A 72,089-nucleotide genomic window follows, 5' to 3' on the forward strand; every position below is an offset into this window, starting at 1 on the left:
ACTGCTGTTCAGATGAGTAGTACAGATCAATGGAGGACTTCAAAGCTGCAGAACACTGCAGATGTGTCTATCAGCCTGTCTCACATTCATGAAAATTCCGTTCCGCTCATTTAGAGTGAATCAATATAGCCCGTAACTCATATACACAACTGGGTCTTTATCATAGGACTGTCACTCTAGGGGTTTGACCTCGAGACCCTGGGGTCAATATCACCACAAGCTATCAATCACATATTGAATTTACCACATTGACTTCATATTGAGCACCGCCTTCAGTTCAGGCATGTATGTCCAAAGATCAAGGTATGGTGTTTTCATTATTTTGTCGAAGAGCAGCCAGTTTAGACTTCACTACCACCATGACTGCAGACTGACCGTCCAGCCACTCATCCACACTGAAAGCCCTATGCTGAAGTCTTTGCAGTCTCAACCACAAGATCCCCTGCAGTATAAAAGTATGCATTTTTATGTTTTCCAGAAAAGAAAATCATCTTAAATCAGCTGCAGTTTTACACACAGTGCTGTGGCCCCCAAGATGCATTTCTAACAGGTTCCTTTCCAATCCCCTGACACTGCATGAAGCTAGCATTGCCTCTTACCAATGCCACTTAACCATGTGGCTCTTGTGTCGGGCACTGTTCCTGCGGAGTGCATCCAATAAAATGCTATCACTGTAAGCCGAATCGGGACACTCAGAGGGTAACGTCTGTTCAGTGATGCTTTGCGTTTGGCTTCCTTTTTTCAGCAGGAGATATAGTGGGGTTTGGGTAAAAACAGGAAGATGAGACACTGTATTCCAAAACATGATGTAGTTTTTAAGGGTTTGAGTGAAAATAGGACGATAAGACACCACAACTCCTCATACTTGGATGGTGATGTTAAAGGCAATGGGAGGAAGTCCTGCCCCCACTTTTTTGCTCAACAGAAACACAGCACATCAGAGCTCCATACAGGTGAACTTCACATTAAACAATGCTGTCAAGCTTGTGTCCCAAGCAAACAACGTGCTAAAGCACTGGTTTTCAATTGGCTGTTTGGAAGCCTGTGCGATGACCTCCATGGATGATGGATGCACCGTTATTTTCACCTTGAAGGTAGAATATCAATGGTGTCTACAGCGTGCCCCCTTGATTTCATTCTAAGTAGTCACACTGGTGGCTGGCTCCCAAAAAGTAATAGGCACATTTTGAGATCATATTGAATTTTATTATGTTTACAAAATAGTACTGCAAGGAGAACTAAAAGGGACTAAATCATAAAAAATAGATTTAAGATGCCTTTGGCTTGGAAGCCTGACACGAGAGAGGAATAGTCAAATGTCTGGCCTGGCCAATACACCATCAGAATGATGTTTTACATGCAAACGGACCCAGTAGTTATGTGCAATACCTCCTCCATAGACCAGTTAGTGATGTTCTGCTCCTGTTTTATGACTAGTTATCGTTTGTAATTATTAACAGTGAAAAAACCAATATCCATATTAACTCTATATATCCAAGTATTTCGGGAAACAAAGCAGTCTTCAACCGTTTTTTCTGTGCGTGGTTTATCGGAGGACTATTGCTCCATCATTCCTCTTTTTTGTCTAATGATGGATAGGCAAACCTGCATCAGTTCCACAGCTGGAAAAAGAGTGAAACAGCAAACAGGAATATGTGTGACAAGATGTGAGAATTCTCAGCTCCACAAAATCTTGTGCCAAATGGTCACAGCAGAGCAGCACCCAGCTGACAACATAAAAATCCCCAAATTTCAGCACAAACTAAACCCTAGCATCACTTATGCCAAAAGTAAACCTGGTATCATCTGAATTGAAGCATAGTCATCCAAATCATGATTCTTCCACCAATTAGAATCAAGAATTCATAAACATGTATTAATACAAAAGAATCTTGTAAACATGGCTCAAATTCACCAATGCTCAGTGACTTCTTGCTCACCCAGAGAAACTTTCTATACCTAACACATTCTTTTCCAAGCTCACCTGGTCTAAGATTTATCTAAAGCATAAACCAATCCTGTCCCTCCCCTCATTTAACCTAAAGCCCCCAGGTCTCTAGGCTACAACTCTGCACTATTCTCCTGCGATGCTAAAGGTTGAGCTTAGATGTACATGGTGAAGAAGTAGTAACAGTGGTCGAAGGAGGTTGTATGGAGTCAGCGCACCTTTTTCATTCTCCAAATTCTCTCGAGAGGCAAGCTGCGTGTCCGCCTGCCCTTGGAGGCGAGGTCAGGCGAGGGGGGTCCGGTGGTTTGACCCATCGTTGCCTCGAAACACGTGACCAAGGTGAGCTGGGAAGCAGAAATCGATGCGCTTGTTCCACGTCATCGATCTTCCAACCCCTGGGACCCGGCGCTACCGATTAATAAAAACATTCCACGGCCCCCAAAAACTGCCGAGCCAACATTTCAGAGGCTGTAATTCCAGCCTGCCCGTCTCCACAAAAAAGCCATTTCGCGCTTTGTTAGCTCCGCCACATGCTACGTATTGTTTTTCCATTTGTTTAACTTTTTCCACAGAGTGGTCAAATGAATTCGATCCATAGTACCCTTGAACTCAGTCTGGTGCAATGTGGAACTTTTGCCTGGGACAGCTGGCTGTGGCTGTACAGGAAAGGTGCTTTAAATTGTACAGTGGACACAGCTCTTGATTCATAATAAGCAGGTCTGTTCAATAGGCAAACACTAACTGCAACAAAGGCACTTGGCAGAAAAGGTTCTACAAATGCTGTATTTTCTATGAAACCCCATTTCTGCTCTTAACCAATTATATTTGTCCCCTAATGTTTGGAAGGAGAACCATTACTCAAGCTCTGCTGAGCCCCATGGTGAGATCTGAGGAAATTCTCAGGACAATGACCCAAAATAAGGATAAACTAAGTTTACATAGTTTTACTACTCTGTTCCTGACATGCACTTAAATGATGACCCCACCAAAGTCCAACTAGGAAAGCTTTTCCTAATTTATTGTCTTCATAATGACCCACTATCCTATGAGATGAAACTGTCAAGACGCAGGCACGGACTCAGACGCAGACCACAGACCAGGCGAGTACGGGTTTCAAGGGCTTTAACTGGAATCCCTGGGCAGGCTCGAGGTGGCAGTACAGGCAGAACCAAACCTGGAAAGAGAGTCCAAAGGAGGCACAAACCGGGAGCAGGGATCAGGGACGGGAACAGGCTGGGTCAGAACCGGGTAGGCAGGCAGACCAGGAGACCAAGGCAGGAGCGGCAGGCAGAGACGGGGCAGGTAGGAGTCAACACGGATTCAGCAACATGAATAACAGGCGGGTACACAACAGGGGAAATGATGGAACGAACTAGCAACAAGACAGGGACAAGCAGGGTTTAAATAGGGCTGGACTGATGAGGCGATGGGATGCAGGTGAGCAGGCAGGCAGGTGGCGGCGATCAGGAAATCAGGTGGGTGGGGACAGGGCGGAGAGCAGGGCAGGGCCGGAACACATGGGAACTGTAAACAAAAGCACATGGACCACAATGGCAGACAGGGAGAACACAAAAACATCAGCTAGGGGGCTGAAGGACTGACTGAAGCGTTCATTAGCCTCAGGTAAATGCAGTGCAGTCACTTCTGTCTGGTCTTCAATCACTATGCCTGTCCTGACACAAAGGACATTAATGGCTGGTTGAGCACAGGCAAAACTGTGGAAATCAATGAGGAAGAGAAGGAGAGCATGGCAGCCAGAAAATGTATGTGGCCCTGAGGAAAAATCTTCAGCTATATGAATAAACCCTAAGACATGAATGAATCAATAGATCACATCTTATCTTCCAGCCTTGGATTGGGTTATATTTTGAAGGCCTCTTTGCTACACACAGAAACAAAATTACTAGAATGATCTGGCTTATCAAAAACAATATTAAAATGTCCTCTAGTGGTGAATAATCTTATTCAACAGGCTCAAATAAAAACCTTGGATCAAATTCAAATGTAATTTATCTACATTTGATCAATGTAGTAATTCTATGCTTTTGAATGGTGCCTTGAAAACAGATTATATTAAACACTCCACAAGAGGCAGGCAAGCTTGATTCCAATTTTACAGGTGTGTTTAAGTACAAAATGTGAATACAGATATTATCTCTGTAACGGTACTTACACCCCTTGCGGCAGTGCTTTCTACAAAGAAGCTATTTTTCGGTAATGGCTGTAATGATGCAGTATCTGTGCAGCTACTTGATTAGGCCTATTGAATGTATTTTTACAGGTTGCTTTGGATGAGAGCATCTGCCAAATGAATGAATGTAAATGTCAAGTGGGTCATAAAGGGGCAGTGCCTTTCTCAAAGTATAAAAGAGGTGGCATTCGGTAAGAGCTAGAACTTGAACTCACAGCCACAAAACAAGGAGGAGCACAGCTATGCATGACAGTGCACTTTTGTTCTGGGTTCCCTTTCCAGCTCCAGTTATGCCACTACGATCTGATCCTCCCCTTCGTAAATGTAGCCCCTAGGGCCACTCGGCATTCGCCTGCTAGGACGACGTCAGTTTGATCGCCGACGCCGACGGGACGGGAGCCCGTGCCTGCCCTCGAGGCCTGGAACGCGCCCCCGCCTGCCGCTTCGAGCTGACGCGGCGAAGGGGGGCGCTCTCCACGCGACAACTGCCAAGACCTGGGCGGCAGGATGGCCTGCAGGAGCCAGAGAGGCTGGCGGGTCAGCGGCACGCGGGGGCCCACGGGGCCCACGGCGCACCGGCGGTCACAGTGGCGGTATTGATCCGCCTCTACCACCCTTCATCAGGGACCTCTCTGTGACCGCTGCTGCGTCACACTGGGCCGATTCTTTCCGCGTGCCCACGGAGCAGATAGAGGAGGGAGCGCCGAAGGTCTGACATCATCACCATCGTCTGAGCTCTGGACGTCTCCTCTCCTGTGAGGCGGCAGCTCCTTTGTGTATTATTCTCTGCTCGGCTGATTTCAGAAAAGTGGCTGCCTTAAGTAATGTTACGACATCCCTTCAACATCATCGTAAACAGTAAATCAAATCAAGACTGCGATCCGAAATATTAAGTAATATTTTCTATTTATATTACCAGTTTGAAGGTTTAACAGTCCATTGATCAGGTTCTAGCTGAATAATATCACCGAGGCTTTTTTTAATTTAACCCAGGATGCAAGTTTATGATGAACTTGTTCGCTGAAGTGTAAATATTGCCGCTTCTTCAAATAAATAAAGTATGAGAATGAATCATTTTAATGGCAGTCGTATCAGATTTGAATGAGGAAATGAGGGCAGCTGATGTGAGGCTGAATGAAGCAGGGTGTGCCACCGAGGCACACCTGGGGACCGTTTGTTGCTGCCGTTTTTCTCATAGTTATGATGGACGTGCTTGATATGCTTTGACGGACACGCTTTGCTTCTGTGTGACATCACTGGGAGCCTGGGGTTGACTTCCTCAGTGGTGCCTGCCTGAGGTTTAGAGGCCTGGAATGGAATTTAGGGCTGTGGAGACAAAGAGAAAGTATTCAGGAAGGGAGCCGCAGGAGCATAAGAGGAGCACCTGAGAAGCAGTAAGGGCAGCAGACTCTTGATGAGGTATTGATTGTTCAAATCCCAGACAGGACCCTGAGGCTGCATCCTCGATTCGTGTAAGTATGTCAATTTCTCCTGTAAGAATCTGATCATATGAACAGGTTAGGGAACGTGTGACCTCCAAGACAGGCCATTACGGATTTACAGATGCCTGCGTTATAGTGAATGAGGGGACATACTTTGCGGACATAGTCATGCACCATAGTTACGTGTTTTGATGCAAATGTATGCAACTGTTTTTTTCCTTGCTGTGCGTCAGTGGGTCAAATGATTGAAATATACAATATGCTTTGCCGTTGGCAATCATTGCTTTCAATAATTTTTTCTTTATTGTATGGAATTTTTCATTTCCTCAATTTTTATTTAATAAACTTGGTTAAAACCTATTCAAGATGAAAAAATATTCCCTACTCAAGATCACAAAAATCAATCCAGGCTACCTGTTCCCTTAATTGAATACAGAACTGGATTGCATTAAACAACCACTAACAGAAAACAATATGCTCCCTAATGTGATGAACAATTGTTCCTTAATTTTTAAATGGAATCTAATGTAGATAACCAGAGAGTCAGCCACAGCCCTGCAGGCAAATTCAGCCAAATGTGTTTTATTAAGCGGTCACAGTTTGGAACAGCCCCTTGCAAGATGGGACGAAATGCAGTCCTTTCTCAGCAGGGACTCACTAAAATCTGGGGCAAATCTAACTGAGGCATACTGATCCTTATTTAAAATGGCTACAGTAGAGTGCAGTAATCTTAGCTGGCATTTCGCAATCCGACCACAACATTATGTCAGCAGATCTTCCGTAATGAGAACCAAGACAGCATTTAATGATAAGTATTGTCAAACTTTCAACAGTGACACATCTGCAATGTACTTCATACAAAAATGTAAGACTGGTAAGGCCATCTGATTAGCACGTGATTAATGTGTCTGGGTCTCCAAGTCATGTTACTGTGGGTGGCAATATAGTGTAATACTAAAGAAAATGGGCTTGCGAACACTGCCACTGTGTGCTTAAATTACCTTATAATATGTATAATGTAATCTATGGAAGTTACCCTCGATAGTGGCATCTGCTAAAGCAGATAGTAGTTATTAGCCTATTATTATCGTTTTTATTATAATGATTATTACTGTATAGAAGCTGGGAAAAAGACAATGATAAACAGAGGACAGAGACAGAGGTGAAGTTGTGGAGTAGACCAGGGAGCACAGAGGCTGCAGATTTGCACACACATGCCGGAACAGTATCAGACATCAGCTGATCCTCCCTCCTGCCCTGCACCGTCGCCATGACAACCCTGTCTCCCGGGAGGTTGGCATGACAACAGCGAAGAGAGAGATGGAGAGAAACGGAGGTGTTTATAAAAGGGGGGGGGGGGGGGGACGAGGGAGAATAACAGAGGCTCTGATATTGAGAGGCCCTGACAGGCAGATGAATCCAGCACAGGCTGCTTGACCTCCTGTGTGGCTTAACCAGGCCGTACATCTCTGCGTCCCCACTGCACCCTGACAACAAAAAAGGGTTGTCAAAATAGACGGGGCACACGAGGACAGTTTAATAGGCCTATGAGCTGCCATTTAAAAAAATGTCCATCTAATCTATCCATCCATCAGCACAAACTGTAATTTTAAAGCTTTGTTCACTCTTCCCCAAAGCCTATTTCTTTTCCCTCACTGACCCTGTAAATGTCTTCTCTTCCTCCTCTCTACCTTTGTCACCTTCTCTATTATTGAACTCGTCTGCCAGTGTTCAAGCAGCATGGTTAATGCCTGCTGTCTTCTCCTTTCCTCCTCTTTCATCAGTCCCTTTCTGTCCCTATCTCTCACCCCACATTCATGTCTGTGCCCATCCCTCGCGACTTTCTGTTCCTTTCCCTCTGATTCTAATACCAGGATCCAGGGAGCCTCCGTTAGCCCATAATCGCATTGTCTGAACATTGTCAGTCTCTCTCTCATCCGCATTCCTCCAATGCCATCTCTCCCTCCTCTCCGGCTTCGCCCTCGCGCTGGCATTGTGCTGGCAAACAGTGCACATTCGCCTAGCCCAGCCGAACAAAGGGGGGAGCCCACGCAGCTGACCTTGCAGCCCGGCACCACAATCTCTCCTATATTTAGTACCTGCAAGAGATACACAGAGCTCTGCTCTCACGCCTAGCAATGTTTTCTTAACGTATATTTGTCTTCCTTTCCCTGAGGAAAAATGGAGGAACCTTAGTGTCACATTGCGGCTAATGAGCACATGGCAACCGCAGTGGACGCTTGACCTATCAGAGAGGAATCACACGTTACAACAAGAGAAAAAAAAATTCCTCTGTCTGGGATTAGCAGAATTCACACTCCAGCCTTTAAAAGGGAAAGTCATTCCTCCTTCCCAAGGTTAACTTAATACGTGTAAGCCCTTTAATCTCTCCCTAAAGCCCTTGGGTGGTTCAGGGTGTTGACCCCTCTAACACTTACTGTAAATTATTAGACAGATGAATGAGTTTGAGAGCTGTGAATACAATGAGAGGGAAATCAACACTGATTATGTAAGCATGACTTACAACACATAGAAACCCTGGATAGTTTTCCTCAAGTCAAGGCCTTGTAGCTTGCATAAAGAAAAGTCAAAGATTATCTTTTAGAATATAAACCTTTTATCAGGGATATGCCTAAGTATGAGCCCTTGAGGAATATGACTGGATGGTATAAACCTGTAGATCATGCTTCAGTGAGCTCCAGGGTTTCTAGCAGAGGACAGGATGGCAGGATAAAAACATATGCAATGCACTGTGTATTAGACTGGTATTACTGTCTTTAATTGTGTCTTGCTAGCTATTTTTAAATAAATCTGAAAACCTATGCTACTGTATGTTTGTATTATCAAACAATATAACCAGTCTGTGTGTCAGTATAAATGTATCTCACCAGCTGTGGCATCCAGGTTCCCATTCTCAAGGAGCCTTGGAAAAAGCAAGAGACGAAGCAGAAGCTCAGGGGGACAAGAGTGGACATAAACAACAGGTCTGGCAACCGAGAACGCAAGTAAATGTATTGTATGCCTGTGTTGAGTTGAAGATAGCTAATCGTGTGGTTTAAATTTACTTTTTCACCATTTATGTAGCTTGCTTAAATTAAACAACATTGCACCATAGAAAACAGTAAGATCAACACAGCAGTGAATCTAACCATGGAAAAAACATTAAATGCTATAAAACTATACATTCAGAAATGACCAACAGGGCCAGTAAGAACTATGAGCAAGTAAATATAGACATTAACAAGGGGCGTGGCAGCTGAGAGGGCAGAGGGTTTCTGAGTTGTCGGCTTGAGACAGCCTCACAGTGGACTCCCTCTCACAGTCCCCCCACACACTTGACTGGACGCATTACATCACATCGCTCTATAAATAATGGAGGAGGCTGCAGAGTGACCAGCTGGTTTAGAGAAGGTACTGACCCCATGCTGTCCTGTCACAGGCACAAGAACATGGGTCACCATTTTCTGCCTAATGAAAAACTACATGTATATAAAGGGAGCTCGCTGGCTGCACTTGGAAGGAAAGCAAGGAAAAGGGATAGTTGTGCTGGTGTGTGTGTGTGTGTGTGTGTGTGTGTGTGTGTGTGTGTGTGTGTGTGTGTGTGAGAGAGAGTGTGTGTGTGTGTGTGTGTGTGTGTGTGTGTGTGTGTGTGTGTGTGTGCGTGTGTCTGTGTGTGTGTCTGTGTGTGTCTGTGTGTGTGTGTGTGTGTGTGTGTGTGTGTGAGTGTGTGTGTGTAGAAAACCCTTAAGGGAGTGTTTCAGCTGTAAAATTGTTTACTGAAAAATATTTCCAATGGCACTCAAAATTGGTAAGTGAAGCTGGAGCAAAAAACCAGAATGAACACTCTGTTATGTTGCGCTGCAGGGCTCGAGTGCTCATGCCCCGTCCTGTCCAATCAGGACCTCCTGCTTTCAGAAAAAGGCGTGAAGAGAAAATAAACTGAGAAAACGGGGACAGGACGAGCGGGACACAGCGTCACAGGAGCGCAGTCTCCTGTATGGGACCCTTCCGTCATTGTGCACACGCGTGACTCGGTCGCAGCTTCCAGCCTCACACCTCCTTCTCAGGCTCAGTTTGCCATTCCCACACCAACCAGAATTACACCGCATCCACAGGGACCGAAGTGAGTCACTGACGGGCTGCAGATGCTCATCTGATCTGCACGACAAGAACTTAATGTTGCAAACAGCAAGTGAAATCTTATTCGACATATGCTAAAGACCAGATGCACGGATGAAGTGTGGACTTAAATGAATCTTGCATACTAAGTGCATTATGCAAATGAGTATAATCAGACAGACACACACACACACACTTGGTGTACACAGATAAAGATGTATGCAGGAAGCATGAGTATTGAGCGGTATTCTAGCAGCTCCGGAACATGGCCAGACAAAAGGCGGAAAAAGATGCATGATTCTAATTCAGCCTGATTTCTCTAAGGCAGTTAAAGCAGATGTAAATACGGAAGCATGTGCATTTAACACTGAGAAACAATGGGAAATGGGAATGTCTAGCAGCAGACCACATTTCCGTCGGTTGCTCTGCTGCTTAAACAAGGTCGCTGGGGGCCAGTGTTCGCGATCCGTTAGGGTGAAGGAGACAGGACGATGGCTGAGACACCAGCAATAAATTGGTTCGATAACAACCACCCTGCCAGTATTTTAAAGACTCTCCAACAATGTGACCTTTATCCCCTCGACTTTTCTGCCAATTTATTAACTCATCAAGGACAAATTGAGACAAAGTACAACAGACTGTGTCATCTGGTGAGGCATGCCACTCGGTGTCCGCGAGGCCCGAAGCAGAAGACAGACCCATCAAACAACGGAGGAGCGGATGTAATCTCAGCTTCCCTGAGCGGTGAAGGAGATGCAGGAGATAAATATGCGGGACATGCACAGACTGTTTATTACTCGACATAAATTTTTTATGCCTTCAACCTGCTTTCCCTGCCAGCTGTTATTGAGCACTATTTTAGACATACTGAAGAAAAAAAAAAACAATGCCATCCACAATTTTCCCAAATATGATGTGAATATTATGAACACAGAAAAAAAGACTGCTGTACTTTTTTTTGTACTATTTAACCTACACGGCCATACAGCTGTATGCAATAACAAACGGTTATGGCAAAGGGGATCAATAGGGCAGTCAGTGGTCTGTATCACCCAGAGGAAATTAGCTTCTGCTGAAGCACAAAGAAATCTTTACACCTAAATAAATGCCACAAACACACACACACACACACACACACACACACACACACACACACACATGCCACAATTGAGGTTTACTTGATTTTACTTGTCCTGTGGTTCATTTCAACCTGGTGAACCAGAAGGGAACATAAGGCCATACAGAACAAAGCAGGAGTCAGGTGAAGTCTCATTCAATGATAGATCAGATCATTCCAGCAAAGTACAGAATGGCATAGACAGGGCTGTTTAAGGAACTGTCTCCACCCCACCAGAGGCTATTTATCAGTGATGAGGTGAGTGACAGCTGGTGTCTGTGACACTTCCATCTCCTCTTGGAATGATGTCAATTACCTCCATGGGCAGTTAATTACCTCCTGCTCCCCCCATCCTCCCTTCCTGTATCTCACTCCAGCTAATACTGGCATGCAGTTCCATCACATGCTTTGAATATGATGAGTGCCCGGGTGTGAAGTTCACGCACAGGAACTGTGTGAATCTAATGTTATCTAATCTGTGTGAACACCGAATAAATTATCTAGCTGTCCGTGAATGTGTCATAGAAAACCACCACAAATATTCCTCGGCTTAGTCATATTTTTGGAATTCAGTTGTTTGTCCCTGTCTTGAAGCATTCTGCATTTTAAAACATGATTCATTTTACAGATTTTGAAGAGTTAGGTAGTTAGTGGGGGTTGTGCCTGTTTGCAAAGTAGTGTGGCGTTTGTGGAGTATAATGTAGGATTCAGCAGGCAACTGTTCTAAAATAAATCCTCACACAGCAGCAAACCCCCAACATGAAATGCCTCAAGGCAAAAAAAAATCACCACGTACTCTCACTTGCCATCAGTACAAATATTGCACAAAAACAATGTCTCTGAAGCTGGAATTAGTGTTTATACTTGTGCAATAGCAACCACAAACATTGACCTCATAATAATTTCAAGCAAGAGCTCAGGTTTCCCTGCTTGTAATTGCGTTCTGTGTGAACTTGATTATAATAGAGGTAGAAAGGGGAGCAACTGTGTTTAGGCACTGTGTGAGTGAGGCCAAAGACAGGCTCACACCGTTAATGAGACACTTACAGGGTAAAACAGAGTGCAATAGAAACACACAGGCAGGAGTGCTGCAAGCCCCCCGTCAAAAGCACAGCTAGTGCATTTAAGAGTGAGCCAGCGGATAGAAGGGGATGCCATGTGTGTTTGAGAATGGAGACTGAGCGCTGGACAGTGATTTGCAGGTATCTGCGGTCAGTGTTAACTGGGTGTGTCACTAACAGAGAGTTCAGGTGCATCGTCTGGCAAATCTCTGCATTCCGGTATGCCATGAGACCGCAGTGACTGGTGTAGAAGTATGAGGTGATCTGTCCCGACGGTGCCAAGCCCACATGAAGGGTACACCACTAGAGAACAGCATGATGCTCCAAGCTCAGCCACTTGGATGTCTGCATTTAGTCTTGTCAAATATGTGCCTGCTTTTCCTTTTCACAGGCAAAAGAGCAGTGCGGAACGTGTCTGTCTCTGCGTTTTGTGGTTTGAATCGAACACTTTATACTCAAACTCAGCTAGAGTGCTGGTATGTTACATCAGCACCGAAACTCAGAGAAAACTTCTTTAGGCTCTTGCTGTACAGAATATCTAGGTCAATAAAAAAAAAGCATCCAATCCTCCTCCCTACTCAGATCCAGAGAGGAGTTCTCCCCACTTTCTTCTCTCACTTTCTCCTTTGTTAACACAATTAGTACGTGCCCTGCCCTCTGAGGCTGGAGGTGCTAATTTAGAGCCATTTTAGCCATTCATATGTGTGCCAGGTGATGCATTGTTTTCTATTTATTTTATTTTATATTACATTATTCCATAAACCAACCTGCACAGTTCTTAGGAGCTGAACAATCTATTGGCAGCAGGTGTATCCTGAAAAAAGGTATGACCAGTGCCTGCTAGAAATGCTTAGGAACAAGACAAGACCACCCCTTATATTTACACCTTGGTACATTCCCTTCTAAATTATTGTCTTCAGAGATTAAACAAGGGATTCTGTCACCAGCACCTTCAACATTATGCCTGACAAAATACAGAGAAGTGGGGTGGGCTTGGAGCAATCAAATATTGATTAAAAGGAGGTATTAATAATTCAGCGCCTCTGTTTTGTTTTGTTTTAATAATCACCCCTCTGTCTGAAGAGGGCTTAGTTAACCTTTGAGATGCCGTGTTCATGAACAGCTTGGTCATTTATTTGATCACCAGGCGGAGGTAGAAAAGCCCACCCTGCCATAATAGTTTAGGTTTAACAGACACTAGTGGGTGTGACGTGGAAATAAAAGACAAAGATAGAAAGCATCTGCTTCCACTAAATTTAGTAGGATGAAATTTTTACAACAGTCACCCACACCACTGCGTCTTCAAGCCAGTAAAACAGCATATGTTTCTCTGGGACCCAGGTCAACCAGCAAAAAAGATCTCAGGTCTCAGGCTAACACACAATTCTAGCTGTCCCATTGTGAAAGCAATTAAAGAATTAACACTGGGTGCCTGCTTGGTTACAAGTTTCAGAAACAACTCCATCATGCCATGAATTCCAACCCACACTGAGTCCGAGATGACCGGCACCAGCTCCACTAACTTTTAGGAGATCTAGAGCCCCAGAGTTGTAAGAGTATGTTTCTTATGACGTACTGTTCCCATAGCAGAAAGCTAGGCCAAATAATTTCTCAACTTAAAATGATTTAAAATGAATAATTTAGTCACTAGCTTTATGGAGCTTTCATGACTCTTGGTCCCTGATCATGCTCAGTCAACACAGTCTCAAAATATGACTTATGCATACATTTCACAGCATAGCATATTTTTCAATTTGCATGACCTAAGTTTCTGCTTATAGTATCTAGATGTACAGAAAATGCTTTTCACTGCCGTAAGTCACAAGCCCCACCCAATACAGCTCCACAAAGCATTATATGCAAATGTGCATATCCTCTCACAGCATTCACTTATACAGCTCACATTTGGTGTATTCATCAGGAAATGCTTCTACGCATCTCCAAATCGGTTTTCTCTGCTCTTGATCTCTGATCAAAATATACTGGCTGTTCTAGGCACAGGCTTTACATAACAGTTGCCTGTATTCATTCATCAAGCTCACATTCAACAAATTTCTCCAACATGAAAACCTTGTGATTGCCAGAAATTTCCTCATTTCATCATAGTGGCATCTGCATCTGAAAAGCGCTTGACTAGTTTTAATCTACCACAGTACATTGAAATCCGCTCGTGTTCATTTCAAATGCAATACAAGTCAACCTGATCTCTTATGGCTGTTTTAGCTGGGGCTCCAAAGTGGCTTAGGTGCGTGTTCCAAGCACAGACTGAGCTCTATACCCTGGGTTTGAGCTCAGCCATGTCATCTGTTGACAGTGACCGGGAGCCCATCTGCTAGGTTAGGGCTGGGTATGTCAGCCAGCGTTCTCCCACAGCACCACTCTCAGCCTGTAGGTTCCACAGGTGACATCAGGGATGTGTACCTATGCTCCATACGGCTTCTGCCTCCAGGTACACTGTGGGACTTGTGGCATCAAAAATAGTCGTAGTGGCATGTATGTGTATTACAGGATCACATTCGCCACACCCTGTGTTGCTGTGTACATTGTTGTAGTGAGACCAGCCTAATGCACAGCCGACAATCAAAAGGTAAAAAAACGATTATTATCTATTGTGAGTACTTTTGCATTTAAATTTATAGTGTTGTTGAATTAATATTTGATATATCCCTTTATATACGAGGATTACCTCAATAAGTCTTATCTGCAACCATGCAGCAAAACGTTCTAATCTGAAACAATTAGACAGACAATCAACACAGAGCACCATAACAACAAGCCACAGGGTCCCAGGTGTGCTCACCTGTGAACAGTATTACTCAGGCAGTGATTACCCAGCATGTGCATCTTTGCGTTAAGTGCTCACTAATGGCCAAAAACACTAAAAACAAAAAAGGCTTAGGGAAAACTGACTGAAAGCAGAACCCAGGAGGATCAGGAGTGCTAATCTGGCGCTGAGGGTAACCCACCAGAAGATGTGGGGTGGGGGCGTACTTCATCCCCACTGTGGTCCTGCCACAGACAGAGGGGGCTCCCCTGGCGAGGGCCACCCAGGCAAGTTTTGTAGTGTTAGAGTTTCAGCACGGGAGGCGGAGAGTGTCCAGAGACCGTCGGCAGGTATCAGAGCAGCAGCGACAGCCACAGGAGAAAATGCAGTCGACAATACTGTGAGGTGGCGTCTGTGAAGCACGAGGTAAGGCTGGGACAGGCCCCTTTTTTAGCACACTGAAGAAGGCTTGAGGGCTCGCATGTCCCTGTGGAGGGCAGATCTGGAACCCTGTCGCAAACTGATATGAAAAACATTTTTGACAAATTTCCAAAAGTCGATAGCTCTTTCTCCCACTGCCAATCTCACGCGCCAGCCTCTTTCACATAAATCAGGATTTTGTGTCAGAAAACAGCTAGAAAAGATCAAACCGGATCATTACAAAATGGGGACTGATTTTATCTGCATATGTTTTACATTGCCCTATCAGTTGTCGCTTTCTCTTCCAATCCTGGTTTCGTTCGTCATAACACAGGGCTAAATTTGCAGCGTTCATGAGGGGAGATCAAAACATAATGCCAAATGTTCCACTGTTTTCATCATGGGAGAACCGCAAAGTACCTCTAATGTAGCAATCTGCAGACGCAGGAGTCCTGGGCTAGCTGCTGTGTGTCTCTGGGGTTTCTCCCAGCACAGGATAAACAGCGCTGGCTCGGAACTCAGTACACACGATGAAAAGACTACTGCGAAAACATAAAGAGATGTTTTGACAAGTGCTGATTTCTCCGGGGAGCCTTAAAAACAGCATAATGAAGGGGTGACTTTACTGATGTTTGTGTGAGTAGGTGTATGTGTGTGTGTGTGTTTACTCTTTACTTATCAATATGATCACACTGAAGTATGAAGGCCAGTTTGAAGTCCATTGAACCAAAGCAGTACACGGCGTCTCAGCAAAAAAAGTGAAATCATAACATTTGGTATCAACAGTTAACAGTACTAAATTTTTTCATTTTCCTGTAATCACACAGGTGTATTTGTCTTTTCAACACAAGGAAATCAGACAGAAGCTGAGATGTAACAAACACATCTGTTCTTTTGTGTGTTTTTCTTTCAGTTTCTGTCCCAGGACTTAACAGACTATTTGAATCCATTACCTGAGCAATGAATACAACTGCTGATTGTCTCAGAGTTCAGCTCTTGACTGGGGAAGACCAGGCAGAAAAGTGTGGAGGGTGACCTCACTTCCTGCAAGAAGACGACCGTGTGTTTCTCTCCTCCAGAGAAAAGAGGGCGTGTGGCGTTTGGAGTTGACCGGATGACACATTACACTCGAACCCGTGACTCCACAGCAGCCAGCCGGCCGACTTCTGCTCCATTCCAACATTGCCTGGTTCCTGAAGGAGGAGGGTCAGGAGGGCTTAGATGTCGCAGCACGTCCTCTGGGACAAAATGTGAGGGGAAAAACAGACTTAGGCTGGCAACGTTCCAAGCCATTTTATCACTCCCTCCCACAGTCAATGACACACCTGTCTGACGGGGGCTCAGCGGTCTGGCACTAAGCACTGATCACAGATCAGCATTACTGGGGAGGGGAGCAGAATGACACAGAACTGGGACGCATTCCAAAAAAACATCTCAGCGATATGGTAGGAACCCTCAGCCTTGTGATACTTACAGACGTTCTCTTAACCACATTTCAAAACCAAAATGAGACAACAGTGGAGGCTTGTATGTCAGATGATCAAACAGTACACACAGCACTTTGATATGCTACCGAGGTGAAAGGATGTACATTTATAAAATACCCAAAGTGAAAGGAAACGAGCTACGTTCTCAATATCAGCAAATCAACACGTTTTTTTATGCCTCCTATTCAACGGCCGGGCACATAGTCAGTGGCTAGTGAAAGGACAGGTCGGCTCACTTTGGCCCAGTATGTCAAATACAAATGACATAATTTGCAGCAAGCAGAATATGACATGACACTCATTTCACAACATGGCACCTCCATTACAGAGACAGTTTAGCCAGGGTTATCTGACTTCCTACGTCAAGGAGTGGAGCAGTGGAGAGGATGGGGGATGGGGTTAGGGTGTCATGACACTGGACTAGCTCAGGATGGGGCCTGCTCCCACAGACTGAGGGATTTGCTCACTCAAAGAGGAAATCCTCTTTTAGCATGGCGTACGCACAGCCCAGTAACATCTCAACTCAACTGAGCGTAATTTGCCCTCTTTTTTTTTTAGAATAAATGATCCAAAATGACTGCTTTCGGCAACCGGGCGTGCCAGAGGAGAATCTGAACGCGTAATCTGTGCCTCGGCCTGACGCGCACAGCATGCGGGAGATCGGAGCTGACGTCTCTCACGTCACGTAATGGCCATTGAGAAAATTTCAAAGCCCTGCTCTTTCCGCCTGAGTCAGACGCGACGTTGTGCGGCCCCGCGGGCCCCCTACCCCGGTGCCGACAGGTTTTTGGGAAGGCGCTCCATAATTCTGGAAGCTGTTTGCTTTTCCTCCCGTGGTCCCCGCTGTGCCGGGGGGCTGGTCACATCTGGGGCTCAGGCGCAAGCCGCGGGTGAGCGGTGCTCTCTGTGTGCCTTAGCTACCAGAACCAATCATGAAATGTGTTGATGAAATTCAGGCAATGGGCTGCACCGGGGTGCCGTGTCCCTCTGCCAAGTGCTGCCTCTTGTGCCTTGCCAACCAGGACAAGATGCACTCTTTGCTGCCTAACGTCTGCATGGCTTGGCTACTATATTTCTCCCAGCTTTCTTGGCTACACAAAACTTTGCACATTTTGAGGAAAGCAAATGTGCATTTCCCAGTAAGCCCAGGTGCTCCCCCTGGTGGAGGCAGTGCTACCATTCAGAACAGCAGCGCAGACTTTGCAGCACTTGGCTTGAAAGTGCACAGGCAGTATGGATCTGTAGGGAGCGTGTCTCAGGGGGAGATAACGAGAGACAGTGTCTGACACTCACCTGTTTGGGAACTGCTTATTATTGACCTGCTATCTGTTCTTATAATAATGTAATACTGTGGGTTCAGCAAATACTGTTTGGTGTATCTACCTGTGGATGTCTGCTCTTTATTGGCAAATGAATTTGAACTTTGATATATATTGGCTATGAGAACAAATGAGATCACACTTAACAATCACCAGGATGCAAATCCAGAGCAAAGGGTCGATTTAAGTCAGATTTATCCTCATTGCTGTCCTATTCCCCGGCGCATATGCTTTCATTTCCATAAAAGAAAATGCAAGTTGAAAGTAAAAGTAAAATGTTTTCGTGTTTAAACAAGACGCACTGCTGTGGAACGCTGATGCTGTAGATGTGCATGACTGAACTGAGAGCAGTTCACGTGGGCTCAGCCTGGGGCCCTGGTCCCTCATCTTTCAGCAGCTGATCTCCACCACTGAGTTCAGCACAGCAGCCAGCTGTGAGAACATGGCAATGTTCGCATTCACCCCCAGCCACATGCCCTGCATTCATAGGGTCCGAACTGGGTGGGAGGAAAGAGCCTAAAGGAGGAGAGCCTAAAGTAGGGAGAGGATCAATGCCTAGTAATTACAGACCAAGGGCAACAGCCCACGTCCCTGAAGATCCACCATTGAGACCGAATATAGAAACGGGAGACAGAGATGCAATTAGTGGAAAGTCATCACGTCGATACACAAAAGGTCTGGACGTGATTCATGTTGCCTTTACTGCCTTTAGAGAGCTATCTGTGGAAAAGTAGCTTTTTTCGCCATTCACTCCGACAAAAAAAAGCACTAGTGGTTAGTAAGTCCGGCCTGAGTCATCACCTTGATGAGGAGGATCGGATGTGAGACAAAGGGGACGCAGTCTGAAACACTCGCTCATGCAGGTGCTTCATACCCACCGTAAGACATACGGAACTGAAATCGTTGGCCAGAGTTCTCCTTTAAAAACTCAAACAGAGCTTTGCAGATTAGAGCGGCGTCATGCCCCCACCTGTTACATAACAGACGCTTAAAATCCTGGAACAAAGAGTCCCAATCCTAAATGGAAGAGACAGATTACCGCATCTGAAAGCGGGACTGGATGATAGCCGCCGCTAAAGCCTGTGATTGCTGCAGGGGCCGAGCCTGAGCTCCACGGGGGCGGCGAATCGCTCCAGGCCTTTGGAGAAACCGCAGCGTCGCCTCGGCCCATTCGCCCGAGCGCGCCCCAAGCACACCTGCGGCGGTGTCAAGACCAACGCGCTTCTGAGGGCATCGTGTCAGCATCCTTCAGCCGAAATCTCCCCCCGCCTCCCCCCGTCTCTCCGCCCGCATCCCCCTGTGCTTATTCCTCTGCTCACATCTCTGTTTGTACCCTGCGATTCCAATTCCTCCCTTCATATCTCTCTCCGCTGAAATCCCCCTGCTCATATCACAGCGCTCTGAGGTGCCTCTCAGGGCAAAAGCTCACCAGCAGATTAAATTAAGTTCAGCAGCACATTACACAGAGGGAATGACAGGCTTGAGGGGGACGTGTTTCATACTCATGATTTTCCCTCTCCTGCAATATAAAGTCTTCAATCCCAACAAAAGACACCAGTGTAATTACTCAACATACTTTCTTTGTGAATGGCTTCTTGCCCCAGTTCTTTTGATTACCCAGAGAAGCCAGGGCTTTTCTGTTACACAGAAGGATACAAGAATAACAGCTAGGTGGAAACCATGGAAACTGTGTACAATACCAACATTGTTGCTTGTTCAATAAGGATTATCCCTCTAGAACACACGCCTTTGAAAGCAAAAGAAATGCCTGAGGTTTACATAACCCTGGTGTTACTCAATGTCTTACTTAAGAAACTAAACAACTGCTATTGGAGGAGTAGTATTTGTGTATATGAATACGGGTATGATATGCCTAATGGTTAAAGGAGAGGCTAGCTTCTAGGCAGAGCCCTGTTTGGCCTGAGTAGAGAGACAGACAACTGCACATTTAGTGTGTTGTAGAGAGCATATTGTGGGGTGTGGGCTCTGGTGTTGGTTTTGTGCTGGTGGGTATTTCCTTTTCTGTGGATCATGTGCTGAGGGGTGTGGCCTCTTCTGTGAGGCGTGTGCTGTTGGGAGGGTCCTCTCCTATGTCGCATGTCTCATAAGATGTGTGCTTTTCTGTTCAGGTGTCAGTCTGGCACACATAAAAATTGCAAAATTGACATTCAAGCTCCAAAACATTATGACAAAAACTCACTGCTACCTCTGAAAATAATATATTTTCAATTTTCTAACTACATTTATGAACATTCTACTGTTTAAATGAGTTTCATTTAATATTCTTCTTTCTTTCCAGACTAATATTTAAAATGACCTTTTGTTATATACAGAATTTAATTATTTTAAGTGAAGCACTAAGCCACATTTCATATCAATGGTGGCACTTTTAATGGTTTAAATCTAACCAGTCAAACTGAACAGTAATACAAATCCAACAAATCTGTAATGTCTGAATAAATAACATTGACCAATTTCTTGTGCATTCGCTTAATGCGAATTAAGTGCAATGACTCATGGTGTCTCAGACTGAATGTGATCATTGACTCAATGTGATTGGCTGTAGTATAAAACCTTGCTTCAGCAGACCACTGACATCATGGCATGGCTCTCTTGATAAGCAGGCCATACTGGTTCCTTTCTGTGTTCTTCTGTCTTATTGTCACTAGACTTGACATTCATCTTCCGTGTCAACTTATAACAAGCTTGGAGCTAAAAATGTATGCTGCTCACATAGCACTTGCTATCTTCATATCAGACTGTTTCTTAAGAGGGAATGTATGTTTAAATAGTTCCTAAAAAAATCAATCTTTTATTTGCTGACCTATTTAATTAGCATATTTTCAGCAATTGAGCAGCGTTCTATTTCAGGAACTCGAAGGCGTGAGTTCCAAGATCCGCCGACTCTCGCACATACCTTCGCTCCTTAATGAGGGAGCTCAAACTTTTTTTTGTAGTTTGTTTTGCTTTGTTTTGATGAGTTTTGCTGAAAAGCGCCGTCTACTTTCCAGTAGCGGGGACGTCAACCGGGATCAGTGGCGAGGAAAACAAACCCACCAGCGTGCAGACTGCAGAGAAAGAGAATATTTGATACTTCCTCTGACTTCAGAAGGCCTGCGTGAATGAAGGGTAAGCTTGGTGTATGAAAAATGAATGAGGGGTGCTGTTTTCGGGGCCGTCTGAAACGGCACAGTCGAGGATCCACCGGCAGGGTGTAGGCCACAGTTCCTGAGTGAGGCGGCCGGGTTTCGGCGCAGGGGTCCTCTTGCACGTCTGCGTTGGCCTGCCGCTGTGCCAGCTAACGAGCGCAAACGAGCGGCAGGTGGGTTTCTGCAGGAAGGGCTGAGGACGTGCGAGACTTACTGTGCCTCTGTAGACACACGCCTGCATGTGCCCGCCCGTGCGTGCATGGGTGGCCAGGTAATAACCTTATACCTGCGCGCGTGTGTGTGCGCGCGTGTTGCCAGGGACGGTAACGAGGCTGCCGCCATTCATAAAACGACACAGCGATTAAAGAGAGAGGTATCTGCTCTGATTCAGATGCCATGTGAATAACAGACATGCCTGTTGGGGAGGACAAGTCAAATCCTTCAAAAAACAAAAACAGGAAATTAGAACCGTAAACAACAGTGACACTAAAACTTTCCAGAACTGCCACTGAGGACAGCCAAATAACTGAAGGTGTCAGGGTGAATTAGGGGAATGGTCACTGTGATTTGTTTGCAAGCTTATCTTACATCGACGGCTCAGAGAGCCTCAGAAAGCATTCTCTGAGACAGAGTATGATATTTCAAATGCAACACAGTGCCTGTCATAGATTTTTTTTTCTCCCATTTTCTCGAGAGGTAAACAACTAAGCGTCCTTTCTTGCCAAAAGACAGAGCCCAGGTCCTCTAGGGCAGGTGTGGAGGTGAACAATCTGCCAAGGTCCCCTGTCAATGGCACTGAATAGGAGCAGCACACAGCTGTATCATGACTTTGAGGCAGGATTCATGCATTGGTAAATACAGACACTGTACGTGGCATGTTTTTCTATGTGTGGGATGGGCCATGGGGTTGAGAACTCCCACCCCAGAGGACAGCAAAGCACACACCCAGAGATTGAATGCTTCGCCCCCGGCACGCTTGACCCAGCCTCTAAGCGCAACGGGTCCTAACCCGCCTGAGAGGACCGGAGATTGGCCAGATGGGACCCGGTCACGCAGCCAGATTGTGGTCACAATCCATCACAATCACAAGGAGCCCAGTCTCCTCCACACAGGCTGGGGTGCCCCATCACTGCCTAATGGGTGTCTAGGCTGTCCCACTGAGAGAGAGTGCTAGAGCAGGAGACCTACCCAGCTGATTACACCCTCGTCAACTGCAGCACCTCAGTTTTATATGACATGCGGCGTCTTCCAGGACCTTGCAGCAAGCGGAACAACATTCCCACACAGTGCAGTGGACACTTGCTCCCCTCAGTAGAAGCATTAACTGCAGGATTTTGTCTTCTCTTTTTTATATTACCCTTTAAATGTCATTTCCTGCTACCTGTCAATATATGCTACCAGACAAACAGTGGGGGCATACATAGCATTGCCTGTTCAGTATTCATCGTTATACTATTTTAGTAATCTTTATATGCTATATGCATACACAGCGTTGTCTGCTCAGTATTCATGGTTACACTATTTTAGTAATCTACACTATGATATATGCAATAATTCAGTGACATTAGTTCTATTGATTGTTATTTGGGGTGCAAAGATTTGTTCAATCATGTGTTCCAGTTTTGATGCTAATACTGGTATCTCAAAAGCTTTAAAACTACATTAAATCAACCCAAATTCAAACCAATGGTTCAACACCATAAATACGAACCCATTCATATAAACCAAGAAGTCTGAGTTAATACTGTGCAGTAGCAGCTTTTAAGTCAACACAGACAAATGATTTCCTGTTCTCACTTCGCACGGAGAGCCAAACCAGGATTCCACACTCTAGGCTCTGGAGTGTGCTCTCTGCTTCCTGATTTCATTTAGAGTGCCCTCGTAACCAACAACCCGGTAATTGAGGAGAATCACTTTGCTGGCACACAGCTATCCAGGATATAACTTTGAATCTTTATTAACAAGCACTTACGGTAATACTGTTAGCATGACCAGCTATTTCTATGGAGTAATTTATTGCTCAATGACAACATCGGAGAAGATTGCGCTAGATGGTGATTAAGGGGTGGTAATATGGTAAAAGTGTCTTCCCGCTGCAATAAGACTCCCCCATGGCTCACTAACAGAGATAGGAAGTCACAAAGTAACAATTCCATAATAACATAATGTGACAGCTGTAAAGTGCTACTTAAAGTATCAAATACATGTCTGCTAGATAATGGAGCTGACCAAGTTAATATGTTAAATTACAATATAGCACTGTAAATTGTTACTAGCCAATCCCAGCGTTATTACTGTAAAAGTACAACCCATTTGCACTGCAGCTTTGGGACACATCAAATGTATGGCAAAAGTCAGACAGAATTTCTAAGATGATACTTTGCACATGTAATACACTGCAATACATTTACTGCACATGTGTTGACCAAGATTTTGGCCACATTCACACAAATGTGTTAATAAGTAGCAGATCATCTCTGAAATAATGGTTCTTGCAATGTTTCTGTTATATTCACTTATCCTGCAAGCACAATATCACCCCCTCCGCACACCCCTGCCCACCTCTATGTATCTCTGTAAAGACTTGTAAATTTTACCCACCAGAACCTCCAAGATAAGGAAGCAAGAAGGATGGAAGGGATACAGGAATGGAACATCTGGTCATAAAAACAAAATATCTTTGGTAAGGGCCTTGATGAGGGAAAATACAACAGTCCTACAATTCAGCCTGGTATCATTAGAAATGCTGAGGAAGGCACAAAAACTGTTCCTATAGGGAAAGAAATGACTTGGTAAATGCCAAAGAAGAAACTCTGAGGAGCAAACATTACAGAATGGCATGTTCTGCCCTGGCGGGTAGTATACTTCCTATTGCTTTAAGCAGCGTCTGTGAAAATACTTTTATTGCTGCGGTTCCAAAGCGGGCAGTTGTTGCTTTTTTGACACCTGGTGCATTGCCATTAGTTAGCCACCCATGACCAAGGCACTGTCAGCGATGAGTTTGCTCCGTTTTGCACAGAAAACCTTTTACATGCAGCACTGGCTTATGCCTGGATCAGTATCAACACATGTCATTGTGGCATTGCACATTACCTATCATATCATAAATATCTATCATATAATTATCATATCTGTTTTCAAAGTACATTTGCCATTTCATATTACCTTAGGAAATTAACTTGTATATATGCATATATATATATATATATATATATATATATATGTGCTCCCAGATTTCAGTACCCACTACTCCGCACCCCGTGAGCTATGTGGACGGGGGGTCCGTGTGAAGCTCACGTTTTCAGGCTGGTGATTGGTGGCAGCAGGGGTTGGACATGTGCAGGGTAGAAACAGGCAGGCAGCTCCTCCTCCACAGACAGAAAGAGGCCCCAAAGGAAACCAGTATGAGCACAAACCGCCAGTCCCACGTGAAGGTAACACAAGCATGCTAAATGCATTCAACGTGCATTTGCATACATGCATAGTCATAGAGGGAATGTGTCTGAAATACTTCACCTCCCTTCAAGCTGCATACTATTATGTGGTGATTATACTGTAACGATGATTAATCCATAAGACATGCGCACACACACACACACACACACACACATATATATATATATATATATATATATATATATATATGTATATATATACACATCTATATACATATATATGTTTATGCTTAAATCCTGTTTAGATAATTAACCAGTGCACTTCTAGGGACAATAGCTGCACTTGCAATATTGAGTGAGTCTGAATGTTATCATTGATTAAACGACTGAGTGCCTGATAGCCCACACATGTAAAGCTGATGGGAGATTGAGGCTTCGTGAACTCCAAAATGGGTGGATTTATTCTATTATTATGAACTCACTTATTTGACCCAGTCATACTGTTTCGCTGCAGTGAGATAGTAATTTGACTCTTTCTGACAAGTCAGTGATTGACAGTGCATGGCATCCCTGCCTATCGTGAGGTTTGCGAAGCCTCATTTCATCACCGAAGTAAACCCAATCCATCTAGATCAGGTTCACATCAGGCTTTGGCCTGTACTAGGAATGATGGCGTAAGAAGTTGCAGAAGGAGCACATTACGCCTGCTTGGCACACTCCGCCCCCGGGTCTGTTCTCCATACAGAGCCAGGTTCTGTGTGGAGACGAAGCAGACAGATTTTAGTCGGGCCACCTCCAGTGAGCCCCTCACCCTGTCCCCTGGCCAAATGTCACTCTCGGCAACCTCTCATCCCCTGCATCGCTGCCTGCGCCTCACCGCCACCTGCCCGTTCACAAAGCTGGCACCTGTACCTGCAACTCCCTGTTCACAAAGCTGGCACCTGTGTCTGCCCCGCCCGGTCACAAAGCTGGCACCTGTGTGTTCCAGTGGGGGTTGGTGGTCCAAGGCAGCCTAAGAAGCTCCAAATCTGCCGCCCCTCTGGGTGCCAAGCAGGCCGCAGGAGAGATCCTGCATGTCACACCCTGCTTGGTGCAGCCATCACATCAAGACTGCATTTCAAATGACCTGCGCCTTTCTGGATGGGGGAGGGTCTCCAAGATGCTTCCTACCAGCCTAATATATCAGAGTGCATAAAGTCAGCATCCTTTTGTGCTCTGCACTCCTAAAACCCTCATTAGCCCTTAGTGTAGAGTGTCCCAGACTGACAATGGGTCGACGAGCTGAACATTAACCATTTTCTGTATACCTGTCAGTATGGACATTACAAAGTAATCAGTGGTGGAAGTGCTTCTGTGCTGCTGTCACCCATGGATACAAATGCAGTTGAAATGGCTCGGTTCCTCATCTGAAAAGCCTTTGCTATGGAGGCATATCCTGTCCAATTTTTGATAATCAATTCCACTTTGAAATAAATTCTTACGAGAATGACTTTACAGAACATTCTCTCCTACTTTGGACTTCAATGCTGATGTGAAGGATATAAGGAAAAAAAAACTGATGTAAAAATACTGAGATAAAATGACATTGTGAATGTGAATGATGTAAACTCTGATAAAGAAAACTGGCTACTTTCACATACCATGCACACTAGCTACATTTGGAATGCATATGAATGAAAATTTAGACATCTCTCCATAAGAAAAATAGGAGTTTGGTATTTTTTTCTGGTATTCGCCTTTATTTTAATGGTTTAATGGTTATATTAATGGTGTCATTTACAAGAAACAGCATATTTTTTTCAATTCAAGACAAATGCGTTACCTACCTCGACATCACATTCTTTGTGAAGTTAGAATTGTGTATTGTATTCTGTCTTGAGGAATTATAAAAACGCTATATCTTTTCATTGTTCAATAAGATTTATAAGAGTAGGTCTCTGTTTGCTGTTCTTAAGTTAGTTTGTAATTACAAAGTTTCCACTCCATTCATGTACGCTTCCTGTTTGAAACAGATTGTACTTTGATGTCTGTATTTTATTAGTTTTTCATCAGCTTATATAAACTAAATAGGTTTGAAAGGCATGTCAAGAAATTATAGCATTAGCTAATAGCTGACAATAATCTCAAGAGTTTTCAAGAAAGGCTCAGGGGTGTAAGGGTATAAAGTGGAGTCAAAGGCCAACAAATGATGCACTTTAATGATGCACTGTCTGTGTTAGAGGCCTTAGCACCTCAGTGCAGGTGAATGCAGTTTCTCGTCACACAGCTCCTCTCCTCTTTCTTTTCGGGGAGGGGGTGTGGGGGCATTAGTCAGCCCGCACTTCCTGCTTTTCACAGTCTGGCTGACAGTGATGACTAGCCCGCCCACGCGTCCCGCTTTCTGCAGTCTAGGTAACGGCATCAGGCTCACTCCCCCCACACCCCCAACCTCCTGTCTTTTCTAAACCTGGGCGACGGCAGTGGCCACCAGCCGAGCAGCGGGCCAATGGCGCGATAGCATCTCCGCTCCAGCCGCTGACAGCTGGATCGCATAATGAGCTCGGACCCCACGGAAGGGGGAGGGGATGGGGCTTTGTGCTTCAATGTAAACAGCACGCCTGCTTCCTTTCACTGACTGTCACCTGCACTGGGCACGTGCAGAGATCGCAGGCTGATGTTGGGGCAGGGCTGGGGGGAGGGGCAGCCTATCCACACCTAACACTATAACTGACTGCCACTCCAGACCCTAATCTACACCAGACAACTGCTGCTTACAGGTGCGCTACCACAGTCCTGACAGCTGGATTATATAAGGAGTTTTGATCCAAATGAGGGCGCTGAGGGCGTCTTTATATTACACACCAAAAGCAGTGCTCACATTAAGCAGTCCTCACAAATTATCCTGATCACATGCAAATTGAATAGTAGCTTGGGCGGGAGGAAAGGCGGCCGGGGGGATTGGGGGTGATTAAAAAAAAAAAAAGAAATTAAAAATTAAAGATCTGACTTGACGTTTGCTCCTGGCTCAAAATCCTGTGTCAGCAAATAATTTACAGCTCGCCCTGCGAGCACAAGAGTTCCGGGGAAGATCAAAGGGAGCGGAGGAGGCCGGGCCAGCTCCCGCGTCGGGATGGATCACATCAGACAGCCGTGCAGTGTGCGAGGGTAATGATGCGGGTCTTTGATCAAAGCCCCTCCGCAGCACACCTCTCCCTTGTTTGGGCATGCACTGAGGGGGGAGAAGGTATAGGCAGGGAGACTGGGTAATGCACCAGGTCCCCTCTGCCCGAGAGGCGAACGGTGACGCAGAGACGGTTCAACCTGAGTGCGCTCAGATCCGCAAATTAACACTGTCATGTAATCAAAGGTAAGACCACATCTTGCTGCCTGGAAGGTGTGTCTCTAGGGTTAGGCGTGAGCAAAGTACACACGGTAATATCGCCAACATGTTCTGCAGTCCTGGACAAGCCAAAACGAACGGATGCTTGCTAAAGGTTAAAATGAATGCATGTTAAATGCTAATCTGAGGCAGTGAAGTCATGAAGGAATAAATCTTACATCAAGACAATCCCTGGCTTGTCAAGACATAAATTTGGAATCTGATCCAAAGGCAAAACAAAGGATTGATTCTCGAGAGGGCCTCTTCACAGGAGCGTTGGACGTATGACCTTTTCAAAACAAACAAGCTTGACTTTGCAGGCGGCCAAAAGCACGTACCGCTTCAGCATGTCATTCACCCTCACCCTGTTGTCAGGGAGGGAAGTTGCAGCACCCAGAGAGCACAGGACCATCATTGCAAGACTTCCTGCAATCTGATGCACTTCATCTCATGATCATTGTGCAATAGCTGCATATAACACAGTGCAATATTTGTAGATAACTAATAGCTGTACAGATCCATAGCCTGCACTCATATATACTTTACCTCATGTTCATTGTGCAAGACCTGTTCATTTATTCCAGACTTATCTTAGTCCATGTATGTGTCCTGCACTACTGTGATCCTGTGTTGTAGCACAGCGCTCGACCAGCGTTGGTGGTATAGTGGTTAGCATAGCTGCCTTCCAAGCAGTTGACCCGGGTTCGATTCCCGGCCAACGCAGACGTTTTATGAATGCAACAGAGATTTTAGGGTAACTTACTTGGAAGTCGCCCTGGGTAAGAGCGTCTGCTAAATGACATAATGTAATGTATCACTACTGTTGTGTGATATTTGTTGTTTCACATTGTTTTCAAGCGCTACGAGAGACGCTGGAACCAGAGTCAAATTCCTTGTACGTGTAGAAGCATGCCGGGCCAAGAGAGTCTGATTCTGGTTCAGACAGGGCCATCGAAGGTGTCTAACGGGAGGCAAAAACAGGAGACGGGAAGTGAGAATGAGCCCGCTGACAGGCGCTGCAGATCTCCCCGCCGCTGCTTCGGAAAATAAGCAGCCAGGCTGGAGAACGAGTGGGAGAGGAAAACTCGCTGTGCCAAAAACAGCTGCATGACAAATCCGCCCCCAGCCTTCATGCCTGCAGAGCGCTTTCACGCTTTGATTTTCCCTGAGACGGAGAGAACAAAAAACTGAGCTCCGAACGAGAGTTTCAGATGCACAGAGCAATTTGAAGTGGCTTGAAAACCGAAGTCAAGGCGTGTAGGATCAGCTTGCCAAAGCCTTTTTCCATGACTAGCACTTAATTATGCTGGAGAAATTTTCAAAATTTAAAACATGCGCTATGTATATATTTTAATTGTTAATGAACCGCATACGAATATTCATCTGACGGGAGGTTTAGTGCCAGAAAGGCAGAGCGAGGGGACAAAAAGAAGTGAGAGAATGAGGAAAAAAAAGAAAAATAGTCAGTCCTGCCAGAAGCAGGTAGACAACTACGCAAGCGATATGACAGAGTTAGTGCGGCTTTATTTGGCTAAACCTGAAAGGCTCAGTCTGTTTTATCAAAAAAAAAAGTCAGTAGATCTCTTGCATTAATCCATCACCTTAGAGGAGACATAGAACTTATTAGCAGCAAGTTTCAGACAAATGTAAATAAGACTAGAGACACTCAGCAATGCAAAATCAAAGGGCACTCGATTCTTTGCATACATATAAAAATTCTGCAGTGTCAGTAGTTTTTGCTCTGGATAAGAGCATCTGTCAAGTACATTAATATTAATGCATGCTCTGTAATGATAATAACATCACCACCAACAGCATGAAAAACACTACAAACAGATTTTTAAAGATTAGTCTCCTACACTCTAGACATAATGTGCTTTGTTACTTACTACTGTTACTTTGGAGCAGTAAAGCAACATTGAAAAAAAACGAAATGGGACACTAGCTGTCATAATGGTTTCACATCTGATGAGGGCAGTGTCACGCAATTGGCCTTGTGTATGTGAAAAGGTACCATCCAACTGGATGTAATTCCTCTGTCATTGGTCGGTGGTTTGATTGGGGGGGGGGGTAAGTGATATATCACCACTGATGGCGTGAACAGGGCTTTAGAGTAATAGTGCACTCCTTTGCTCCAGGCCTTGTAGTGCACAAAGGGTCACTGTGACAGTATGGCGGCTCCAACTCTCTCAGGTTGCTGGTCTCGGCCTTCCCTCCACCACGAGAGGACAGTGCTCGTGGAGGGGCTGGATTCCTGCGTCCTCTTGCTGAAACCTCCAGGTCACACTAACTTGAATTGCACTGATCACGGGTGGGACGCCCCGATTACAATGACAGATATGGACCGAGTCAGAGGAAATAAACTGCCCATGCCATATGATGGATTTGCTCTCACTTTCTCTCTCTCTCTCTTTCTCGCCTGACACAGTAGGTGAGACAGCAGCAATCCTGCTTCTTCCTATTGGTTGTCAGTGACATCACTTCAAGAGCCCAGCAGTGAATTTTATGGGGGAGGATATTTGGTTGACGATTGCTGCCCTCTAACGTCCAAAGGTGGGACATGCCGCAGCTGAAATGGGCTTCATTGTATTTTAGGAGCTGAATAGGATACATTAGACGAAGTTTGAGGCCATGATATGTATCACATCTGAAATCTCTAAACATCCAGAGAATTCCTAAACGCTGCTGAATACTATTATTGTTGTTACTATTTGTACATGCAACAATGCTTGTAGCTGGGTGTGCCAAGTTAGTTCATGCACGATACCATTTTACGGGAGGTGAAATGATCACCAAATTACAACTTTCCGTAAAACAGTGCAAATATTCATCTATTGTTGTAGCAAACATCTGTACAAACATCTGTCATGACCGCTATTCCGCATTTATGCATTTATATACACAAACAATTGTTTAATAGGTATTCCCAGGTAATTTCATCCTGCTTTTATTGAAGTTCCCAATATAGTAGTCTCATTACACATTACCCTTATGTTTTAGGATGGCATTCCACTTAAAATAATATTTTGGGCTGTGTTATAGTAGTTGAAAATAATAATAGTAGATCAAAATGAGCGTGCGTTTACTCAAATTGATAAATTCTTCTGTATCACTTTTGTAGAACCAAAAAGCCTCAGTGTTTCTTATATCCCTCACTTTGTTCACTCCGGATAAAAGACAGTCTGTGGTGTAATTAGGAAGAAATACGTTTCTTTGTTGTTCATCCGAACACTGGCCGTTATCTGTGTGTTTGTCGTTTTAAAAACGTCGCCCTGTTTTACGAATGACTTGCTTCATGGTGATTGACGTTGGCTTGTTAGCAACATCTTGCCACACACAGAGAATTACTTCAGTTACTTCAAACAAGTACGAGGACAGGTATTCTTCAGAGGTGAGTAGGGGCAGCAATGCCGCAGAGCATTACGTAGAGATAGTCTTCATTCATATGTGCACAGGTGTAAACACGTTCATACTGGTGGACAGAATGTTTTGCTTTTTGCGCTGTTTTTTTAATCTCCTTCATTATAATTCTTTTGAAAAAGGTAAGACGGGTATCCGCTTTGCAAAGAGAATTTACCTTTGTAGTTGTTCGAATCTCTCTTGAGAATTTACACCATCTCCGTAACTGCATTCACCTGACAAGATTATGGGTTTTTATTTATATGATATTATCTTTTGGCAACAGTTCGGATGCATAGATGAAATATGACACAAACATGCACAACAATTGATGTTTATTTTTAGCTTACAGAAAACCTGCCAGTCAGTGAATTATATAGACTTTGTTCTGTCGCTCCACAGTCTCCTCATTTTAGGATTATTCAGCACATGCTTACCCACAGATATTTGGAAAGTTTGGATTCAAAGCACTTTTCCGTTTTGTCAAACTTCTCCTGGCCAACTTCACTACGAATTGGTTTATATTATTATTATTATTATTATTATTATTATTATTATTATTATTATTATTATTGCTGCTGCTGCTGCTGCTTAGACTACTACTCTTTGCTTTGTATCTGTCGTACTGGCGGCATATATGTATGCATTAAATTTAAATACGCAAAGAGCCCCGCCCTTACCAGTTCTCAGTTGGCTGGCCAACCAATCAGTGGACAGGGAAGTTGATTCATTCTCATGCTTTTTTTCAATGCTCCAAATTTGAGGCCCCCTATAGTAATTTTAATGAAAAGCTATATCAAACACACTCGCAAATGAAATCACTTCTCCCTAATTTGGCATAGGCTAGATGTCACTTATTGAATACTGTGCAATAAATACATATTTCAACATTTACTAAGTTCAGGGCTTGAATGCGCTTTACTCACTTCTGGGTTGTTGTGTTTCTTTACCTGCATTAAGGATTCACCTAGAAAGCTCTCAAGCATCCCTTGGTATTCATCTCTGACGTCAGCTCGAGTGGTTGGCAGGATTTGCTCTTAATCATGTTCTCAGAGTATGCTGGCTCCCAGCTCTGGTCATCTGATACCTGGAATGTGTGACTCAGGTGTGGCAGGGGGACATGGAAACTGTCCCAGGCTGCCACTGCGTCATGGAATAACCCATGGGAAACATAACCGCAACCCAACATCCAATCAAACATACTACAGTAACCTGACAGCAGATTTAGACTGAGAATCCAATGCAGTCAAACTGCTGATCATTGATAGATCATTAATTTAGCCAATTTTTTTGGCTAATAGTCAAAGACTGGGCCAAAATTGCTTTGCCCAAATCACACACCATCAACTTGGGCTGTGGTTTTGATGGAAGGGACTCACAGCTGAATCTGATCGAGACCACAGAAAGCCACGGCCTTATATCTAATGGTAAGGGCACATATTTGGCACTACGCATGTTTCACAGTGCACGAACACCATTTGCAGAGTCACGTCCTCTAATCGACAGAATGACAACCACAGCTGCTCTATCCAGAGCATGCACACACAAAACAGACACACACACACACACACACACACACACACACACAGCTCAGACCAGATCGGATCAGAGAGGAAAAAAAAAACAACGGCATAGTCAACATACTCATCAGAACAAGCTTTATTTAGGTTGTAGTGTCAGAGGCCAGGATAGGAGGGCGTGGGCACATGTAATACCTGCAAGCACCCCAGTCTCTGGCCTCGTTAAATTCATCTGAGTTTCAAGAGAGGTGACTGTAAACACGGACTTCTTTACAAAAAGAAAAACAACTGAATTCCCCTGAAAGAAAAAGAGATATGCTATACAATTCCTTAACCTTGACAGGCTCTGTTATACAACCATTAAACTCTTGTAGCCTTTTTCCAAATTTACAAAACAAAGGACATATTCTCTTTTATATGACCATCTCTCATCTCTTACTTAAAATAGGGTCTCCTTTCTTTTCACTATTTACACGTATGTACAGAGATATAATACAGGCAGCGTGGGGCAGCCCTCCTTGGGGGTCATGACCCAGGAAGCAATAAGTGCACATGACACTCAAATAGGGGGAGGGGGGGGGGTGTCCAGATTTGAGAACCCCACTTTCATGGCTGCTGCGTGGATGTCTGTGGTGAGTGCCTGAGTGGGAAGGTGGGTATAGGGGAGACAGCAGTAATAAGACCAGGTAAGATTGTCAGAGGCAGAGTGTCCCCTTTGTAATGTTGGGCAGCAGCAGGACACGGTTTTCAAGAGTACGTTCAGGCAGGTTCACGGAGAAAACCCAAGTTCACAGATTTAGTCAAGTCAGTCCAGTTCAGCTTAGCTTAGCTTAGCCTCACGTCAGTTTTTTTTTCAGTTCTTTTTCAGGTGGCGGCAGTGCAACTACATTAGCTTACAAGCCGGAGATGAGAACAGACGCATGGATACTGATGGGGAAAAAGCAGGCTGGCTGTTCCTCCGGTCACACTTGGGGGGGGTCCCTGATCCGCTCCTTGAGCATTAACTTCTTCTCATAGCGACTGGCTTCTCAAGGTCACACTCGCACATGACTGTAATGCAGAGAAAAGGTGCTTTCCGACTCATGCTCCTGCGCCACTCGCAACTCACCGGTACCGCACACAGAGAGGTCTCCCACAATGCACTGCTCGGCCCTTCAAAGGGCTACGGGCCAGGGTGGGAGTTAGCGGTCAGCAGCGGGCGGGTTGAGAGCGAAGGATTGCTGCTATAGGGGACTAATCACTTGGGGGGGGGGGTTCACCTCACAGGGGTAAGAATAGGTTTGGGATGGGGTTGTGAAGGGAAGCGGGGGCGGTTTGTGCTTTCACACATCTTTGGGCTCCAGTTTGCAGGACATGTTGAAGAGCAGGTTCTGATTGTCGATGACTTGGAGCTGCCGCACGTAGGCCCTGGTCTGGAGGTGAGATGGGGAGGGCTCCACATCCAGGGCTACAGAGAGAGAAAGAGGGAGATGAGGATCACGCAGGAATTCACACTTAGCAATCTTTCTAATCCAGAGTTTTTTTTTAACTGATGAAATTCAGAGCAGGTACTGTGTTCAAGGGCAGCAACAGAAACATCACCAGCCCTGTTTGCATCTCCTATGCTACACTGCTGCACTATAGACCCAGACAGCGTAAGTGGTCCAACACTTCACTTGGATACAATAGTAACCTTTCGATTTTTGCAATGTCAATCGCTGACCACAAGGTGGCGGTCTTATCCTAGCACCCAGAGAAATTGTGTGGCAGGTGCAATGACAGAAGCTGGCCACAAGGTTGAGTTATAGACTTCCATTTTGGTTGACCCAGCAACAGGAACATTCTATACAGATTTCTCCCCGTACAATGAATGAGGCAAAACTGGCTTGATTCAGTTCTAACCAATAGCACAACACTTTAAAGCTATTAATAGTCACAGACAGACTTCCCCATCTCGAAGAAGTCAATCTAATGTGTCACTGCTTCTCTTGTGAAAGATATTTTGTACATTGTAGCTCTTAAGGCTCAACCAGCTTTTCAACAGTACAACTTACATAGCGTAAGAATTGATACTTGACTCTGGGTTATGACATAAATCTAATCTGCACTTTTCCATAAAGGTTTGAATGTTTTTTTTTTTTTTTAATATGAGGCTGAAGGACCTTGAGCAGCCATGGTAGACCCCTACTTATTTTTTTTTCCCTTTGCCACAGAGGTCATTTTTTTCAGTAATCCTGATTGAAATGAATCACTGCAATCCACTCAGGCAGACTGTTAACACATCTGTAATTAGAATTAAAGACCCAGGGCCATCCATTGACACCTCTCGTGGTGCTCTCTGGTCCATTAGGGAAATTTTGCAGCGACAACCATACTAAAATGTTACTGAAACCCAGCATGGCAATATTAACAGACGGTCTCTCGCAGGGCTTTGGCTTCTCGATTTTATCCATTTGAAGGGTGCTTGCTAAATCTGCACGCCCTCTTAATGTGTCTCATGGGTTTCGGCAGGGCCCACGTTTGTGCACACGTGTGTGGGTATGTGTATCCGCTCACACAAGAATGCACTTCATAAACCAGTTTATGAGCGTGTACCAAATAGGATGATACGGGGGGGGGTTCTCACCAAGTTGGGTGCTCCTGCACCTCCTAATGCTCCTAACCATCTCTGCAACTTTGTGCTGGAGAGAGAGAGAGAAAGAGTGGGAAGAACAGAGGAGAAGGAGGAGGGGAAAGAAAAAGAACATGAGAGAGGGAGTTAGGCTCCGTGTGCTAAAACAGTCTGACATCCTGCATACAGCAAATGACAGGGATTGGGGGGGGGGGGCGTTTATGTCCTAAAACCAGCGGTGCACATATCCGAGACATATCCCGATGTGACAGTAAAACTACATGTCATGACAAATGCGTTCTCCATCTGAAATGGCTGCAGCCGCGCCCGGTAGTCCCCGCTGCCCGGGTAGATGCGTTATTTCTGTGACAGCGTGGCACAGGAGACGACTCACCATCTTCTCAAAATTCACCAGCTCCCCGTGGAAGGTCTTACAGCTCTCGTGGAGGAAGGTCAGGTCTGAGGAAGGGGGAGATAAGGGAGAAAGACGGAGGGAGAGAGAAAGAAAGAGAGAGAGAGGGAGCGAGAGAGAGAGAGAGGAAAGGAGGCAGAGGGAGATAAACACACAGAGCAGTTATGTAATGGCATTTTTCACACTCGCTGCAGAGCCAGCATTGTCTCTCGGCAGCTCGGCGCAGCGCGGCCCTGCACAAGCACGGACACAGCGCAGACGCCGGGGGCCACCGCGGCCTGACCTGTGATCTTTGGAAGCCGGCGAGGCTATTTTCAAGGGAAACGGAATGTCTGGCCAGGGGGCAGAGGGGGCAGGGGGAGGGGGCGCTACGTTCAGCCAGAAGGAATGTTCCGAATGTTGTTGACGTCTCAGAGGCGCGGGCCGGTCCGGGGCGCGGGGTGGGCGCGCGGAGGGGGGCGCCCACTCAGAGCCCCGAGGCCGAAAACGGTCCTCACGGGCGCCGCGATCGAGCCGTGCGAGGCACGCGGGCGTTTTTTTTTTCGCCTTCCGCGCTCGCCCCTTCCTCCCACGGAAGGTTGCGTTGCTGCGTAACCATGGAAACGGAGCGCCGAGGGCTGCCGTTCTGCGGCAGTGCGCGCTGCTTAGTTCGACAGGCTCCGGATCGCCCCCGGGGAACGCTTAGCACGCTCATAGGATTTCTCCCACACTGCTCCTACGTTGCAACAACACTGAGAGGGTGCTGTTGGGGCACGGACGGGCTCAAACGCAGCTGGGCAGGCAGTGTGGGGCTACAGCAACACAGTGGGTCATTCAGATGTAGACCGTAAGGCAGCAAGCAGGAGGCGGAAATGGGGCGGGGTGTATCCGAACCTAGAAAACGAACGCCACCTGGTTCCCCTGAAGGACAGAGGCCCACGCTGCGCTTAAAGTGCGCGCATGAGATGAAGATATTTCGCCCCTTCCAAGGTTTTGTTTATGTTTTAGGCATACTGTTAGCGTTAATATGCCATTATCACCGCTGTGATGTGGGCCCGTTAGCTGCAGTGCAGACATTTTGGGTTTACTGCTCTGGCAGCTTGCTTTCATGGGGTACGCTTTGATGCTAATCCCCAGTAATGAGGCTGCGCAGCCGGTATGCGCATACGCCGGCAGCAGCTGCGCGCGGGGCGAAGCCCACGTGTCCACGCGGCTCCGCGGGAGAGCGCTCCGCTCCGCCCCGGAGGGTGGCGGGGGGGGGGGACAGGGGCCGATTAGGGAGGGTGTTAATTGCTGGGGTTGGGGCATGTTTTTTTTTCTAGGGCCTCTCTCTAATCACGCCGTGCTGGCCGGCGGTGCCAGGGCGGATTTTAGGCAGCAGGAGGCGCTTTATGGGCGGACATCTGGAGCACAGCTGGGCGAGAGAGCAGGGAAGGGGGGGGGCTGGGAGTAAACAGAATAAAAAGCTGGGCTCAATCCACACACAGCCATGGTGTTTATCAGGGGTGATGTGGGAGCTGTGAACAGCCTTTCGGCTGATAGCTCTTTGTGGCACGTTGTCATGTGGGTTTTGAAAGTCTTTGTCTGGGGTAGCAGCATCTCGCTCGGTATCCACTCCCCCCCCATAAATCCCTCTCTGACTCACACTGCTACTGAGTGAGGCCCTGCAGATTTTAAGCACATGTGAGTGCAAGTGCCTGATCGTGTAACCAAGGATGTGCCAGTGTATATGCATGTATGTGTGTTTGATAGTGTAACTTTATGTGAAGGTGTATGTGTGTATACATGAGCATATGCATGTAGGTATGTAAGCGTATATGTGAGAGCATTTGTGTGTGTGTGTATGTATAAGTGTACAAAGCAGAGTATGTGTGTGTGTGTGTGTGTGTGACTGTGTCTGTGTGCATGCATGCTGTGTGTGTGTGTGTGTGTGTGTCTGTGTGTGTGTGTGTGTGTGTGTGAGTGACCCTGCATGTGTGTGACTTTATGTGGAAGGGTTTCTGTGTCTGTTTTGCATCAGGGCTTGTTGTTTAATGTCTGCATGTGTGTGTGTGTGTATGCTCCTAACTCCACTCACCTTTCAGCAGCAGTGGGGTGAAGGGGATGAAGGGAGGGCGGAGACTGCCCATCAGATCCCTGTAGGACTTGTGGTTCCTGGAGGGGTCCTGAGGGGCATGGACAAACTCACAGTCAGCGTCACAGACACATATTCACCATCACAAACTCACAGTCAGCATCACAGACACATATTCACCATCACAAACTCACAGTCAGCATCACAGACACATATCCACCATCACTCAAACTCACAGTCACACATTCACTATCACAGGCCTGTCATAGTGCTCTCTCTTTCGTTCCTCTGTGAAATGCATGGGTACTCACCGCAATGCTTTCAAACTGCTGGAACTGCTTTCTGAACCTTCCTGGCAGGCCCTGCGAGACACATTCCCACATGTTATTGCCTCTGCAGACACTGTGCCAGAGAATCACTAGCTGGGTTCCAAACCTGGCTTAGAGTACGAGTGTGTGTACGAGTGTGTGTACCAGTGTCTGCATCACTGCATTACATTATTGGCATTTAGCAGATGTTCTTATCCAGAGCAACTTACAATTACAGGTTTTTACAATGTTACCCATTCATACAGCTGGATATTTACTGAGACAACTGTGAGTTAAGTACCTTGCCCAAGGGGACAGCGGCAGTGCCCCAGTGGGGAATCAAACCAGGAGCCTTTCGATTACAAGTCCTGCTCTTTAACCATTATGCTACACCGCCGCCCCACTGGATCAGTATCACACTGTATCTGTGTGTACCAGTCTCTGTGTCTGTGTGTACCAGTCTGTGTATCAGCGTGTGTACGAGTGCCCCGTACCTCCCAGGTGAGGCGGAGTCGGCTGACCGCTGGGTTGTCCAGCCCCAGGACGATCGCCAGGAAAGACAGCAGGTCCTGCTGCTGCTTACACCTGAAACATCCCCACAAACACGGCCCGTCACAGCTGCTCTCCCCAAAACACACTGTGCAAGGTCTTAAAGTACACAACACCACCTCTGACCCAGACAGCATCTCTCAGTTCTCCTGCCCTAGAAAGCAATCGTGCTGAGAAACCCATTACATCCAAGAAAAACAAAGCCTGTTCTGGTGACCATTTTCCAAGACTACACCCATTTTCTTCCCATTTTTTAACAACGCTACAATACACAATTTTCCTCAAGTATTTCAATCAACTAATGGATACAGCCTCGACTGCCTTAAGATACTCACACACAGCAAAGGAGCATCGCAATTGCTGACTTGTATTTTACAGGAAGTGCATGTTTTACTGTAGCTGAATTATAGCTCTATTATAGCTTCATACATTAAGAACATTAATCCCCTGCATGCAGCCTAGCCCCCTACTCACAGCGCCGCAATTTTGATGAACTTGCGCAGAAGCTGCACCCTCTTTGGCAGCGACTGGCACTGCAGGATCTCCGTGGCAACCCAGTGCTGCACCTCGCTGCAGCGCTGCAGTACCAGCTCCAGGTTGAGGGGGCGCCAGCGAGCCTGCTCCCCGTGGAACACGTAGCACACAAACTCCACCTGTCCGAACAAGCGCGAGAGCGTCAGCTGACAATCTCCCCGACTGACGCGGAAGTAGCAGAGGGGAAACTTGAGATTATACAATATCAGGAAATATTATGTCTTTATATTTGGACTGCATGTTAAGTATGCCAACCAAATGTAAATTTATCTGTTTACATGACTGCAGTAGGATCACTCTCACAAGGAGAGAGACCCTGTCAGTCAACAGATTCACTGACACTGCAGTGACATTCACATGAAAGCTTTTAAACAAACTTACTATACCAGTCACTCAGTGAGGTAATCTCTATAAAGTCACTACAGGGCACATCACTTATGCTCCTTAGACACTCCCCAGGCAATGATGCGATTACTGCTGCCCCAATCCGGGCAAAGCCCTCCCCATCAACAACAAAGCCCACCAATCAAAGCCATGACCTCTGACCTCGTGCACGCAGCTGAAGAGCTCCCAGTCGAACGTCACCAGCTGATTGGCCACCTCCTCGGCGCTCATGTCGTGAAGCTTGCTGTCGCCAGGAGACCAGTGGATTTCCTCAGGTAACGGCAGCTGGAAAAAGAGGGGTGAGGGGGGTGAGGGGGGGCAAGGGGGAGCGAGGGGGAAGGGCGTTAGAGCCATATCGCTCTCAGCATCTGAACCACCCGATGATCAGTAAAGAGGTGCTCAACAGCACCCACCCACAGCCCTGAAATGCTAAGTGTCTCTCTTCACTTCACTGGCGCTCCACAGCAGCGACTATAAGCCAGTAATAATTTAATAAGTAAAACAGTCGCCATCGTCCTAAATTTAGTTCAAAACGTACTTTTTTGGCTGTGAAGTATGAGATATCACAGAGCGTGCGGCAGGGCACTTAAACACTGTGGCAGCTGTCCAAATTGTACCGCCGCTTTCTGGCGCAGCTAAAACTGCTGAGTTGTCTCACCTCCCTCGGCGCTCTCCCCCCACGCCCCGCCCACCCCAAAAGAGCTCCCCCCCCCCCAGGGTCTCACCAGGGTCTCCAGCTCGGACGGCTCGCAGGCGAACAGGTGGGTGTTGACGCCCAGCGTGGTGAAGACGGCTTCATCGCTGGGGCGGAACACGGCTTTCTCTAAACACACACAGATACACGCACACACGCAGAGACCGCATTAGCTGCATTCCTGTGCATATGCCTGTGAAGGCACTTAAATCCTTATCCTTATCTTATCATTAAGCAAAATCTTCACATTTAAGTAGGTTGGCCTTTTTGTAATGGGGGAAGTGCATGTGTGTACGTATACGTGTATGCATACACACTGGTGTTTGAGCATGTTTGTTTGTGTGTGCATATGTGCTCCATGCATACCCACCCCCTGTTTAACATTCTGTATGCCAGTGCATGTGTGAAGGCAGTAGGGAGTCTGCGCAGGCGGTGGGGGGTCTGCGCAAGTGGTGATGGTGTATGGGGGCATCAGCGCAGGGAGCGGGGGCATGTGTAGGAGGCGTGCGCAGGCGGTGGGGGTGGACGCGCAGGCAGTGACGGTGTGAGGGGGCGTCTGCGAGCTCTTACCCCCCGAGGACGTGACGGCCACCAGCACCAGGGTCCCGGGCTGCCGGGGCTGCTCCTCGCTGTACTGCAGCTTCTCCCTCACCAGCGCCAGGATCTCGCCCACACGGCACGACAGCCGGCTGCGGATGGTCACGTACGAGTGGTCCGGGGTGTACACCCTGCAGAAGACTGCACGCACAAACGCAGGGTCACTGCACCGCACCCGTGCATCCGCCTCACCGCCCGTGCAAATCACAAATCGCCGCCCCTGCTCCCCACCCCAAAAACCATTCATTAAAACTGAAGCTGACCTTAACTTTGCCACTTGCTTTTTTTAAACACAGAAGAAACCGCATCCTTTCAGACTTGTTCCTGTCATCTTAACAAAACAAGTGATAGATAAGCTTTGAATAAAAGCTGAGGCCCACACATTGCAGAAGTAACACCTTGGGCGTCAGCGGTTCGTTGCTGCAAGATAAACCCTGCCTGCCTGCTCCTTACCCAGATGCCTTAGCTTCCCCCCCCCCCACCCCCCACCCTGGGCCGGCTGCGCCACTCACTCTCGTCCGAGCCGCGGAAGGCCTCGCGCGGCTGCAGGCAGGCGTCGATTCGGCGGAAATGGCGGAACAGCGGGCGGACCTGCTTCTTCTTGCTGTCCTTGTCCTCCTCCGTCCTGCAGAAGTGAGGGGGGCAGAGTTAGATGACATGACTCAGGATCAAAAAAGATGCATTACATTACAGTATTGTCATTTAACAGACGCTCTTATCCAGAGCAACTTACATAGGTTACTGTTCTTACATGTCATTTATACAGCTGGATATTCACTGAGCCAATTCTGGGTTACGTACTTTGCCCCAGGGAACAGCAGCAGTGCGCCAATGGGGAACTGAACCGGCAACCTTTCAGTTACAAGCCCTGCTCCTTACCGCTATGCTACACTGCCACCCTACATGGATGCAGGTTCAAATCATAACCAAAATGCTACTGCTACACCCTGGATCAAATCACTTTGATGTCCCTGCACATTGGCCTTTTTACTTTAAAACACTGAACTGTGAGGTATAAAACAGCGATTCTGTAGAATAATTACAGCGGTCTGAGAACAGTGGGTTGAGGTGAGAGGTAACATTAGCCTAGTGAGTGGTGTGTGGGCGTTTCTCCTCTGGTAAGGCAGATTTGGTTTTCAGTTCGTGGTATCTGATATTCCAGCGGCATGAGGTTGAGATCTTAAAACACTAAGCTGAAAAACCTTTAGCTGAATTAATTTTTCCTCTGCCGAATAATTAATAACAGAAATGGATATCGATATCGACCACACAGTGAATCTGTTCTGTAGTATGAACGGGGCTTAAACACGCGCAACAGGAGAAACTCTGGAAGTACAGAGGGGCCTTCGCTTAGCAAGGCCATGAGATTTTAGTGGCAGTTTTGTGCGCGTGCGGTATGTCATTTTGTGAACTCTTTCGAAGCGGCAGATCCGCCCGCTGCTGGTGAGGAGGCGCCATCTCTCAGAGCTCCCTGCGGGACTGAGCACAGCAAGCAGGCGGCCATCATGTCACCCGTCGCCAAGCCCTGGAGCGGGGCTGATGTGATACCGCGGGACTTCAGCACTCTGCGGGCCGCGAACGCGGCGACAGAGTGACGGACAGACAGAGCAGCGGACTCAGCGAAAGAAGGGGACTCCGGAGGAATTCTACTGCATTAACACGCAGTTATGTAAATCGGGCATAAAGGCACCATTTTACTCATGACTATACCAGCACAAACAGGTAAATCTCAGGGTGTTTCGTCTTTTTTCTATTATATTATTACCCATAACGCGCTTGTATCATTACTCATATTACTCATGATGCACTTGTAATAAAAGTGACTCCACGCCTCTGATTTGTACACGGATGGCTGCACCCACCCTGCTGACGACACTTTTCTCTGACACAAACATTTTGCCATGCAGGTGACTGCACATTCCGAGGCCTCTGAACTGACAGGAAATGGCAGGCGGAGCGCGGGCGACTCCCTCAGATTTGGAAACCTGTCTGAAAGCAGAGTCCCGAAACGCAGACAGCCCCGATGTCCCTCGAGCTCAGGTGCGCAGCGCATTCTACGTCACGCCAGCACTGATCTCTGATCCCTGATCTGGGCTCTGTGATCTCTGATCTCTGATCTCTGTTCTCTGCCATGCCTCTGTTTAAAGTGTGTGAAGTCAAAACAATCGCAGGTTTATTAAAACATTTTTATCTGCAAAGACACTCACACTGTCTGATGACTGTTGCAACATCATGTTTCCGACCAAGATTATCAGATTAGTGCTTTTACCGCATGCTATAAACATTACTGAATATAAAAGAGGAAATGAGGTACATAGGCACAGTACCGCTTCCTAATATAGATAATTATTGATGGTTCTGATGATTCCTGTAATATCTTGTTTCCTACGAAGCTTATCGAATTAGTGCTTTTATTGCGTACTGTTGTAGTAAAACAATTAACATTTACAAACACAAAAGGAGGAAGTGAGGTATTTAGGCAGAGTGAGGCTTCCTGATATTAAAGAGTCGACAAGAGAATCTTCATATTGCTGAGTGAAAACAATTGCATGCGCTTCTCAACCACACCGAGTCCGAAAACAAGTCTACAGTGTTCCATAGCGAAAAACACAGCATGAAGATGCATGACTTCAGATCTGACTCACAGCGGAATTCTCACGCACACTTTATACGCGTACATATTTTCAATGTCATATGACAAGCTGGAAATAAAATTTTAATGCGTTTCAGTCACTCACGCGTGCTTTGTCCAGCGGTTGCATTTATCCGTACGCGCTTTATGTTTAAGGGCAATTTCACAGGCAGCATTGATTTTCGCAGCGTATTGAGTAGGTCCATTCCCATGATGCAAGGAAATAATCGAGTAAACTGACTTTCCATCATCAAAGTTAACAGGCTTAACACCACCACCACTCATGTACGCGTAATACTCATGACAAAGGGAGGCACAGAGTAATACAGAATAATGTGACGCAGGGGCAGTGTGACAGCGGGATAGTGAGATGAAGGGGCAGAATGACAGAGGGACAGAGTGACAGAGGGGTTAGTAATAGAGAGGTTAATAATAGTGGGGTTAGTAATAGAGGGGTTAGTAATAGAGAGGTTAGTAATAGAGAGGTTAGTAATAGAGGGGTTAATAATAGAGGGGTAGTGTCGGCAGTTGCTCACGGGCTCTGCAGGATCTCAGTCCAGCGCTGCAGCTTCAGCACCTCCTCCACCAGCTCTGGGTGTCGGCTCAGCTCCCGGGCAGCACACAGGTACAGCTCCTGAGGGGAGAGGGGCCCTCTTTACAACACATCAGCACACACAGCCCTTTCCATCTGTATATGTAATACGGAGATCGCAGTATGACTGTGTGTTAAAGTTTGGATCTGTGTGTGTGTATGTGTACATGCATGTGTACTCGCCAGAGGTGGAAAACCCCAGCTTCAGAAAGTAAAAGTCCTGCCACGTATTTGTTCCACCCATGCACTACACCAGCCTAATTTAATAAGCACAACTTTTCAGCCAGGCAGAAGAGCTAATTAGTGAAATTACCTTGTTTAGTGAATGGCTAGAGCAAATACGTGGTAGGACTTTTACTTTCTGAAACCGGGGTTTTCCACTTCTGGTAGTTGCATATATGCATGTGTGTGTATGTGTGCATGTGTGTGTACCTCTGTCTGCGTGTGCAGTACCTTAGGGAAGCTGTTGGCTTTCTCCCCGTCCTCCTGCAGCAGCTCTCTGTAGGTGTCCATGTAGCGGAAGGCCACACTCAGTACGGCCTGCTTCCGCTCCACCCCGTCCCAGCCGGGCCAGCCCTCCTCCTGCGCCCCCTCCACCCCAAATCTGACACTGCGGTCAAGGAGCAACCAAGGGACACACACACAGACGCACGCGCACACGCAAACACAAGGATATGCGTGCATATACAAGCAGACACAAACACAAGGGTATGCTCATGTGCACACACATACACAGAGACACACACAGATACAAACACAAGCATATGCACATACGCGTGCCTGCACGCACGCACGCACGCACACACACACACCCGGCCAGACATCAAACAGCAAGCCCTGATGCAAAAACACACACAGGGCTTACAGACACCGGTGGTAATTACAGCCTTGCGTAAGTGGTGCTCACACGCAGCCACGCCCGTCACGCCCACACACTCTCCTCCGCCCCAGCACCATCCAGAATATCCACAGCACAGCACGACACAGCACTGTCCTCCAACAACGCCTATTCAGCTACACTAACGAAACAGAGAGGAGGACGCTCTGCTGTTCGAGAACTCCTGACCGCTTCAAAATCGTTACTACATGCGAATCTGCAGCGCAGTCTGTGGTCACTCGGCTTCAGCTGTTGAGATGTTTTCATTGCGGCATCAGATACAGTCGTTCTGTGCACGGCTCCCACTTTCAGCAGCCGTCTCGTGCAAATCCCAGGGCGGCGTTTTCGACGCGCCGCTGGCAGCGGGGCGACTGCCTCGGTCTCGGCGGCGGCTTGGTCCGCCTCCAGCGCGGCGCGATGGAGCTGGCCTTCTTGTCTCTGATCGCTGAACCGTTCCGGGTCTTGACATCACCCGGCGTCCCGGGAGAGGAAAGCAAACTGAGACACTGCGGCACGGCGTTGTCTCTGTCCCCCCCAGCGGGAGCCCGGCGGGTCTCTCCCGGCGGGGGGTCTGATTAGGCCGGATTAGGCCGGGACAGGGGGGAGAGAGGGAAAGTGAGGGGGGGAGGGAGGGTGAGGGACAGACGAGACAGGATAGAGGGGGACTGGGAAAACGAGGGCACGAGGGAGGGAGCGGGGTGGGGTGGGGGGGTCGTTCATCGATGCGTGGCAGGGAGACCTCCTTGGCACGCCGCATTAGAGACATCGGGGCCTGTATTTGAGCCTACCCAAACACCCCTTTGTCCTGCCAACTCAGAGGAGACTTTCCCAAAAACACACGCCGGGGCCTCATTTACTACACCCTGCCCCGAACAGAGCCCCGCTCAGGGCGCGTACGGGTCAGCCCAATAAAAAGGGGAGGTTTAGAACCGAAGGCTGGAACTTCTGTAAATTGCATTTCTTCACCCAGAATACTGGGATATTGTTTGAAAATTATACAGCTCAATATGTGTAGCATATTTAAAGAACAATGGGAATGGAGGAGCAGCTAACAAACAGTTTGAAAAGGGTTTTCTGAGTGAGCCTATACATAGTCTATAGGCACTCTCTCTCTCCTTCACACACACACACACACACACACATTCTTTGCACCCTGAGCATGCTGGGAAGGATACTGCTGAAGGAGGATCTGCTGGAACCTGTCTGGAGGCAGGAAGATGGGGTGTGTCAGCATGAAGTCATCCAGGAGCGTCTCTGGAACACCGCAGAGGGAGCAAAAGAGAAACAGAGAACACTCAAATTAACGCCAAATTACCGCCACCACCGCTGTTGCTGTTGCTGTTGCTGTAGCGTGCGGCTCGCATCCCTGCCTCTGCTTTGGCGGGGCCGCCAATTGTCAAGTCACGCCATCTGAGCGTAATTTGAATCAATCTGAACTGATGGGGAGAGAGAGAACAATTTAATTGTGTCGTGTTCGATGCACCTTGTTAAACCTGTTATGTTAATGCAGCTTGTTTCTTAGAATTGTTATCTTAAAATGCCCTTGGCATGCATTACGTAAACAAGGGGGGGGTGGTGTGGGGGGGAGCACCTCAGCCAACCAGTTTCTGGCAAACCGGATGTGTCCGCCAAACGAAACATCCATGGGAATCACCTGGCCGGTGCCTTTCTGGGTTGCAGCTCTACCCGTTTGACTACAAGAGGGGCCAGGCACACCTCTGCCGGGCAATGTTTGAACCGAGTGCCCTTGGATGAATCCTTGAAAACATCAGTGTTTTTTGTTGATGTTAAATGGCATATTCAAAGCAAACTGAGCTTGTGTTATTCTCAAGAGCGGAACCCATGAGCAGGGAAAAATGTTTGGCCAATTTTATTCCAATACGATGTCAATAAGAGAGGCCCACAGTTTACAAGACATGCTCTTAGTGGTCTACAGTGGTTTTGGTGGGATGTAAACCCAAAGGACTAGGGTGGGACACGCAGTAATCAAATATAAATAAGCCTAGTTAGGTCAATGGACTTTCACTGAATTTACCCCATTTATGTTTATTTTCAAGTACAAACTGAGCTTACACAGTAAACCTAAAATTGATAGGCCAAGGCCAGAAGAGTTCTGTAAACTACTGACAGTTTTCCTCCGAAGAAACCTCTTCAGCGGAAAACTGTTCCCATGTTTACGGGATTCAAAAAGCATCAGGTAAAAAACAAAAAGAAGCGAATGGAAGCAGACGGAACAGGAAGCGGGGGCGCGACATAATAGTGAGCGCACCGGGGCAGGTAGGTGCACGTACAGCCCGCAAAGATTCCTGAAAACCAGTTTGCGCAGAGATAAGGAAGTGTCCCAGATTCCATTAATCTGAGCGTAGACACACAAAAAAAGCACTGACTCACTTCTCTAGCCCTAATCAAATTGGCCTACGACGGGTTTCCAACTGTCACTGTTTAGATTTGAACTGACTGAACTTCTAGCGCGGAGGGAAAAAAACTGGAGGGAAATTTTTTTTTTTTTGGCCGGGAGCAAAACAATGAGCACTCTGACGGAGAGCCCCGAAATGAGTGTCTGTGGCTCTTGTGCGAGGGGTGGAAGATAACACCGCCAGTTCAGACATGCCTCCCCCCTCGTTTCCCCAAACACCCTGCCCCCTTTTACAGTAATCCGACAAAACACAGGACCGGGGCGAGGAAAAAAGCTGGGAAAAGGTGCCAATTCCGAATGTACAGCTCTGCAGAGATGTGGGTACGTGGGATTACACATCCATTCAAACACCACTGAATCATAGCGTTCCAATGACCGTCTGACGCTTGGGTGTGATGTTCAGAGGGAAGGTGTTTCTCTTCCTTCCTACCATGTGCCTACAGTGCCCACTGAAAACGAATGAGCATCAGGCTAAAAATGCAAAAGAAATTACACAATGCTTCAATTATCATTCCGGTGGATAAAAAATCCCATTGCGCCGTCAGCGCCTTATTTTAAGAGCAAAAGAGTTCAGGTGTAGTTTACTGTAAAGAGTATTCGAATTTTGGTGAACATCCAAGATTTTTGAATTTTGAACTACTAAGGCTTACTTAAGCCTGAAATGGATGACACTGCCACACAATGTGGGCTGAAGCGTGATTTTGCCTGCGGTTGCGCAGAGCGAGCGCAGCCCCACGGTCATGAACTGCGGCAAGCGTGCGCACCAGTGCTTATTTTCAACCTCCTCGCAGCCGCGCACTGCGCAGGGTTGCCTGGGAGACGCCGTGCTGAGTGGCTGCAGTAGGAGGATTAAGGGGAGGTAGAGAGAGAGAGAGAGAGAGAGAGAGGGAGAGACAGAGACAGAAACAGAGGGAGAGAGAGAGGAAGGGAGACAGAGAGAAAGGGAGGGAGACAGAAAGAGAGGGAGAAAGAGAGGGAGAGAGAGAAGGAGGGAGATAGTAAGAGGCAGAGAGAGAGAGAGGGAGAGATGGAGAGAAATAGAGAGAAGGGGAGAGAGAGAGAGGTAGAGAGGGAGAGAGAGGGAGAGAGACAGAGGCAGAGGAGAGGAGCCCTCAGAAACAAATGGGATGCAAAACAGGAGGTGTTCCGAGGCACGCCGTGGGGGGGAAGGAGGGCGCGGATCCCAATCGTCACCTCCACCGCCTCCTCACCATAACCCTGGCCCTTCGGAGAGCCGTTTCGGCCGCGCCGCTCCAGAGACAGCCGGTGGGCCGGGCTCGCCTCTCAAGCTCACGGCCATGCCGCAGGCCTCACGGTCTGAAAGAGGCAGCCTCGCTTCAAGAGGCCGGGAGGCAGCCCACGGGGCGCCGTGGCAACGCGTGGGCGGGGACAATGGAGATCGCTGCAGAGCAGCGCCACTCGGCCGCCCACTGCTCCTCTCGCTCCCTCTCTCTCTACCTTTCCAGCTCGTTCTCCAGTCCCCCTCTCACCCCCTTTCTGCCATTTCACAAGCGGTGGGCTTCTATCCCAGAATTACTTCTCTGAGCTGCATGATAAGCACACCCACCCACCCTGTCACTGAGGTCGAACCCGAGCACACACTTCATACAGACAGCTCTCCTTCTACCGAGATGCACGGCCATCGAAGGCCATCTTTGTTTGGGGTTCGAAGTGCAGACAGCCTTGGGGAATCTTACCTCCCCTGCCTAGAGATGATCTCTCAAGGCTGTAGAGGACGCTGCAAACCTTGAAAGGATGTGCAGGCACAGCCAAACAGAGGGTGCGGTGCATGCATCAGAGGGGGGTAACACCTTCTGACTCCGGGGCGGGTGCCCACAGTTTCAGCGCAAAGCTGCAACGTGGTCGCATTTAAACGCGAAACACAGGATCGGTCTCTCGAGGAAGGGGGGGTGGGGGGTGTGGGGGGGGGGGGGGGGAAGCGGGGCAGCTGCACGGCACTCACTGCGAGCTGCGGTAAGTAGGCCATCTCTCTGCAGCGGATCGGGAGACGGCGAATGACACCGAAAACCTGCGGTGAATGACAGCGCCTTGTGACGGGAGTCTTACTTGCACATTTCCAGAGCCGATACCAGGGGAGGAGAAGGAGGGGGTGCTCAAAGCCGGATGCCAATGTGCCATTATATAAACTGCATTTCGCAGCACCCCCGCTATCTCAGGCTGCTTCTTATCTCATCTCAAAATTTCACACAAAAGCACCATTTCAAAAACCTCACTGGGTGCAGGGATGAAGGACAGCGATCCTTCGTCTCAGCAGCGAGCCAACCCCTTGGACAGCATCACGGCCCATGTGTTCGACAAAACGCGGCTGAAAGCCAGGCAAATAAAAAGTACTTCTGTGAGGCTTGACCATCGCTGCAGCGCAGCCTATAGTCTCAGCTGATGCCATCTCTTCCCACAAGGCCGCTGGACAAAATGGAGGCCCCGAGGTACCGTGTCACCTGGGCCTGCTGAACAGGCCCAATCAGAACTCAGAGTCAACAGGTTGCTGCACCGGGCTGACGGGAAAGAGCACAGGCTGAATTTCCCAAATTAAAAACGGTTGCCAGACGCTTTAATACCCGCATTCATAGCCTAGAACGTGGCGAGTTCCTTTTTATTATCTTAAGTTTCGGCTGCGGCAGGAACTGGACTGTTTTCAAAATCAATTCTGAAGGACAGAAGGCCCTCATAACAAATCTGCTTCGGTAAGAGTAACAAAATTACTTTTCTTTACAAGTAAGGGCAGGGGCAGCACTTTGCAAGTATTCTGGCACAAATCACTCGGTTCCGTTTAGGAAGAAAAAACCTTCAAAGCATTAATCATTATCGTTCCCCATTGGACAACTGAGATAAGGAGTTTGTCTTTGTGTTTTTTTTTTTTTAAGGGAAATGTCTGAGTCATAAACGCACACAGGCTATCAGCTTCAAATATCATATCACGCACATTATTACCAGGAGAGGTTTTGTTTTGAGAATTTGTTTCTTCTTGTTAATGAGCAACAGCGAAATTGAGCCGGAATACAATGTGTTGCACTGTTTGTGGTTTCTTTTTTCTTCTGTCCTTTGGCTATGAATTCAATTTTCTGTTAAGCCCAGGAACATACGGCTAATAGACCTAGCTAGCGAATTGCTGTGGATAAAAGTGTGAAACGCATTTCCCATGGTTATGCAGCCCTGCACGGTGGTAATCATATTAAGTTCTGAGCACAACTTTTTGAATCTTTCGTTCAGAGAACATGTTTTAATGTGCATTTGCAGCCCTCGTGTGCTTAATTATGCACATACATGGACACGCACATACGCGCACACACACAAAAACACACAAAAAACACGCATGCACACACGGACACATGCACATGCACGTGCACACACACACAAACACACACGCACACCAGCTGCCTGCTCTACCGAATCGCTGTCAGCCCACGTCTCCTCTTCTCTAATCCACTCAGATTACACCCTGGAAAGCCACTGTAACGCAGCACCTCTTCCTTTCCAGGGTCCCTGCCCAGGCTGTGTGGTTGCCAGGGGCCTGGGGGCCAGATGGGCATGTGTGTGTGTGTGTTTATGAAAGGCAGGCTTGGCCGCCTGTGTCAGGGATCTCACAAGCGAGCAGAAATCAGGTTAAAATCTGGACATCTGGAGACAATGCTGCCGGAATCCCCCAGCCCATGTCAGACCTCCCCGGCGCAGAAGCGCCCGCCCGCCAATCCATTTAAACGGGAGAATGTCTGTTACCTCACTGCGAGCGCTACCCCATCCAACCTGGATCTCAATCCACACAGCTGCCTCCACATGAGCTCCAAGCCTGAGACAGCCTTGTTAGCCATCAAAAGTAATAAACCATACCGCTAACGGCATCTGTGTCCATCAGGACTGGTCCTAAAACTGGGCTGAATACATTGACAGATTAGCAGACAGGACAACGTTCTGGTGTAATCCTACAAAGAGGAATCAAGTATAAGCACTGCTGGGCAGTCCAAAGTCTGGGCTGGTCAGGGGAAACCACACTTAAGATCCCTCTTAAGCCAAGTTTTTTTTTTTTTTCTGGCGACCAATAGCATGATGGTTCAAGTGTTCCACACCAACTGCTGCAAGGGAAAACAAAAGCTCACGGTGCAGGAGTCGACAGCTCTGAACTAAACTACTTCAAACGCTCAACAAACAAGGCGCGCCCAGCCTGTTTAAGTGCAGGGTGCACACGCCACAGAATGGCTTCCCCGGGCCGAGGGAGGGCCGAGCCTCCAAGGCCTGTCATTACCGCAGTTAATGTGGCGATTCGGCGCACGCATATTTGTCTGCACACCTAATGCGGCCAGCGGCCGTGGCACAATCACGGACGGGTTATGTAACCGCTTCTGTTATGTCGATTGGAGTTGTTTTTTTTCCATATACCAGGGCAAGGAGCTACATGCTCGGTATCACCACACCCTGTCTGCCCGATTCTATCTTTTGCCCTCTCCCTTTGCCGTTTCTCTGTCCCCCCTGTCATATTCTCATCCTCTATGCATCTCTAAACTTTCTGACAGCCTCCTCCCCTCCATCTGTCTCCCACACCTCATACTCAATCTGCCTCTCTCTCTCTCTCTTTCTCCCCAGGCTCCATTCCTCCACTCGGCCCCCTCCTCACTTCCACTCCCTCCCTCCTTCCTCTTCCTCCTCCTCTCCTCTCCAATAGCTCGGTTGCCATGTGAACAGGTGCTGGAGAGCCTCTTTTTCACATACAGAAAGGCACACAGAGACACACACACACACACACACACACAACCAACCACACACACACTCACAACCACACATGCAAGCACGCACAAACACGTGCGCGCACGCACACGCACACACACACACACGCACACACACACACAGTGCAAGAAGTTGCCCCCAAGGCGCAATATGCTGCTCTCTCCATCGTGTGACCCAGGTGCGTGGGCTACTGAGGAGAACTGAGGTGTGTGTGTGTGAGTGTGTGTGTGTGTGTGTGTGTGTGTGTGTGTGTGTGTGTGTGTGTGTGTGTGTGTGTGTGTGTGTGTGTTCACATGCTGTGGCGGGGGGAGGGGGGTCAGCCATTTCTCTGCTCATTATGTAATCCCATCCAAATAGAAAGCAAGTGAGGGGGCAATTTGTCTTTTGTGTTCTTTTTCCTCTCTGAATAACAGCCACCCTCCCACACACACATCCAAAGCTCTGTAATCACGCCGCACTCTGCTTCTGTGCGCTCCTCTGCTGGGGTTTTTTTTCTCGGCTCTTCCACAAGTTCGCAGCTGCGCTCCCCGAAAAACCTGCGGAGATGAGAGGGCTGCGTAGGCCGCAGAGAGGCCCGGGATTCACCTGAGGGATCGGAGGGTCAGCTCAGCGCAAAGCCACCGCCCGGGGGACAGGCCGGAGAAGCCCAAAACTACCGCTGTCAGGCTGAATCAAACAGGACAGGAATCATGTAAACACCTTAATGAGCGTGCTGAGAGGGAGAGGGAACTCCCTTCGTGTGACTGGCGGATAGAATTCGGATTTTAAGGGGGCCCGGTCATCTCAATTTCACCATTAAGGCAAAAATGATGACAAATAAGGCTGTACAGTGCAACAGCGTCCATTTTCATGCAGGCAGAGTGCTGATGAGCATTGGAAATCTGTGTCCCCGCGTCTGTGAAGCTCCCTCAGCGGCAACTCTTAATCTATGAGTTCAGCTGAAACGCCACGCCGTAATTAAGCCTATCGGTTACAGCTGCGAATCGTGATCTCACCCCGTGTGAAGTCCCCTGTGGAGAAGAGCCATCACCTGTCCCCTAGAAACTGAACACTAATTGTTAGTTTGTGTATGTTCGAGGACCCCCTTGTCTTCTCGCCGAAGCTTCCCCACATCCCCAGCGTTTGCAGTACGAAGCCTTGTGTCACGGTCCTGTTAGGCTTCATACATGAAACAGCACCCACACTCCCCGCTCTGGTTGAGAGCGACATAAAATGGCACTTCAAAGCAAAAAGCAGGCAAACAAGGGACTCCTTTTACAAAGCCCGGACCCAACCAGTTCGGCGCAAACCCAAGCCCACTGACAGGGATCCAAACACACTCCGGTTCTGCCGCCACCAGCAGCCATTAACGCCTTCTTCCCCGCAATAAAACACGGACTTGGCACTAGTTGGGCTTTCAATGCTCTCCAAAGATGCAAGCACAAACCCACACAGATTATGTAAGAATAAGTGTGTGTACGGAAAAAAATACCATTCAGATGATACATATCTACCATCCCTTACCCAGTGTCAACATACCCATACTGAATAAGGTAATAAACTGCATTAGAATAATTTCTTCCAGCTTCCATTTGGAAGAAACCGCATTCTACCAGCATAATGGTTAACATTTCTGTTGTGCTCATCGACAAAGTCTAAGCAAGCGAACGACAGTAACCTTTCTCTAGGCTGATGAACACATTCAGTAGGCATGGAGTTTGCCATGATGTTGAGAGATCTATTTGTCTATATCGTACTCTCTATGTTACATATCCGTGTTGAGTGTGTTCTATCATGGACATATGCAAACAGCTATGAAGAGTCTTTGCTTTCTGGATGGGATGCGATAAAGCAGGGTAACCCCCTGTCAGCTAACACGGGCACATCTACCAGCACTGCAGTGACATTGAGCCAACGTTGCTAAGATGTTACCGGGACGTTGCTTGTCAACAGGAGGATGGCTGTGTACGGGAAACAGTTTCCGGGCACACTGAGCTGAAAGTGAAATGGGAGAATGTGACAGGGGGGCTTTTCACCCTGGGAGGGAGATTCCAGGGAATGTTCAAATCCTCTTCCCTGACTGACTGACTCTGTAACTGCTTGTCTCCCCCACCCACAGCCAGTGCCTGAGAAGCAGAATTCCCCCGTAAACTGTGCATTCTCACTCTCTCGTCACCCCTGTGATCCGAAAGGGCCGCCTCCGGTAAACAGTTACGTTATGTAATGCTTAAACGGCCGACCTTGAGGCGGGAGCGTTGTGTTCAACCGATCGCCGTGGGTGTGCTCGCTCTTTTTTTAAAACTCTGTCGCAATACCTTTCACCTCTGCTTACCTGCAAAGCACAGACAAACACACAGGCATACATGCACGCATTCACACACAAACATGGGCTCGCACGCACACACACACACACAAACACACACAGCCATGTACATGTAAACAGAGAGCTCTAGTATGGGCTAATTACAGTAAGTCACACGACTGTGGTTATCCGTAACCACACAGAAAAAGTTGCGTAGCTGCGTTAGCTCTTGCATTTACCCACAAAAATTTCTCAATTTCAAACGGCAAAGAGTACGACATGCCCCACGCAGAACACTGCACCGGTCTGAGGTCTGATCGGTCGAAGGTCAAGTTAAGAGCATCCACCCAGCTCCGTTCTGCACCATAGGGAAGTTACTTCAAGCATTCTGGAATGTTCAACTAATCCTCATGGAGAGCTATGCCTTCTAATTATCTTTCAGGTAACTGACAAAAATATATATCTCCCCGTGCAAAGAGTTCATTTCTATTCGTCATGCACCGCTAATTGTCACCCTGTATATAGCTGAACCACATGTAACAACAACAGCAAAAAAAAAAAAAAAAAAAAAAAAAAACATTCCAGGCTGTAGAGATAATATCTGACATGTTTTGGTGTTGTGTCTACCTGACTCCTCGTGTCCTTGTGAGCTGCCCAAATATCACTGACACACAGGCAGACGACGAACAACAGGGTAGCATGGTAACAATCAGGGCTTGTAACCACAAGGTTGCTGGTTCAGTTCCCCACTGGGGCACTGCTGTTGTACCCTTGGGCGAGGTACTTAACCGACAATTGTCTCAGGAAAATATCCGACCATATGAAAGGATAAAACTGTAAGTCACGCTGGATAAGAGCATCTGCTAAATGACAATAACGTATTGTAAGTTCACTGTGCAGAGCAGACTCGTAGTCACCCGAATGGGGGGGCCACTGGGCTGAGAGACACGGTGTTTTGATAGCCTCAACTCTACGGGATGTTGAGTGGAGGGGCTGTTGGGAAGTGAAGTCCAAAGTGTGCACCACCACCACCTGTTGCCCAGCCTTTCGCCCTCCATCGGCGTCCCTGTGAGCGCACTGCGTCGCTCTGCCTGATGGAGCATCACGCAGATCTCCCTGCCATTTCTCCCGGTTCTCACTGCGCTTTCCTGTCAGTAGAATTCAGTTTTTTTCCGGCTGGGCCAGGCAACCTTCCCCCAATTTCACACTGACCCACAGCACTCAAAGACAACTGCCGTCCCGGCGTGCGTGCGGCTTCCATTCTTCACTGTGGCGTTTGCTGGGTGAAGTCCATTGTTTTCTGTCACTGTATATGCAGAATAGCATTCCTGAATTGTCTAATGAATTGTCTAGAATACTAACACCATTGTTCGGCTACTGCGGCTGATTTTTTTTTCTTTTTCCATTTTTTTTTTTCTAAACAGCATTTCAGCTTTAAATTTGCAGTCACCTGGCAACCCTGGCTCTGCCTCTTGAAAAGCAATGCCTACCAGCCAGACATCCAGCTGCGCTGAGCAGTGTTCCGTTGGACTGAGCGTGAAGCCACATTAAAGATAAAAAAAAAGTTTGGGAGGTTTGGCAAGCCTGCGCATACGAGAGACACGGCAAACCCGGACAGCCTGGGACTTGCCCGTCTGAAGGCCGGGATTAATGTCTTGTTTGTAAAACCTGCCGCGGCCCTGCAGCTCACCTCTGGCGTAGCTCTAAGCGCTGCTGAACTATCCAGACCATCGGCATTCTTGTCATGCTAACAGTGAAGCTCCAGAATGGCTGGGATGGACACAAGTCTATGGCAGTAACTGCAGGCATCCCAGCCACAGGCGGAGTGGAGACACTGACTGATGCAGCTTTGCCATACCTGACCTATTGGAATTTGAGCTTGTAACAGCCACAATGCATCAAACTGAAAGATACTGTCTGTGTGAAATCGCAGTTGCAGGTGCACCCCGATACGCACACCCTTTAACACAGAGGTTCTTTAACACCAGACATCTACTGTTGGATGGGGTGGAGTGGCATCATGTGACATAGTGCTATAAACACCTACAACGTCCTACCTTTGGCACTCTTCAGCATTCAGTCCTGTTTGCCAATTGCTACATTAGAGTGGGTTTACTAGATGCAGATCTCTCCTTCAACAGAGCAGGCTTTCCACCCCAGAAAAGCTATTTTTAAAGGGTATAAGAGCCACTAAGAAAGATATGGATTTCTACATGTCAATCTGCCCCACCTTTTTGACTGTGAACAGCATAAACAGACATTTTAATCAGAGACATGGCCTTATTTTGAGGAATAAAAAAAAACATGCACACACATGCCAAGAAAATGAAATGGCCAGAAAAAAATGCTAAACTATCGAAACTAAGCATCTCAATGGTTTGGAAAACGACTGTCGTTGTGTATAGAACTAGTGATAACGCTGGAGAAACAGGGAAACTCGGTTTGGCGTTGACTGACACTACACTGCGTGGTCCATCCACCTTTGAGGAACCTTCTCCGTATGGTACTACAGGCGTTTTCCAAAATAAAACGAAGAGTGTCTCTGAAAAGGGTGACCTAGTGGCGCGCTAAATAACTGAGACAAACAATTTATTTATATGTTCGTAAATGTCGCGATTAGGACTGACTGCAGAGCTAGTTACGCTTTGACGATCTACGGATGCCAGTCCGGACCTAATCGTGCCGAAAACCATCAAATCGATCCACTACACTTTCAATACACGTTTGATCATTCTTACATCGTATACGGGTCATCCGCGACAGCGTGCGTAACCATTGTAATTAATGCCAGAGCGTGTAGATAAGCTGTGGGGTAAATCGTTTGATAGGGACAGGTATGAAAACATGGGCTACGTCCGAGTTTTCATAGCAAACAGGTGAAGCAAGGAGATAAAATAATTTATAAAATACATTTTAGGAGACACATATTCGGTCGGAATCCGGGAACGCGGACAGATGCCGGTATTCATAGTGGAGAGGCTGGGCGAAAAAGAGTACGGCTGGTTGGCTAGGGACTTACCTGTGCAGTTACAATGTCGCTTGCCTGCTACGCTGTCCAGGACCGTCAGTGCAACATTGTCAGGCGTGTCCGGGGGCAACGGGGTCCAGGTCGTCTCCAGACTGGCCTCGGAGCTCTGCTCGTCGCTCGACAGAGACGGGCTCCTGATGTCCGCGGCCGCGGGGGGCCAGCACGGCGGCTCCTCGGCGTCCGGGCTGAACACCTCCCGCGCCGGCCCGCTCTCCGGCGAGGTCTCCCTGAAGAACGGCACCACCCGGGAGAGGCTGGCTCTCCGCCTCGAAGCCCCCGTGCCGGTCGCCTTCTCCCCGAAAGCACCGGCGCGAGTGAGGGCAGTGGTCTGCTTCTTCAGAAACTTTTCCAGAGGCTTCATTCCAGCCGGCATTTTGGTAGTGTACCCCTAAAATGACTATGATAATGGCAATGGCAACTCGGATAGTCTCGTACGTTTAATTCTACATCATATTTGTAGACATGAAACGAAGTCCTGATTTCCTAGTCTCTTCGTCTACAGCAGAAAAATAGACAAAAATGAGTAAGAGCCCATCAATCTAATTATGAGTTATGAGCAGAAGAAAAAATCGGTAAGCAAAATCAGAGCCTCTCAACACACTGATATAGCTGCGTCCTGGCTGAGTGGTTACAGTGCGAAAAAACAGCGCTGTTCCATAACAAGAGTGATCATTTGACGTCTGCTCACACTTGTTTTCCGCGTCTGCAGCCGCGTCAGACGCACCGCCGAACTGGAGGAGCGGTGCACTTAAAATATTACAAAAATGTCTCAGAGCCTCTGTTCAGCAAGCGACGCGATGAATTAACACTTTCCCGTACGATACAAAAAAGATAAGACATATGGAAATAAAGCGATTGATTTAACTGCGGGGGGTGGTTAAAACGGCGCCCAGTGGTTTTCTTCCCACTGGCTACCGCGACCTGTCTCTTTCGAAGTGCTCCACGATAACACAGATTAATGGCTCTGTGATATAGGCGCCACTGTTATCTACTTCACGAATAATGGCCGTGTCTGCAGAGTTCCTCTTGTATGGAAGAGTGTTTATTACGGCGCCTCGCTGCTTCTCCCCCCTCTGTGTGAACTGAATGCTGTCGTGGTGGCGCTGCGGATACACTCTCCCTCTCTCTCCCCTTGTGAGTGTGAGAGTGTAGACGGGACTGCTGTACCGAATTTGTCTCCGCTCCCTCCCCTCCCCTTCTGCAGCTTCGCGAGAGCAGCTGCTGGCTCCCACAGCTACCGAAAAAACACACACGTGTGCGTATCAGATTAACCATTGAATCACGAAAGAAAACTAACGAGTGCGCTGGACATTCCTGCTGGAAAATTCCGATTTGCTTTGGTATTCGTTTTATCCAGGCGTTATTATTATTTGCTGCAGTTCCTCGCGACTAGGTTATTCTTTAAACTACCATTTTAAGCACGCATTCCCGCTGTAATGTGTTTGTATTTTAACGAATGGCTTGTTCTTTTGTACGAGGGTCCAGGGCGGGTTTCTGGCCTTCCGATTACTACAGTGTAAATTCGTCGTTTATTTATGCCCATGCATGCTTAAATGGTGCAATAACAACTGCACAATGTACAGGTATGTTGCAGTACCTGTAATTATGACATTTTATTCTGCAGACCACACACATTATTATTATTATTATTATTATTATTATTATTATTATTATTATTATTATTATTATTATTACTATTCAAGTGGAAGATGTTCTTATCCAGACCAACTTACAAGGCAGGCATAGCAAGATCTATTTGGTGTACGTCATGACACACTGGGGTTGCTACAGCCAACAGCTAGGACATATGTAAGGAAACTAAAGGTTTTATGTGTGGCTGTTATGCTGATACAATTCACTGTAACGCATAATAGGTATGAATAGTTTTGTATATGGTCTACGGTCAAAGATGGGTTTGAGTGGTCTCAGCATTCTCTAAAATCTTGATAGTGCTAATTATTATCTATTATTAAAATTATTAGATATTGCTAGATTACCTGTTGGGTGATTTCATTAGCTGTGAATACTGTTAATGTTTCCCTAGTTTTTTTAGGGCAGATACCACTAGAAACTATGTGTGTACATAGTCTGCCAGTTTAAGTAGGCCAGCACAACTAACACTAGGAGTCTACAGCAAACACCCTGGAAAACCTGAACTAAGCAAGCTAGCCTGGTTTCAGCTCAGCAGCGGAAATGGCATATCACAATTAAGTCATGGGCAGAGCTGGCAAGTGGCATAGCTATTTTGCTTCTATTGAGCTCAACAGGAATAAATGTGAGGAGATGAACCTGGCAGGGAGACAGGAGCAACCTGCTAGTGTGCGTGTCCATGTTACAGAAAGAAAGAAATGTTTAAAATGAAATATTAACACAAACTTTAGAAGGCTTTAATACTCGTGTGTGTATGCTGAGGACAGAAATGTCACTGAAAGGTACACACATGCAGACTACTTAGAGGGAACCAGCGAAGAACAGCTTAACTCCTTAAGAGGTGCCAATCTTCCTTCCTAAGGGGGCAAGTATGTAGTGGAAAGAACGGGGGAGTACTTTGGGATATAGCCCACGTCAGGGTATTTCCCAGTCATCCTGACGTACATTAAACACCCCCAAGACAAATGCAGTGCCATTGTGCTGGTATATAGGCCTGTACCCAACATAAATGTCATTGTTAAGACTAAGTGCATCGAGAGCTTGATCAATACACATTTACATGTATGTTATCAACACTCAAACAACAATGCCATTCACAGTGGGAAAGCATGTTTATGCTTGAATATTTGTGTTACATTTTGTCTTCCCTCACTTCACTGTTCTCTAGAAAAACTACCGAGAATAACCCCACCTACTGAGTAATACAGAGTTGTGGCAGTAGACACTGTATTCAGCTGTTACTACAACAACAATGACGCGGTCAGTCACATTAGCAATTAGCGGGGAGCCTAGAGTGACCTCTTTCAAGGAAGCCCAGGCCCTATGGGACACACTGGAGCGAGGCTTGTTCGGGGGAAGCACCCCTTTTCCGTCACAGTGAGGCAGTTAGGCCCCTCCAAACACCTCACATGTGGGTCTAAATCAAGTATTCCTCGTCTCACCTATAAACTATAGATTCTATATAGATTTTATATGTGTTGCACTGCACCTACCATTTGAGACATCAGGAAATATCACATCCATTTGTGAATTCCTTTATGCGAGTGTGACATGATGCAGAATGCTTTGGGACTACAACTGGATGACTTTTTGAAGGGATACTTATGTAATGATAGTATCCATCCTATCACTGAAATCTATGTCAATTTGCTATTTTGAGACTTTTGGGGAGGGTTAAGGTTTTAAAATAGGAAACTACTTTCTATGGCACACTTAAATATCCTGAGAATAGACAGAAGAAAGAGGTGTTTCCTGAAGCACTCAGGGGTGTTCTTGCACTCATAGTTTCAAAGCAGTAGCCAGTTCACCAGTATACAGCAGGTTACATTTTTGATAAAGTTACTTTGCTTTTTTGGTCTCAAGCTGCAAATAGTCCATTCCATATGTATTTGGACAGCCAATACAGTTGGTATCTAGTAACCATCAGACACAAGAGACCATAATAGTGTCCCATCACCATGGTAACAGAGCAAGGGGAAACGCCGTGACACAGAGCTAACATAGGTCAGGACTGAGTCACAAGGCAGCCACACTGCTAAATGGGGATGTAGGGAGGACTTGGCAGTTGCTATTACAATACCTCCTCCATTCTGCCTTTTCTCTCTCTCTCTCTTTATTTCTCTTTGTCTCTCTGCTAACTTTCCCACTCTGTTCACTCTAACTTGCAATCAAACTGGGCGATCAGTTGAAATTTACAGTGGAATCCCCCCTCTGCCACCAGTGTCATCACAGTCACCGCCCAGTTCCTCAAGGTCACGCGTTAGCCCCGTTGGGCCGACGGCCCGCAGTTGCCAAACATCATGCTGCCATCTGAAGGAGGGGCTGGTGCTGAGCAGGAGGGCCAAGCCACCCACGAGAGCAGTGGTCACATCCTGTGATCATACTTTCCGTGCACTGGTGGAAATGTGACAGAGTTTCACAGCTGTGTCAGATTGGCTAATATTAGCAACTGCCTCTACGCCACTTCTGAACAGTCAGCAGAATGGGAGCTTGTGACGTGAGACATGATTAATACTGTGGGGTATTTCTGGTTTTTTGAAATTCCAATTTTCAAGTATGTTTCTGCTCTTGACAAAATTTTGGGATGCCTGCGCATGCCAGATTTGTCTAATACCCCTACCACACTCCGAGCCTTTATCCTGCAATAGTGTGCCGGATGTCACAGGGGGATCCAGCTGTCAGTTAAATCAGATTAAAACCTGTCATTTAAAAAAAAAATTGCCATCTTTGAACAAAAACCAGTTAGTTCTTGAAATTCTGTCAGTCTTCAAAACCAGTCAATACAATGTGTATTTGAAGTCCCAGAACAACATCAGATAAACCCCAGCAGGACATTCGGAGCTGGCATGTTGCCAAAGGGAGGGCTACCAGGGCTGCAGCCTGTTTTTCAAGAGGGGCATCCATTAGAGCTGCTTTCATTCTCAGCTTTGAGTTCACTACACATGACTGGACGATATGCAACACTTATCCCATTATCAGATGGGTTCCAGTTAGAAGGTGGCTATAGCTAATAGCTTGCCAACTTTAGTCTGTACCCCCCTGCCAAGGCAAACAACTGGAAAAGAAGCCACACTTCTGTGGAGGCCAAGGGTTGCGCTCCCAGCAACGAGGCTGGAACTGCGGAGACCAGTGGAGCAATGAATGGGGATAATCAGTGACAGGAGACAGGGCTTCTCTGCTATGATGTTATTCATGCAGTCAGCGCAGTTATGTCAGAGTAGTAGCGGGAAGACGCAAATGCTTGTTGTGGTTTTATAGCCTAGTGCATGGTACCTCCTTTTACCAACTTCATGTCTGTTTTCTTCAGAGTGGTTAACACATCATGGCAAGCTCCCAACTCTCACAATGCAAATAGTGGTTTCAGCCCACTATCCCTCTTAAATTCCGACCTAAAGATAATCTATGGTGTATAAATCTATGTTAGTTATATTATTTAAAACAAATTCTAGTCTGAGCACTGGTCCTGCAAAGTTCTATAAAGCAGACTACAATTCGTTTTGACTAACGTAATCCACCCAGGCCAGACTAACTTTATCAAGGGCAGACATTCATTTGAAAACACATGGCGATTATTTAATGTGTCACATCTTGCCAAAGGCCCAGAAAGATCTTCAGCTGCCTTGTTGGATGCAGAAAGGGCATTTGGCCGAGTGGCCTGGCTCAGCTTTTCTCAGTATTACAACACCGCAGATTTGGAAATGTTTGTTAAGTGGATAACAACAATACATTCTTCAGTTTCAACATCGGTATTAACCAACAAAGCACAAAATTATTCTTCATGCATTGTATTTGATGTACAAAAATCCATGCACAGCTCTTGAGTAACCATTAAAATCATAAACAGCTTTGGAATAATTTCTGGTTATGAAGTGTTCTTGCCCAAGCTTTGAGCATAAATAAATTCAGATGGGGTGGCTAGCACCTCCCACTCAGAGGATCTCCCAGGTCAAATGACTTGGCATACAAATTCTTCCGAAATCTGTGATCTACTCCAAATGTAATTTCATCTCTGTCACTGGATCATTTAAGTGATGTAAGCCCGTCCCACACTTACTTACTGGTCACATATTTACCTGTTTTCAATGATTCAGTAATCTCTGAGTCAAATTTGTTTGTGTTGCTTGTTAATGCAATTTCCAAGATTTATTAGAAAGAAAAACCTGTGAATTCAATACAAAATCACACAATTTCAGCGGCTGTCATCAGTTACTGTATTTCATTCCAACTCCAGTTTCTACTTAAATGGGCCATTCTAATGACAGGGCCACACAGCATCCTCTCTCTCATTCTATCCCTCTCTCCATCTTTCTCTCTCTTTTACACACATCTCATCTGTAGTCATCAAAAAAAGCATAAAAATGAGGTTACTTAAAAAAGAGGTTGCTTTATTCTCCTGCAAATGGCTCTGGAAAAAAATGCATCTGTTCAAGTGGATTTACAAAATGAGATTTCAAGGTTCTGTGTGTGACATCACTGTAGTACAAAACAACCACCACACAACATGGGGGATTGGGGGCAGTGAACGGTACACTCGTATCTTGTACTGTCTGTGAGAACGTCTAACCTTGAATGAGCGAGAATAGTAAAAACCTTAGTTGAACGTATATGTAAGGACAGTATATGTATCTACTGACCAGAGTGCCGTTAATTTGTATCATTTCAATAGCTCATTTGACATGGGTTTACCATTTCCTTAATAAACAATTCCCTTGTTATTAAATTCATATCACCATTGAAACATAACTCTAGTCATAGTGATAGTGGTTAAAAGACAAGGGCTTTGAAAATGACTTAATATCATTAATAAACTCTTCACAAAATTTCAGCCTTCATCTGGCAGTTAATAGTCAAGCAGTGGTGGGGGGTTGTTTGTCTGTCTGTCAATGGAATCCTCTGTGATGGTCATGTCCCCAGCGTATCATCCCCAGCTAACAATAACCCCCAGGCCAACGGGCTCGTCCCACCGGCGAGCCCGTATCACACATCTGCGATGACTCACGAGCCCTTCGCTGTCACAGCCCTGCCCTCACACCACGTGCGCGGGGCCTCGGTACCAACTGTCCCCGGGGACCGACGCATCACGGAAAAACACAGGCACGGACACAGGCGTGAGGGCATGACACCTATAGTACGTAAACACAAACTCATTTACACGGTTCCATCGACCTCAACGGAGATGGGGAATCAGGAGTCTGGGCCGATAAGTTACCACATCTATGTCTGTGATAACTCAGTTGCAGATGCCTGCTTAACAAGATGGCACACAGCGTGCCCAACTTCTCCCACTCCCACACACACTAGCTAAAAGCCTTGTGCTTATTGTTTGTAGTGATGTTTTCACAGGGGTGGTTTTTACCGGAGCAGTACAGCAGAGGGAAGTTGACAGATTCTTCTTAGATTTAAACCCGGTCGTGATGAGTCAGTTCAGATGACTCACTCAGTCCAGAGCTATGAATGCAGCACTGTGGTTCGGCTGCCTCTTATGCTCAGATCAGAACTGAAAAACACACCACCGGTATATCGATATACATGCAGAGGACAGGACAGCGAGGAAACAGTGAGGATGGCACTGATGCTGCTCTCTGTGATATTGTGGTGGCAGTGGAGGTGGTTGTGGTGGTGTGTGTGTGTGTGTGTGTGTGTGTGTGTGTGTGTGCGCGCGCAGGGGGTGGGGGGGGCGGGTTTCCATGTTCTGGTTCAACACAGAGTGTCTTTTAAACGGGATCGGGATCTGGCCCGGGCAGAGTGATCATACTCCCTGTCTGTAAAACTAATCACAGGCATTGAGATGAGGCGTGAGGTGCTGGAGCTCAGAGACAAACAGCAAGAAGGGGGTGTGTGTGAGAGAGAGAGAAAGAGAGAAATAGAGAGAGCGATAGAAACGTGAGTGCATGAGGCAGATAGGAGGAACAGGGCAATTAATTTGTTCATGTGTGCACTTTGAGCCACGTGCTTCAGTGGCTGTGTGCTGTGTCCCGCTCATTAGTCAAATTCGCCTGGCTGCAATTTAGATATTAATGTGTGTTCTCAAGCAGGAGCTATCATGAATTATGCCCGGGATAATGACTTTGGCACATGCTCATGGGATTCAGTTGGGGGGTGGGGGTGGGGGGGGGGGGGGGAGTGGGGACATTACATCATCACTGGCAGTGGGCGGCATTGTTTGGTGACCGTTGGGCTTTGACAAGGGTGGAGTCTCCCCACCTCCAAGACACACATCCGTAGCATGGAGGAGGAAGGGGCACCATTAAATATTCAGAAGTTCAGATTTGAGACACAAAGAAATGAATATGCACTGCATTCGTTGACCATCCCTGGCTAATAGAAAACAAAGTGTTGAGGGGGATCACCTGGTTGTGAAAGTGCACCCTCCGCCCCTCCACACGTACGTATAAGTACGCAACTGCTCACAAAAAGGAGACGTAACATACTCTCGTTTAACGCACTCAGGCATGCATGAATGAGCAGCAGCACAACACATTCACGGACTGCCCTGCTTCAGACACACACAGACACCCGCTAAGACCTCCAACAATGAGAGCAGGCCTGTACTTCAACCCTGTGCACGCATAAAGAGCCGGACACAAAGGAGAGAGAGAGAGAGGGGCATTGTGGGAATTCCATCCATCACAGATGCAAAGGGAAAATCAGGGGGGTTTATTCAGATATGCAGATAGTCAGAGAGAGGGGGAGGGAAGTGGGGAGAAAGACAAGAGCGAAGACACTGGGGTGGGGGGGGGGGGTGGACAGAAGAGACTTGATAGACAAAAGCAATGAGAGCTAGAGTGATGCAGGGAGGATTACTATGCTAGAGAAGGGATAGGACAGGGTGGCCATGAAAGTGAGAGAGAAGGAGTAGTAGAGAGTGTAAGGAAATGAAAGAGGCTGCTCTGCAGTGAGCTATGGGCTACAGAGGCAAAGATGTAGCAAGATTGTTGATTACTAGTTACAACAAATCCTGTTATTTGAAGAACCGGCTCAAGCTTGTGAAGCTTGCCCAGGATGGGATATGGTTAACCCCACCGGTGGTTGAAGCGCAAAAAATAGAGTCTCCGCAATGGTACTACTCATTAAACGCAACAGTTGAGTGGATTCAAGTGCCGGGAAGTCACATTGGACAGGATTTAATTACAATCTTTGTTCTGGCTTCACATCGAGAGTGGAAGAGGCTGTGTTTCTCTTTTTTTTTTTTTTTTTGTTTTTGAAAAGTACAGTTGCTGTGCCACAGATGGTTGGTAAGCAGTGAGATCCAGCACTCTGCATTCAATCCTGCCAGTCCTTGTGAAAGCATTCCTTTCACTGCTAAAAACGTCCTGTGAACATCTCTTCTCTCTCACTGTACTCATGATTATTCATGAGCAGGCAGGCCGGGAATGCATTTTGATTCTGAATGATTGAGAGCACAAACCATTCTGCAAAGGCTGTGGTTGGAATCACGACCAGACAAATACTGGCCCGACAGCTAATGCATACTTAAAAAACACCTTCCCTCGCCCAAATTGTTCATGCTACAAAATGGAGGGACAGAAATGTCAGGGAACGTACTGAGAGTCAGACATCTTGTTAATGATAAAAATAGATCTAGCTGTGCCCTCCATGTAGGCCAGCCAAATGGTTCGTACCAAACGGCACACTACCTGAGATTCCATTATTTCCTGTATTTGCTCAGCCGATGCAATTATATGGAGCGACTTATAATTTTCTTGCTTGCATTTTCAGCATGTATAACGTGGAGGGGTTTTTTATATTGCAGTAATTCAGGTGAAGTGTTTTGCACATGGGTTCAATAGCAAATGTCCTACTTGGGATCCAGATCCATGCAGGGCTGTCTCAAGTCTTGTCACCAGACCTCTTTCACAATCACAACAAAAACAGCCACATTGCTGTGCTTTGAACTCAGATGATCAGTGAACACGTGAAATGATACATACGCAGACTATGGAAACCACATCTTCGTTCAAGCTATAATTCTGAAATTCTCTAATCCATGAATTCCACAGCATGGCCATACTTTCCACAGCCTCCTATGGGGCCTAAATCGTCTTACGTTCAACTGTGGCTGCAATGGGTCGTGCTTACCAACGGGTTCTTCATATTTACCTTATCAATATGAGAGCATTGGCAGAGTCAGTATTAATTACTTTATCTTTTCTCATTACATTTAGATATTCCTATACAAGCAGCACGTCTGCATTTTTCTATAGGGGATTTAGGATGTACTAACCTAATAGCCCATAAGATCCCTTTCACAGATTAAGTCCTAGACCCCCGCCGTGCATATCCGTCTACCTCAGTGCGAGGCAGTAAAAACGCGAATGAAACACGATTCACAGCAGTGTTACTGAGGAAAGCATTAGCTCCTGCTCCTCGCTTCTGGTTCTGGCAGCGTGCCAGTCTCAGCATACATGGTGGATATCACCAGCCAAATTCAAGAACACATGAGGACACTTACCTTCACTCGAAGGAGTATGGTTCCCATTACTGATCAAAGACCAGGGCCAAATTGGAGCGCCACAGCATCCAGGACATTTGAAGCCCAGGTCTTTACTGACTGATACAGGCTCCATCAGACAGTGGAACAGTGTATTTTGTCATCCTTGCTAATGGCTTTAGTCATATCAGCTAAGAGCGTTGCACTGACTTGCAGCTGGTTGCATGACAAGTCACAGAACCTGGAACCACTTGAGATGAGGCTGTACATTTAAAGGAACCCAGAGGGCAACACAGAAGACAAGAATATAGTTGGTTATGTCCAGAAACCCGAGACCCCTCGGAAGAGTCATCTTCTATCACAGAAGCCCTTCCATACATGTCACACATTGCCTATAATATCAGTCAGCCTGAAATACCAACAGCTTAGCCAGAGCTACAGTGAAGGAAAAGCAAACCACGTTGTGGTCATCTACACTTATTTATCTTGGGGTACTTGAAGTGAAGCGACCTGACAGTAGTGATTAATACAGGGCTTCTCATTTACCAAGAGTGGAAGCTATACATCTAGCTGTACATATCTTCTTGGCAAGTACTCACACAAAACAACATTCGTTGTAGCTCTTGCTTTGTTCTTCATCTATGATGGCTCAGATGCAACAAAAGGTATATATAAAAACAGCAAACCGTTCCAGGCCCCTCAGGACAGGTTAGAATTTTTTCCAATGCAACAACAATGACCCTACAGCCCCTCATGCTGATGTAGAAAAGATTAAATACAAGATGATGTTGATATATTCTTGTACATGATGATGTTGAGACATGGTTACACGTGAAAAAATTTGTAGAACAGTAGTATTTAAAATAAACTCTTTGTAAAAGGAGTTAATCAAAGGCCAAATTTTAGTCATTACATGAGCTGACACATGAACAGGTAATTTAGAAGAATTTCCCCTGTAGGAGGCCTGTCTAGACAAGCATCAAGACAGTGGTGCTTTCCCACCGTGAACTTATCTTACAGTCTAGAGCACCCAGCTGAATGATTTACACATGCAAAATGTATGTATTCATTGTAGAAAATAAAATGACACAAGGAACAGATCTGAGATGTCCTAGAGGAAATGGGAATTATAACAACTTAATAGTAATTTATTGCATTCATTATACTTGTATACTTTAATGTAATTTTGTTATTATTTGTTTAAATTGCAGTTTATACAAATATGTTATACAAATATACAAATATTGCACTTGTAGCACCAAGGTCAGGGACAGTGCATGAATAGATTACAATCCATAGGCACGCTCAAGTACTACATTCAGCTGCATTATACCATCACAACATAAGTTTGTAAGCAGTATTTCACATTATACAGAAGAAGAGGGTGACATTATTTCCTGAAATGTGAACAAGCTTATCTTTCTCAGAAGCTGCACCGGGGCTATATATTAAACATGCTTGCTGTCTGGTGTGGCAATACATAGGAAAGGGGAAGACAAGGGCAGATATATACATTTATGAAATTCACGTGTGGTGCTTAGAAGCATTGCATGTTGCTAGGGCAGCAGTGTAGCATAGTGGTTAAGGAGCAGGACTCATAACCGAAAGGTTGCCGGTTTGATCCCTGCTGGGACACTGCTGCTGTACCCTTTGCCAAGGTACTTAACCCACAATTGCCTCAGTAAATATCCAGCTGTATAAATGGATAACATTGTAAAGAACTGTAACCTATGTAAGTCACTTTGGATAAAAGCATCTGCTAAATGAATAAATGTAACATTAAGCATGACTTTGTACTTTATGGAGGGAGAAGTTTCTCCAAAGAAAGTTTGCTTCTGAACTCAACAGATTTTAATCACTTACGCCACATTTGCTCCAAATTGTAAACATGTGTATTATTTTCCTAACCGAAAATGGGGTTATGAATGTGTAAGAACAATACAGTTCTAACAAAATTACTATATTTTTTCACATGCATAATCAAAAGAACAGCAGTACAAGGTAGAGTTGATAGCATTTCACCCAGCACATTTGTATCATATGTTTATATGTGTCAGTGCATGTGGAGACTAAATGACAGATTTCCTTTTTGGGAACAATTCTTTGATCTTCAAAGAGTAACGGGCATGATAAATAAGAATTGATCTGTCACATAACCCCAAACCCCAAACCCCCAAAAAATTAAAAATGGAAATAAATATATGGCAGATTTCTTTATTGTGTGTGCATGCACATTGTAGTGATTGTAAGAAGCAAATGGTTCACCGGTAGCTCTCATCTACAACAGTCACTGTCAACCCTCTATGTCAGAACAGGGAGATGAGACTCTGCCATTGGCAATGTCAGTACTTTCAGAGAGCGGGGGTAGACAGATTTGAGGATTAATATATGCTGCTGAATAAATATGTGCGCACCTCAGAAAAACATGCTTTTTTCTGCCAGCTAGACCCAATTATGACAAATTTTCTGTGGACACCACCGTTGGAGTGAAAATATTGTATATTAATGTATGTATAGCCTATTAATATTGTGATTATATACAACTGTAAGTATGTATGTATGTATGTATATTAATATTGGTGAAAAATATATTTTTGCTGCAGTAAGTACAGTGTGACCATTTTGAACTGATCGTTAAAACCACCCAAGACAGTGGGGCTTGAAATAATATGACTAAACTCTGCCTGCTGTTATTGCCATGAAATTCGAGTTCGAGTGAAAATTTCATCAAGATGTCAACAGCACGAGGGTGTCAGAATCAGTCACGCCAAACACGGACGGTGATAAGAACGTCACCCACTAGAAGTTATATTTTTGATAACACGTCCGAATTCGTCAACATTATAGTGTTGATGGTTAATCCCAAAAACTGACCCGGAATTCCTAACTCCTGGACAATAGCGCCATCTAGTGACAGTTGTTTAACCTGTACATTACAACAGATCATTGGGTATGGGTGTTCACTGTGTATGTCGAAGGAACATGCTAACGCAGAATCTATGAGACTCTAGATTCAAAATAACGATTTAATGGTTGTATCCATTAAAATAATGCATGTAGAACCGAGGTTTTAACGTTTAAAATAATAAAATTAAGTTGATCCATCGATAAAAGTCTAAAATGCGGTTATGTGTTCAGACGGAATTCAGCAGTTTTCGCCGAGTTTATATTGCTTGCGCTCTTGGCTTAATTACCAAATAAACACGCGGAGATTGACGCTTTTCTGGATGCTTTTTTTGCAAATATTGGGGTCCATAAATATACATTTTCTAATCTCGAACACTCACTGAAATCGTCTGCTAACTAGTATTCACGAATGAAAATCATTTTGGCCTTGAAATGGAGAGTCAACAATTAAATATGGTCATTCATGATCCCTCTTGTTGGTGCTTTTCAGAAGTCAGTGTTTATGAGATTTCCATCAAACTCAAAGCAGTCAGCCCAGTAACGTAATTTAATTTTCTTCTTCACAATTTCTCTAAGAAAAAACATTATTTCTCTGATTCGCACCCCTACAAATTAAACTAGCCGTCACGGGGGAAGGATGTTAACTGAGTGAAATTAACTTGATACCAATGTAGGATATTAATTTGTAAGGCATAGAAATTAACTGATTTAAATTCCAGGATTTCAAATAGAAAGGAAAGTTTGAGGACAAACTTTAATTTGGTTTGAAAAAGCCTAGTAGTATGTAGTAGCTACAAGTTTTGCCTGAGAAATTATCTGTGGCTGCTGCTGTATGTGTTCATATTCTGAACGTTCTATCTACATTACTCACTGTGTAAAATTCTGTGTAAAATTGAAAATATCGCCAAAAAGAATTTAAGGTATTGAAACAAAAATGGCAATCCCATACTTGCTACGTTTTGTAAGTGTAGCTGGAAAGCTGTAGGAGGTATTGCGTATAGAGAATTGGATCAAATAAGAGGAAGAAGAAACCATAAGAAGAACTGTAAGTTAGGTTTTTTCACAATAACACATTCTGAAACAGAAAACAGCAAAGCATATGGATGAATCAGAAGCTTATGACCACCTTTACTCTGACCAATCAAAATGCACAATCTGAGGGTTCTAGATCCATCTACAGTAACCTATTCTAGTGAATGCTGGGAAAGAGGATTGATATGTGTGATAGAACAATTTTATAGCTTAAACCAGGCCAGACAAAGCACTTGCTCATTTATAATAATATGTATCTTTGAATAGATTTGTGCATGTATGTCAAAGAGACATGAAATCAAACAAGCAAAGCTGAATCAATGCTAAAACCTTATCAATGACCATTTAACTTATTTCAAAGCTCTCTCCATCTCCATGGAGATGAGGGTTATACAATAGTCACCTCTATATTAGTGCAGGTCTGCAGTTACGTGTGTGTGTGTGTGTGTGTGTGTGTGTGTGTGTGTGTGTGTGTGTGTGTGCATGCATGTATGTATGAGTGTATGTTCAGAGTCTGTGGCTGTCAGAACTTCTGTATGTACATGGATAGGTAAATTCTTTATCAGTAAGTTGGAACAGTGGGAAAACTGCAATCAAAACTCATTCAGTAACACACATGTCATACAATATGCTTTTTAACCAGAGGAAAGTTCTTTATGAATTATAACACAGCAATGGCTAAAAAACTACTGA

At 46.2% G+C, this 72,089-nt stretch overlaps 1 protein-coding gene and 1 non-coding gene across 2 annotated transcripts; one reads left to right on the top strand and one right to left on the bottom strand.

Moving 5' to 3' along the window:
* The first annotated feature begins 28,421 nt into the window (after positions 1-28,421).
* On the top strand, positions 28,422-28,493 carry trnag-ucc. The gene has a single exon. It is a non-coding gene; the product is annotated as a tRNA-Gly (tRNA).
* A 4,348-nt stretch (positions 28,494-32,841) lies between these two features.
* On the bottom strand, positions 32,842-58,501 carry LOC118794728 (rap guanine nucleotide exchange factor-like 1). The gene is made up of 15 exons (XM_036552989.1): positions 57,368-58,501; positions 46,087-46,165; positions 44,488-44,638; positions 43,979-44,076; positions 41,323-41,435; positions 40,784-40,951; positions 40,245-40,342; positions 39,682-39,804; positions 39,076-39,254; positions 38,547-38,637; positions 38,056-38,106; positions 37,748-37,835; positions 35,674-35,738; positions 35,295-35,349; positions 32,842-34,136 (listed from the first exon to the last, which is right to left on the bottom strand). Exons 1-15 carry the CDS (start codon positions 57,747-57,749, stop codon positions 34,012-34,014), a joined length of 1,866 nt encoding a protein of 621 aa, XP_036408882.1. The 5' UTR covers positions 57,750-58,501; the 3' UTR covers positions 32,842-34,011.
* Positions 58,502-72,089: the final 13,588 nt, after the last annotated feature.

The sequence above is a fragment of the Megalops cyprinoides genome, chromosome 19, assembly GCF_013368585.1.
Source record: "Megalops cyprinoides isolate fMegCyp1 chromosome 19, fMegCyp1.pri, whole genome shotgun sequence".
Taxonomy (NCBI): Eukaryota; Metazoa; Chordata; class Actinopteri; order Elopiformes; family Megalopidae; genus Megalops; species Megalops cyprinoides.

Bases quoted from the DNA above. Each gene is read 5' to 3' on its own strand.
- LOC118794728 (XM_036552989.1), bottom strand. From the start codon at position 57,749: ATGCCGGCTGGAATGAAGCCTCTGGAAAAGTTTCTGAAGAAGCAGACC. The intron at 39,805-40,244 runs GTGAGACCCTGG...CTCTTTTTCCAG, and splicing joins CGTCCGAGCTGGAGACCCTG to CTGCCGTTACCTGAGGAAAT. The intron at 37,836-38,055 runs GTGAGTACCCAT...CATGCCCCTCAG, and splicing joins AGCAGTTTGAAAGCATTGCG to GACCCCTCCAGGAACCACAA.